The sequence below is a fragment of the Urtica dioica genome, chromosome 5 (assembly GCF_054948205.1).
Source record: "Urtica dioica subsp. dioica isolate 48M chromosome 5, U.dioica_male_clone48M_v1_H2, whole genome shotgun sequence".
NCBI classification, from domain to species: Eukaryota; Viridiplantae; Streptophyta; class Magnoliopsida; order Rosales; family Urticaceae; genus Urtica; species Urtica dioica.
In genome coordinates, this window is record NC_142760.1 from 29,937,068 (window position 1) to 30,008,541 (window position 71,474).

At 38.7% G+C, this 71,474-nt stretch overlaps 5 protein-coding genes and 1 long non-coding RNA gene across 8 annotated transcripts in view; 2 read left to right on the top strand and 4 right to left on the bottom strand.

Moving 5' to 3' along the window:
• Positions 1-17,751: 17,751 nt before the first annotated feature.
• LOC149397803 (protein LATERAL BRANCHING OXIDOREDUCTASE 1-like) lies at positions 17,752-21,886 on the top strand. The gene is made up of 4 exons (XM_089615422.1): positions 17,752-18,024; positions 18,513-18,745; positions 19,641-19,971; positions 21,488-21,886. Exons 1-4 carry the CDS (start codon positions 17,860-17,862, stop codon positions 21,722-21,724), a joined length of 966 nt encoding a protein of 321 aa, XP_089471548.1. The 5' UTR covers positions 17,752-17,859; the 3' UTR covers positions 21,725-21,886.
• Positions 21,887-26,034: 4,148 nt separating this feature from the next.
• LOC149397804 (uncharacterized) lies at positions 26,035-27,215 on the top strand. Its single transcript, XR_016297101.1, has 2 exons — positions 26,035-26,371; positions 26,685-27,215. It is a non-coding gene; the product is annotated as an uncharacterized LOC149397804 (long non-coding RNA).
• A 6,135-nt stretch (positions 27,216-33,350) lies between these two features.
• On the bottom strand, positions 33,351-35,491 carry LOC149397805 (PHD finger protein ALFIN-LIKE 4-like). Of its 3 annotated transcripts, none has more exons than XM_089615441.1 (4): positions 35,067-35,488; positions 34,929-34,961; positions 33,987-34,156; positions 33,351-33,605 (listed from the first exon to the last, which is right to left on the bottom strand). In XM_089615441.1, the coding sequence occupies exons 1-4, from the start codon at positions 35,161-35,163 to the stop codon at positions 33,588-33,590; spliced, it is 318 nt and encodes a 105-aa protein (XP_089471567.1). In that variant the 5' UTR covers positions 35,164-35,488; the 3' UTR covers positions 33,351-33,587. The 3 variants fall into 3 exon arrangements, with proteins under 3 accessions (XP_089471567.1, XP_089471566.1, XP_089471565.1); XM_089615440.1 differs by lacking the exon at positions 33,351-33,605 and adding an exon at positions 33,656-33,755 and having other exon boundaries at positions 35,067-35,490; XM_089615439.1 differs by lacking the exon at positions 33,351-33,605 and having other exon boundaries at positions 33,787-34,156; positions 35,067-35,491.
• A 2,732-nt stretch (positions 35,492-38,223) lies between these two features.
• LOC149397806 (arogenate dehydrogenase) lies at positions 38,224-41,986 on the bottom strand. Its single transcript, XM_089615075.1, has 3 exons — positions 41,387-41,986; positions 40,031-40,746; positions 38,224-39,496 (listed from the first exon to the last, which is right to left on the bottom strand). The coding sequence occupies exons 1-3, from the start codon at positions 41,780-41,782 to the stop codon at positions 38,530-38,532; spliced, it is 2,079 nt and encodes a 692-aa protein (XP_089471201.1). The 5' UTR covers positions 41,783-41,986; the 3' UTR covers positions 38,224-38,529.
• A 12,021-nt stretch (positions 41,987-54,007) lies between these two features.
• LOC149397807 (uncharacterized) lies at positions 54,008-55,041 on the bottom strand. The gene is made up of 3 exons (XM_089614363.1): positions 54,393-55,041; positions 54,185-54,249; positions 54,008-54,124 (listed from the first exon to the last, which is right to left on the bottom strand). Exons 1-3 carry the CDS (start codon positions 55,039-55,041, stop codon positions 54,008-54,010), a joined length of 831 nt encoding a protein of 276 aa, XP_089470489.1.
• Positions 55,042-68,057: 13,016 nt separating this feature from the next.
• The window catches only part of LOC149397808 (uncharacterized), a 3,543-nt gene continuing 126 nt past the window's right edge, over positions 68,058-71,474 (bottom strand). Inside the window, exons 1-5 of the mRNA XM_089614364.1 lie at positions 70,571-71,474; positions 70,359-70,450; positions 70,200-70,253; positions 69,069-69,218; positions 68,058-69,023 (exon numbers count right to left, since the gene is read on the bottom strand). The exon at positions 70,571-71,474 is cut by the window's right edge and continues 126 nt beyond it. Coding sequence (XP_089470490.1) covers positions 68,058-69,023; positions 69,069-69,218; positions 70,200-70,253; positions 70,359-70,450; positions 70,571-71,474 — 2,166 coding nt within the window. The remainder of the gene's footprint in view (positions 69,024-69,068; positions 69,219-70,199; positions 70,254-70,358; positions 70,451-70,570) is intronic.

Below are 71,474 nucleotides of genomic sequence, written 5' to 3' on the forward strand. Positions count from 1 at the left end.
TTGGTCAAGAAGAGTATGTACTTCCGTGTTTTTCTGAAACGGAATCAGAAAAAAGAGAAAGGTTGGACCGTCAAGAAAAACTACTTGAGGAAGAGGCATGGGATGACAGCCAACCATTGTTTTATGGTACGATTCCAGAAGGCAAAACTAGAGCGCAAATTGAGGAAGAGTTGTATGCCGCAAAGAAGTTGGCAGAACAACATATTATCATTGAGGACTAACCTCAAATTGAGGATGAGTTGTATGCCGCAAAGAAGTTGGCAGAACAACATATTATCATTGAGGACTCACCTCAAATTGAGGATGAGTTGTGTGCCGCAAAGAAGTTGGCAGAACAACATATTATCATTGAGGACTCACCTCAAATGTCACAGAAGTTCACCATAATGGACGGGTTTTTTTATAGTTACGCCGATGAGGCATATGACAAATGGAAAGCGTGCACCGACAAGGATGAATTTAACTGGAAGAAGGAAACCCGCATCTTGGACTACATTACTGCTGATATTGAGTGTCAACTTCATTCATGGCCGTGGGTGGAGGTTGATTATATCTACGTCCCTTGTTGTATCAAGAAGTTGTCTCATTGGGTCCTTGTGGTAGCTCATCTCAAGTCACGGAAGCTAATGGTCTACGACTCCATGTCCAAGAGCAAAAGGAGTCACAAATCCGTGATGACCCACCTGCTCAGACTCGCTGAAATCATCCCAATTGTTATGTGTTCAAGTAATGCTTTCGACGGATTAGGCATCGAAGACACAAGCTCGGCGGCGTTCAGCGTTGAGGACCATGATGCTATGCCACAACAAGAGAATGGGTAATGCCCTCCGCTAGAATTCTTGTGTATTTCATATTTTTTTTATACTAAACTAACATATATATTTGCAGCGTAGATTGTGGCATGTTCGTGATCAAGGCAGTTGAGTACTTGACCCACGGCGTACACATGTCTAATTTAGACGCATCCCTCATGAACATGTTTAGGCGGAAGCTCACGATTGATTTATTTCGTCATGGGGCCGTGAAACTTGCGACCGGCTACGGATCTGACGACGCGTTTCCGACATCTTTGGACTAGATTTTTATGTTTACATGAACTCAATCTCAAACTATGAAGTTACTTTTAAAACTATGTTTTATATTTTTGTATGGCTTTGTATGACAATTTGAAGCATGAATGCCTAAATAGTGCTATCTATCTTGGTATGGTTTGTTTTTTTATGGCTACAATCGTCGTGATTGTAGACATATATATCTACAGTTTGACATTATAGGTCTACAATCATAACAACTGTAGACATTAATGTCTACATTCACTACAACTGATAGCTTTTGTTTTGTTATGGCCGTGTCTAAAGATGTGTACAGTGATGTCTACAGTCGTCGTGATTGTAGACATATATATCTACAGTTTGACATTTTACGTCTACATAACAACTGTAGACATTAATGTCTACATTCACTACAACTGATAGCTTTTGTTTTGTTATGGCCGTGTCTAAAGATATGTACAGTGATGTCTACAGTCACCGTGATTGTAGACATATATATCTACAGTTTGACATTTTACGTCTACACAACAACTGTAGACATTAATGTCTACATTCACTACAACTGATAGCTTTTGTTTTGTTATGGCCGTGTCTAAAGATGTGTACAGTGATGTCTACAGTCGTCGTGATTGTAGACATATATATCTAGAGTTTGACATATTACGTCTACAATCACAACAACTGTAGACATTAATGTCTACATTCACCACAACTGGTAGACAATGAAGTCTATAATTTGAACAACTTCTATCATGTAATGCATTCAAGACGTAAAAAAGACATAATTTTATCATATAAGTCGTCATTCAAACTCCAAAACAGAGTAAATACACTCCAAGTTCCAAAAAGACATTAAATACACATTCAAAGGCGTACACTCAGCCGGAATTTGAGAAGTACATGTGTATGTTGGACTCTGAAAATCTGGAAATAATTCATCCATTCCTCTCCGACAAAGGAACTGGACTGCTGCATGTAGTCCGGTTGTGACCAACTTCTCCACACCGCGAACACTTCCTACGAATAGGCTCTTCCCCTTGAGAAGGTATACGTCTCTTCTTCAGTCTACCGGCGGCACATGCTCTGTGTGTTGGAGGCTGAATTACAAAATTTGCTACCTCAGGGGGAATAGTCCACGTCTGAATATTACCATGGGGATGGTGGACACCTGCATAACTTGCCCTCCAATACTCTGCAGTATAGTAAGGCGAAATATATCCCTCAACCGCAAGGTTACGATGTCCACACGCAGCAATACCATGAGCACATATGAAACTGTCAAGTTGAAATTCCCGACACGAGCATGTTTTTTCGTGCAAATTGACAGCCCACGTGTTTCCATCTCTGTCACCTACCTCAAACTCGAGGAATGATGATGGCCTCACCTAGAATAAAAGAATAATTAGAGTAAGTCATGTACGTGTAGACATATAACTAAAATTGTAGACGTAGATGTCTATAAATACCTGTAACTGTAGACTTCAATGTCATTGTAGACATCAATGTCTATAGTTTTATACAAATTATGGACAACAATGTATATAATCACTACCAATTGTAGACATACGTCATCTACAATCACTGCTAATTGTAGACATAAATGTCTACAATCATCACAATTGTAGATGACGTATGTCTACAGTTAGAACACAAGACTGAATAAAATAAAAAAAGATCAACATACCGGCATTCCACAAGCTGCAGCATAGTTTGTCTCTAGTTTCTTCTGGGCCTCTTTGGTCAATAACGTTGTTGTTTTTGTTGCCAACTCTCTACGTTCGTGATACCATCCTAGACTTCTTTCCCGCAACCAGTCGAACAACTTAGAAATAGGAAACTCTCTAGGCTTAACGTTGAACGCATTCAATGATTCCGCGTTGTTGTTCGTCATGATATCGTACCTGTTTTCACGAAAACAAGATCGTGCCCACCTTTGATACCCAACCTCCTTCTCCAGGTATGGGCGTATTTCTGGATTTTCAGAGTCCAACATACACATGTACTTCTCAAATTCCGGCTGAGTGTACGCCTTTGCTGCGGCGTAAAATTTCCACTTCACTTGCTTTTTATGCTCCCTTTGAATGTGGTCTTCAAGTTACCAAGCAAATGTTGTACGCAAAAACCGTGTTCACGGGTTGGATACACCTCCTTGACTGCATTAACTATTCCTTGGTGCCTATCAGATACAATTACCGTATGCTCCCTATCCCCAATAGCGTCCTTCAACTTTCTCAAGAAGTAAATCCAAGTCTCATTAGATTCACTAGAACCATGAAAGAAGGCGAGTGGAAATATTTGTTCATTTCCGTCCATGGCACACGCTGTATACAAAGTTCCTTTGTAATAGTTCTTCAAGAAAGTTGCATCGACAATGATAATAGGCCTGCAATACTTCCAACCCCTCCTCCACGGGCTAAGTGACATGAAGAAGCTAACGAACTGATTATTCGACCCCGTAGTGACAAGTTCAAAGAGAGAACCTGGATTTTTAGTCTCGATCATGTACATCAACTTAGGTAGGAACGCGTAGGACTCTGCTTCGGTGCCGTAAAGGGACTTAAGAGCTTTTCCTCTCGACCGCCACGCTTTTTTGTATGACATACGAACTCCGTAATCCATTTGCATGTAATTAATGATCTCATTTGGTTTACACAATCCCAACGTCGGATCTATGCACTTGTGCTTCACAACCTCTCCCACTACTTTGGATGTGGCTTGAGGATGATATCCTTGTCTTTCATTTATAGGACAAATATGTTCACTCTCAAACCTGAATAAGAAAATTCCAAATTAAACATTACTTTCGATTTATATGTATAATTGTAATAAAAACTCTCATAAACTGTAGACTTATAAGTCTATAAGTCTACAATTAACGACAATTGTAGAGATATATGTCTACAGTTTTAGTAACTGTGTACTTATAATATCTACAATTGTTGTCAATTATAGAATTGCAAGTCTACAATTTATGTAAACTGTAGACTTGCATGTCTACAGTTGGAGTAGTTTGTAGACATGTAAACTAACAATTATTCTATTATGGCAACCTAATAATTACCTTTTAATCCTAAAAATCGGAGAGCTGGGAATTCTAACTGCTCGAACACTCCATTTACAATGCTCTCCCGGACAAACTACATGGAGACATTCTTTAGATGAATACTTTGTCCGAAACGTACAGTGTTTGTTAATGGCATACAAACTCAATTGTTTTTGCAACACCAATTTGCTAGCATACATTCCATGAAGCTTGAGTGTCACAGGGGAATTGATATACAGCACTTGCTCATCGCTACTTGGATGAGGAGGAGGAGGATGAGCGGACTGCCTACGTGGAGGAGGCGGAGGAAGGGACTCTCTATGCGGAGGAGGCGGAGGATGGGACTCTCTACGTGGATGAGGTGGAGGAGGGGACTCTCTACGTGGAGGAGGCGGAGTAGGAGGAGTCTGTCTAGGTGGTCGAGGAGGGGATTCTCTACATTCTTCCGTTGCATCGTAGAAAGTATTCATGTCCTCAAGTCCCTGCGTTGGCTCAACCGTGTTAGGAGTTGATCTAAATCCTGGAGAAACTACGCTCTCCCATGCTGCCTCATGCCCTTCCCGTGGCTCTTCAGATATTTCCAAAATCATATGAAATCTTCCGACGTCAGGTATCGTTTTCCTCAAATACAAATAAGCTTTCAATTGACCGTTGTCTTTAATCTCAACGGTTTTTTAAACTCCGGTCCGGTTTAAAAGAGTTTTTGCCTAATCCGGTCCAATCTATTTTTTGGACCGGCTTCAAAATTTTAGAACGCGGTTTCGACTAGAATAGACTTGCCATAATTAAAAAAAAATTAATTCTGACTTAACCAACTAATTTAGGCTGGACAATTATATTTATGTTAATATTAATTTTTTTCTATTTTTTGTTATATTTTTACAAAACTTATAAACAAAATACTTAGAATGGTTTAGTTAATTTTTTTAGAAAGCCCGATCTAAAAAATTTCAAGCTTTTTAAAATCATCCAGTCTAGTTTGCAGACTGATTTTAGTTCGGACCGGATCACGCGTACTTACTAATGTTGTCCAATGAACGTAGCATCCCAGCCATCAAGTTTCAACTGTGCACTGTATTAAAAAACGGTAATGATTTATGGCACGGATCACGATTTTTGACGATCCACTCAGAGGTGCCAAGTGCCCACCCAAAAGTGATAAACATCCACGTGTTAAATGCTGAGTGGATCGTCAAAAATCGTGGCCCGTGCTAAATAGCATTACTCATTAAAAAATTAATTTATGTGGTTGTGTTTCAAAAAAAAAAAAAGAGGTGAAATTAGCTGTTAGTCTCATCATCCCAACCGAAGAGTTCTGAATTTTGGATCACCTTACAATCAAGGGTGATGTATGTGGTCTTGGTCTTTGCTTAAAAAATTGTATCTTGGTCATTATTTTTTAAAAAAAAATTGAACTTAAAAATTGTTTATTAATCGTCACATACCCAAGATGGAGCTGACATCTGTACTTTGACTGATTATAACAAAAACGTATTTAAATAAATTATTTTCCAAAATTTTCTTCCATAACTTGTATTTCCATTTGTAAAAATCAAACCACGCGTAGATTTACGTGGCCTTTTAATGCGTAAGAAAAATTTCAAGGGGGTGAATATGTAAAATTTTAAGGTAAAATAAAAAATATTTTTAAAAAATAGGCAAAAGGTAAAGCCGGGCCTGCTCAAATATTGTGACGATAACTGCTAATTAAATAGTAGCTAGTATATTTAATAATAGCTCTATTGAATGAGAGCTGTTGGAAATGATTCAGTAACGGCTCTATCGAACGTCATAATTAATTAGACATTTCAAATTGGATTTATTCCAAAAGGTCAACTTGATCGGGCCGATAAAGACCATCTACTACTATAGATGTTGGATTATACAACCCACTTTCTACAACGCTTAACATAAGCGTTGTAGAAACTAGGGATTCTACAACGCTTATGGCTAAGCGTTGTAGAATCTCGGTGTTTCTACAACGCTTATGGATAAGCGTTGTAGAATCTGATGGTTTCTACAACGCTTAAAGCTAAGCGTTGTAGAAACTTCATAAATTTCAGATTTTTCACAACGTTTACTCTATCCGTTGTAGAATCCTCGCCGCGGCACCACGTGATTTATGCCTCGGCGAGAACTTTCTACAACGCATGGCGTTGTAGAAGGATGGGCCTCGCCGCTGCACAATTTCAACATCGCCGCGGCGAAACTTTCTACAACGCTTGTTACAAGCGTTGTAGAATCTATTCGCCGCGGCGATAAATATTTCTCGCCGCGGCGACATAATTTCCTCCGCCGCGGCCAAGCAGTTTTTTAAGAAACTGTCTCGCCGCGGCGACTGAGGAATCTCGCCGCGGCGAGACGTTCCTACAACGGTTATAATATTCGTTGTAGGAACACCTCGCCGCGGCGAAGACATATGTTCGCCGCGGCGAGGGTTTTTAGGTTTTCACTATAAAAGGCCGTTTTAAGTTTTTTTCTCATTTTTTCCAATACCCACACACGAGACAACCATTTTCGGCCGCATCTCTCTAGTTTTTTTCTTTCAAAATCCCTCGCCACGTCCTCGCCGCCCCAAAATCTCGCCGTCGCCTTGTCCTCGCCGCCAACTCTCTCTCGCCTTGTCCTCGCCGCCATTTTTCTCTCGCCGAGTCCTCGCCGTGCTTCCTCTCGCGCCTCTCTCTCTCTCTCTCTCTAGCCGCCTCATTGTAAGGTATGATTTTAAAAGTTTTTTAAGGTGTATATTGATTTAATTTCGTGTTGTTGATATGGATTTCTTGTTGTTTACCCGAATTGCATATAGTTTGATTTTTTGAATTCACAAATTTAGGGTTTTGTTTGATTTTCTCTTTTTAGAACAAGAAATTAGGGTTTAGGTTAGTGGAATTTGAATGAGTGAATTTAGGTTAGTGGAATTTGAATGAGTGAATTTAGTGAAATTAGGGTTTTGTTGATATGAATGAATTTGAATGAGAATTTGAGTTAAATTGAAATGTCCGGATTGTGTTTGACATATTGTTACATAGGTTAGTGGTTAAAATGGTTATGTATATTAATGTTGAGATTGAATTGTTTATGAATTTGTGATTGATCGAATTGTTCATGAATTTGTGATTGGTCGAATTGTTTATGAATTATTTGTGATTGTTGGAATTGTTTTAATTTGTCATGTTTAAATATATATTCTTGGAATTGATATATAATTTGTTATATGTTAATTGTAGAATTGTTTATGATTATGTTTTGTAGGAGCTTGAAAATGCGTCGAACTAAAAACACGGCGGTCCCCAAGGCTCCGAGCTCTTCCAGAGGTCAGAGTAAAGGAAAAGGCAAGCGACCTCGTCAACAGTCTCCCGAAGAGGAATACAACTCGAGTATCTTTACTAGCAAGGTCGCGGAGGAACGCTACAACAAAATCTTGCCGCGTAACAATATCCATGAGAGAGGATTTAATGTAAGCAATACGTCGGATATAGGAAAGCAAATCCGCAACAGCATAGTTGGTCATGATTGGTGGAGGTACTGTGCTGTACCCGAGTTCGATTCGAACGTCAACTTCGTGTACGAATTCTACGCAAACTTGCCGGACTCCCAAGGTGATGTTGTGACGGTCCGTGGGAAACCGGTCGATATGAGTATCGAAGCTATCAACGATCTTCTTGGGACCCCAGATGTGCCTTTCGAGAACGAGGGCTATCGAGAATGGCTAAGAAGTTGCAGCCATCAGGAGATGTCGCGAGTGTTGTGCATTCCGGGAGAGGATTGGGTCACTGAAAAAGGAAAAAGGGTACTCAAGCGTGACCAACTCACCAGGATCGCTAAAGCGTGGATTTACTTTGTTTGCGCTCGTCTCTATCCGATCAAGCATTTCACCACTCTCGACGAGGATCGTATCCAGGTGTTGTTCTGCATTGTTAAAGGCCTTTCCATTAACGTCGGTCGATTCATCTATAATTGGATGAAGAAACTCGACTATACTAATGAACGACACGGTTTGCCATATCCGTCGATCATTACCGGCCTTTGTACAAATGCGGGGTACCACGCTCGAAAAGGGATACGATCAACAGTCCAATGCGGCCTATTACGGATTCCATTATCGAGCGGTACAAGATTAGGGAGGATGTACAAGCGGAGGAAGCGGAGGAAGCGGAGGAAGAGGGGGAAGAGGGGGAAGCGGAGCCACTATTGCGCTTACCAACACCTCCGATAATCGACCCCGCCACCATCGACTACATTGCTCATTGCTCCAACTATCTCGTCGGCGAGTTCCAACACACGCAACAGTACATGCACCAACAAGCGGAGTATGGCGCCTCTCACATCAACCAATTGAACGATCTCTACTCTCAGTGGGACATCAACCAAGAGAATCAGGTGTTATTTCCTCCATATCCTCAGTACTCCGACTATCCGTACCCACCACCACAGTGGCCACCGCATATGGCACCTCCTCAATATCCGGCGAACCCACCACCACCACCACCACCACCGAATGACGAGTAAATTTCAAGAACCAACAACACCGACTCTTCCATATAAATATCAAACTCTTTTTAAATTTAAGTTTCAGTTTAAGACTCGCTTGGTTTGTTTGTTTATGTTTATGACTCGCTTGGTTTGTTTATGTTTATGACTAAATTTAAGTTTCAGTTTAAGACTAGTTTGGTTTGTTTTATTGATTGTAGAAATTTTAATTGAATGATCATTTTTAGTTGGAGAACAGGTTAAATATTGGAAAAAAAAAGTGAATGATTAGGTGATAGAGTGCTTCTTCGCCGCGGCTAGGTACCTTTCTCGCCGTGGCGTGACTATTCTCGCCGCGGCACAGTATATTCCCCGCCGCGGCGAGTGCTCTACGCCGCGGCTAAAATATTACTTCGCCGCGGCGAGATTTTGATTTTTTTAATACCGAGAGTCTGTGTTTTTTAAGAACTTGTCTCGCCGCGGCGAGTTGATATTCCCGCCGCGGCGTAATAACCTCGCCGCGGCATGGAATATACGTTACCGCGGCGAGGTTTCTACAACGCTTGTTTAAGCGTTGTAGAAGGGTACTCGCCGCGGCAGGATTTGTATGTCGCCGCGGCGAGATTTTGATTTTTTAATACCGAGAATCTGTGTTTTTTAAGAACTTGTCTCGCCGCGGCGAGTTGATATTCCCGCCGCGGCGTAATAACCTCGCCGCGGCATGGAATATACATTGCCGCGGCGAGGTTTCTACAACGCTTGTTTAAGCGTTGTAGAAGGGTACTCGCCACGGCAGGATTTGTATGTCGCCGCGGCGAGATTTTGATTTTTTAATACCGAGAGTCTGTGTTTTTTAAGAACTTGTCTCGCCGAGGCGAGTTGATATTCCCGCCGCGGCGTAATAACCTCGCCGCGGCATGGAATATACGTTGCCGCGGCGAGGTTTCTACAACGCTTGTTTAAGCGTTGTAGAAGGGTACTCGCCGCGGCAGGATTTGTATGTTGCCGCGGCGAGATTTTGATTTTTTAATACCGACAGTCTGTGTTTTTTAAGAACTTGTCTCGCCGCGGCGAGGTGATATTCTCGCCGCGGCGTTATAACCTCACCGCGGCATGGAATAGACGTTGCCGCGGCGAGGTTTCTACAACGCTTGTTTAAGCGTTGTAGAAGGGTCCTCGCCGCGGCAGGATTTGTATTTCGCCGCGACGAGATTATCCTGCCACGGCGAGAGTTGTACTCAGCCGCGGCGATGTCGGAGAAATGTAATTTTAATGTAAATGACATTGTATAGAGAAATTTTTAATGAAAAATAACGTTGTCCACAGGAGAATAACATAAAATCCAAAATGAAAAAAAATTATCTAAATGTTCAATATCAAACAAAAATAGGATCTATATCCTTACGAAGTAGATGTGAAACATCGTCATCATCAAAATCATCCACCTCTTGATCAATTGGCGGTAATCCTGATGTGAACAGAGGAATGCTAGACATGTCTTCGTCTTCTTCTTCGTTACCGTTTCTCGCTTTCATATGAACCACTAACGATAACTCAGGATTTGCTGGATCCGAAACATAAAACACTTGACTTGCTTGCGAAGCCAAAATAAATGAATCATTCTCGTAATGTAATCTTCAACTATGCTTCCTTCCGGCCTATTGTAGTTCTTCACGTAGCTTTTCAACACTTTCATATAACGTTCGATTGGATACATCCACCGTAAAAACACGGGCCCTCCTAATTTCACTTCACGTACCAAGTGGACGGTTAAGTGGATCATTATGTCGAAAAACGAAGGTGGAAAGATCTTTCCGAGCAAGCACAGAGTTTTCACCAATTCTGACTGTATTAAATCCAATCGAGTTGGATCGATGACCTTCGAGCAAATCGAGTTAAAGAATACACATATCTTTGATATTGCAAACCTCACATCTTTTGGCACAATTCCTCGCAAAGCAAGAGGCAACATTTGTTGTAGCAGCACATGACAGTCGTGCGTCTTCATTCCAGTAAGTCTCAAATCTTTCAAAGACACGAACCTCTTATAGTTTGACGAATGACCTTCGGGGACTTTAATAGAAGCAAACCAGTTACACAATTTCTTTTTCTCATTTCGATCTAGAGTGTACTTTGCCGGTGGTAATTTTGTTTTTTTCCACCCCCCTCCTCGGGATGCAAAATGCTTCTTATATTCATCTCTTTGAGATCCAATCGAGATTGTATTCCGTCTTTCGATTTATTTGGATCATCAAGAAGTGTACCAATAAGCGATTCGCAAACATTTTTCTCGATGTGCATAACATCCAGACAATGCCGAACGTAGTGTGTCTTCCAATGAGGAAGGTCGTAGAAAATCGATTTCTTCTTCCAAGGATTCTCTTTGAACGATTCTTTAGTACTAGCACTCCGCTTTCTTTTCCCAAGCACTTCATTGACGTTTTTAACCATCTCATAGACATCTTCACCAGACAAAATTCTAGGAGGGGGTCGTTCTTCTGAATTTCCATCAAACGCTTGTTTCAATCTTCTATACGAGTGATCTCTTAGTAAGAATCTTCTATGACCCAGAAAAACAGTTTTCTTACCATACTTCAAACGGATGGAAGATGTGTCTTTCATGCAAATCGGACAACCAATCGAGCATTTCACAGAGTATCCTGACAAGTTTCCATAGGCCGAAAAATCGTTAATAGTCCACATTAACATTGCCCTTAAGTTGAACGAATCTCCACGGTAAGCGTCTTTAACTTCCATCCCTTTCTCCCATAACATCTTCAAATCATCGACCAACGGTGCCAAATAGACATCAATATCATTTCCTGGTTGATTCGGTCCTGAAATCAAAAGCGTTAACATCAAGAACTTTCTCTTCATACATAGCTTTGGAGGGAGATTGTAGTTCACAAGTATAACCGGCCAAACACTGTATTTACTGCTCATCATGCTGAACGGGTTCATTCCATCAGAAGCTAGACCAAGGCGCAAATTTCGAGTATCAACACTGAAATCCTTATACTCTAAATCGAATGATTTCCACTGTGCAGCATCAGCAGGATGTCTCAACATACCATCATCGATACGCTTTTCGGAGTGCCAAACCATGTTCTTCGCGTGTTTGACACTATTAAACATTCGACGAAAGCGCGGCATTGGAGGAATGTACCATAACGACTGAAATATATTTAACGAAAATCAGTAATAAATAATGAATATGAGCTACATGTATTTTCTAATCAAGTGATGAAAATGTACGTACCTTAACTGGAACTCCTTTAACCCCGTTACATGGAATTTTACCCTTCTTCCATCGTGACTCTTTGCACGTCGGACATTCATCTAGATCTTCATACTCGTGTCTATATAAAACACAATCATTTGGGCACGCATGGAATTTCTCGTACTTCATGCCTAATGTACCCAAAGTCTTCTTTGCTTCATACATACTTAAACGTACTTTATTGTCTTTCGGAAATGCTTCTTTCAGTGTTTCCAACAATAGAGTAAAACTAGTGTTTGTCCAACCCCCCGACGCCTTCAAATGAAATAATGTAACTAAAAATGACAACTTCGAATAGCTTGTACACCCTTCATATAATTGTGTCTCCGCATCATTCATCATGGACTCAAACAATTCCGGTCGCTCAACAAAATCGTCCTCCAAATCATTCATCATTCCGCACATATCATCAATATCATCTTCAACATCATCCTCATTTGCCGTAGAACGAAAAACCTCACCATGGTAGAACCATCTTTGATACGAGGTCATTATTCCATATGCAAACAAATGGGTCCGAACGACATCAATCGAAAAATGTCTATGATTTCCACATTTAATACAAGGACAACGAATAGATTTCAAATCTACCATGTTCTCTCTAGCAAAATCACAAAACTCATCTACACCTTTCCGATATATCTCATTCAATCTATTCTCCCACATCCACTTTCTCATATTCATAGAAAAACCCTAATTATACAAAAAAAAAAAAAAAATTGCCAATTCTAATTAGTAAACTATCAAGAGAACAACAATTAGAACAAGTTAAAGAAGAACTTACAAGATTTGAATGTGTAGATGAGACTAGTAAACGAGGACGCTCTAGAATGAGTAGGAAAAGTACTGGAAATATTTTTTCGAGTGAGGTTATGAGAGAGTTCAAAGTGAAAAAGACCAGAAATGAGAATTTATATCACCAGTCTCGTGTCACTCGCCGCGGCGACATTTCTACTTCGCCGCGGCGAGACATTCTACAACGCTTCCAAAAGCGTTGTAGAATGTCCTCGCCGCGGCCAAAATATGTGTTTGCCGCGGCGACTACATCACGCCGCGGCGAGGTACAAATCTCGCCGCGGCAGGAGTCCTGCGCCGCGGCGGGAACACGTCGTCGCCGCGGCGAAAATCTTACCAAGAGCACCATGTTCCAGACATATAGTCTCGCCGCGGCATCATAGATTTTACGCCGCGGCGAATGTATTCCTCGCCGCGGCGACAATTCGCTGTCTCCGCGGCGAGGATTCTACAACGCTCTTTTAAGCGTTGTAGAAAGGTGTCGCCGCGGCGAAAATTGTATACTGCCGCGGCGAGGACATCTAGGGTTACCTCGCTGCGGCGATGGCACATTTTCGCCGCGGCGAGAATTTTCTGGGTAACCCTCGCTGCAGCGAGAATTTGGTTTCACCGCGGCGAGGCTCCTACAACGCTTATTATAAACGTTTTAAAATCTGAAAATTTCAAATTTTTTTAACTTCCCGCCCATTTCATATTCTATACTTAGCGTTTTTTTTTTCAATTTTCCCTCATTCTCATTCTTTATTCTACTTCATTTCTTCTCATCTCTCTCTCCACTACTCATCTCTCTCGTCCCTATCTCTCTCTCCGCCACTCTCTTGCCGCCCCGCCCCTCTCTCGCCACCATTCTCTCTCTCTCTCGGCCCCTCTCTCTCTCTCTGTCCCTCACCTCGCTGAGCCCCCGCGCCCTCGCCCCGCGCGCTCTCCCTCACCTCGCCGTGCGCCCACGCCCCCGCCCCCTCCCTCACCTCACCTCACTCATCTCTCTCAGCGCCCCCGCCCCCGCCCCCGCCCCCTCCCTCACCTCGCCGTGCGCCCACGCCGCCCTCCGACCCTCACATTGCCGCGCGCCCTCCGGTCTCACCTCGCTCGCGCCCACCCTCGCCGCGCGCCCTCACCTCGCCGCCTTCGGCCATTACCTCTCCGGCCCTCATCTCACCACCTTCTCTTCGCCGCCCTTGTGCTCGTCCAACTCCGGGTAATGTTTTTGAACATTTTTACATGGACTTATTTAGTGTGAATTCGATATTGATTTGAAATTAGGAGATATTGTATTGGATTTGAGTTTATTGAAATTAGGAGAAATATATTTGATATTAGATTGAATTGGGAATGAAATTGTGTTTTTGTTTAGAATCGGATTGGATTTGAGTTTATATTGTGATTGGAGTTGAGTTTATATTGGATTTTTGTTACATTTGAGTTGAAATTTTGATTACATTTGAGTTGAAAATTGAAATTATGTTTTGAATTTTGTTTATTAGATTCAATGTCGTCCACTACTACTACTTCTAGCGGTAGTGGTAAAAGAAAAATTAGAAGACAACTAGCGCTTAACTCCGATGAACAAGGAAAATGAAGAAACACTCTTATGGGTCGGGTTAATAAGGCTAAAACACTTGGTAAAAAAACCCCGGTACAATTTGATGATAAAGGGCAACCAATCGGTAAAGAGGGTGATGAGTTGTCGAGTTACTTTAGCGTGTTAGCAAGAGAACACGTTCCACTTTCGAAGCGTGATTGGAGATGTAAAGACAACGCCCAAATTAAAGAACGGATTTGGAACGAAATGCAAGAAGGATTTACGATTCCTATCGAACAAAAACACGATTGCCTTATGAGAGTCGGAGAAGCCGCAAGGTTATTTCGTCATGAGATATACAACGATCTACTCAAAGACATAATCAACGAACCAATCGCCTTAAAGAGACCGGCTTGTATTTTGAAATACTATACAAGTATCACCGAAGAAGATTGGATAGCATTTGTTGAGTATAGACGAACCGAAATGTTCAAACAAACATCGGAACATGGGAAATCAAATATCGGAAAAAGTGTGTACAAATCTCGAACGGGCCGAAATGGATATCGAAAGCTTGATCAAGAAAAGGTTAGATTCATTTTTTTCTTTTAGTTATTTCAAATGTTGCAATTATTTTTTAATTTATTATATAATTACTTCTTACTAGCAGGACGAAACGGGGGAATGGCTACAAGGATGAGAAAGAAAAATTGATGGGAGAAAAAATCGTAAGTTCTTTACCTTTGTTATAACAATTAACCTTGTAATTTTATTTTCAAATAATTTTATCTGTAGAAAACGTTATCACAACAAGCATCGCAAGGGACATGGTTGCCGGAATCGGGAAAGAGTGTTTTGCAAGAAGCTTTGGGAACGTCGCGAGTTTGCGGTCAATCCAAACACACGTCGCGTTTTAAGTACTTTGTTCCTCCAACGCCCAACGAAGAAGTAATGAAGATGCGTCGGGAAATGAGCGAGTTAAAGTCTTTGGTGATGAAGGCCTTCGGTGGAAATGGTAGCATTAATGTCGAGTCGCCTAGTGTCGAGCAAGTGGAAGAGAATCTCAACGCGAAGGTTGTTGATGATAAAGAGATGGCAAATGTTGAAGAACACGTCAATGAAGCGGTCTCTTTAGGTATGTTTAATTTTTTTTTTATCTATTTATTAAAGATAAATGTTTTGGTATTAAGTTATTGATAAAATTCTTGATTCGCTTAGAACACGACAATGTTGATGATCGTCCGAAGATCGATCCTATCATTGTTGATGATCGTCCGAAGATCGATCCTATTGTTGTGGAAAAACCCAATAGTGTTCGTACTAGTTGCTCTTTGAATCCAACCACGCCGGTGACACCGAGTTCGGATGAAAGCGTCGAGTGTCTTCTTTTCATTGATGACACCGAGTTCGGAGGCACAATTCATGTTGCAAATGGGCGAGCGTACATGAATGGAGGCGTAGTTCATTTCTCACCTTTGGAGGAAGGAAATTTACGCGTGGCCGTTTTGGGGGTTTTGATTAAAAAAGCAAAATTGCCAATTCCCACCGAAGAAGCTCAAACCATTGAAGATGCTATAGGCGGGTTTGTCTCGTGGCCGAAGAGACTCATGGAAATGGACACGGGAATAGAGAGTCACGGTCCGGTTGTCAAACAACTCTCAAAGCTCGGTTTTGAGAGTGAAGCTAGCATCGATAATGCTAAGAAGATTCCGTACAAGGTGATTAATCCCAAGTATCGATTGCTCGCTCAACATGCCAACAAAGTAATGTTACCGGAAGGGGATGTGATTATGGTCAATGTTAGTCCAAGTCTCGCGGCTATCTCGATTCCGGTGTCATTTGAAGACATTTTCGATTTTTTGCAATACTTGGAAATTGGCGCGGGGAGCATAACGGTTTATATGGAGTAAGAGTTTTCTTTATATGCGTTTTTTAATATCAATATTCAATATTTAGTGTTTTGATCAACTAAATATTTGTTTGTCATAGCTATCTACGCTCGAGGCTAGAAAAGGCGAAGAAGACTCGAAATTATTGTTTTATAAATCCGAGCTTAAGTTCGTATATCGAAAATGACGACGAGGAGGCTTATTTGTCAAAACGAGTCAAGGACGTTGGAAACGTGGTACGAGATTGCAAATTTGGTGAATTAGTTTTGATGCCGTATAACAAAGGTGCGCATTGGATGCTCGTTGTCCTCGACCTTTGGAGAAATAGCGCTATGTTCTTTTACCCGTTGAGAAACAAAATCCCAATCGATTTAAATCGATTGATAAAAAGGTAATATTTTGATTTCTTAAATAATTTTTATTATAAATCGTTCTAGATGTTTTTTCTCTTATAATCTCCGTGTTATATAGGGTTCTTGTTGATTTCAAGCTCGAGCATCAAAACGCCCATAGTAACGGGCAATCAACTTACATCAAAGCTTGGGACGCTCCGAGACAAACGGGAAACACGGAATGCGGGTATTTTGTCATTTCTTATATGCGTGATATAGTCGTAGGAGGTGTAGAAAAATTAGAAAATAAGAAATCCTATACAAATGAGGATTTAGAGAGAGTTAGGGAAGAATGGGTAAGTTATGTACAAACATTTATTAACTGTGATGATTAGCTAGTTTTTTTTATTGAATTATGGATTGGTTGTAGATGTATATATTAGATTTTGAATGTTTTGAAGATGAGGATATTTGAAGATGAATGTATATATTAGATATTTTTTGTATTGAAGATTATTTTCAGGTGCTAGTATCGTGTAAAAACAGATTTTGGATTGAAAATAAATGATTCTCGCCGCGGCGAACTATACTTCTCGCCGCGGCAAGTAATTCGAGCCGCGGCGGGAAATATTATTCGCCGCGGCGAGAAAAGATACCGAGAGCAGGCAAATTAGAAATCTTAGTCTCGCCGCGGCGAGATTTTTTCTTCGCCGTGGCGAGTTTTAAAAAAAAATTCATCGCCTTCCTACAACGCATAATTATCCGTTGTAGAATAATCTCGCCGCGGCTAAGATTTGACTTCGCCGCGGCGAAGTGTAATATTCGCCGCGGCGAGTTGATTCTACAACTCTTGGCAATCCGTTGTAGAATGTTGTCGCCGCGGCTCGGAACGTACCTCGCCGCGGCGAAGTGATTCTACAACGGATTCAAGATCCGTTGTAGAATATGTCGCTGCGGCGAGAAATATACTTCGCCGCGGCGAGATGTTTGAAAATATTTAAAAATTACACAATGGATTCTAACCGTTGTAGAAGCTTCTACAACGCTTAAAAATCCGTTGTAGAATCTTAGTTTCTACAACGGATAATTAAGCGTTGTAGAAAGCTGTTGGATTCTACAACGAATTTTTAAGCGTTGTAGAAGCTTCTACAACGCAAGATTCTACAACGCTTAAGAAGCGTTGTAGAATCATTCTACTGTTTTTAAGCGTTGTAGAATCCTAGTTTTGTAGTAGTGATCGGACCAAAGATGACTCGGAATTGGAGTAATTAAATATAAATATCTGGAGCTAAAATGTCTATCTACCATGTCCCCACTTAAAATAAGATGCTGACTATGGATGTCACTAATTTCTGTCCCTTGTAGCTTCATCAACGAAAATGCATACCAAAGATCGGCTATTTAAGGGAATAAAAAAATTATGAATGTTTGTACTTATCACCAAAATCACTAGTTTGACTAAAAAAAAGATAAGGAGCTATGGAGATCGTAGAATCAGAAAACTGTACTATTGAAAGAGACAACTCCGATCTTCCAGCGATGGATATTCCTGTTATTGATCTTGCTCTTCTCGGGTCTTCTTCCATCTCCGGGGACGAACTCGTAATTCTCCGGTCAGCTCTCGCTTCATGGGGTTGTTTCCAGGTTCGAGAAACCAAAACTCTTTTCTTAAATTTAAGTTTTTTTTTTTTGTTTCTTACACTTGGAATTTTGTTCATCTAATGACATAAGAGATATATTTCGTAATACTTCCTTTTCTTAAGAGTTGAATGATCAGTATATAATTGAAGAATTTTGGGTAGAAGTCCAATTATCAATCTGTACGTAACACTCAATGTCCATAATTTTTCATAATTAAAAAATATTTTGTCTCTCTTTTCACTTAAATACATAATTCATGATCTACCACCATTTTTAATGAATTTGGCAACAACGCGAAGCTCTCGACAATACAAATATTTTTGACACGCCTGAAGACCTATGTCTCTTTAATTAATTATGGTTAATAAAAAATACACTAAACTAGTTATTATAAAATAAATCAGCGAAACAAAAAAAAGTTGGGACTTTTATTTAAACTTGACTTTAATCGAGTTAGTCCTATGTAATTTTGTGTTATGTATGTGCTTTAGGCAATAAATCATGGTATGACACAAAAGCTTTTGGATGATTTGCGCGAAGTGAGTAAGCAATTTTTCGAGCTTCCGTTGGAAGAGAAAGAGAAATACCCTAGAGAATCAAATGGCTTCCAAGGCTATAAAAATAATACGGATACTATGGAGAAACAAGAAATATTAGCCCTTGCGGTGTACCCTGAAGATTTGCGCAATTTTAACCTTTGGCCGGAGAAGCCTAAATATTTCAGGTGATCTTAAATTGGGATTAATGCACTTTAAAGATATTTTGTGTTCTAATTAAAATCTCATACACAAGTCTACCCATATATAATAAGATTATTGATGAGTAAAACAAACAATACTGGGAGATTGTTTATTTACCAAGTGGTGTCATATACAAATGGGTAAATTTGCACTTTCCCCCCTTAAAGATTACAAGTGTTTCACTTCGCCCTCAGAGCTATAAAAACAACTGTCTACTGAAATGAGTTAAATCTACCTAACATATAGCCAATGCATGTGTTTTATTATTTTTCTCTTTAGGTTGCAAAAGCAACCATTTTGCTCCTTGAATCATATTTTTCATATCAATGAGATCACACTACTACTAATATACACTAAAACTCGAGATTTTACATTGATTATTATAAGAAACAGCTTACTTAATGTCAATTTTTGCCGGGTAATGAGATATGGATACATTTAAGTGAATTGTTTATAATTAACATAAAGCGCAAGTTGTATTAAACAGAGCTTTATAAACAGCTTCCTGAAGTTAAATGAGTAATATAGCTTACTTATTTTGACTATATTAGATGAATTGTACTTTCACTCCCCTAAAGATAGTCCTTGTTTCAATTTCTACTTTATCACTTAATAGAGCCCAAAAAAATAACAATTTAAAAAAAAAAAAAAAAATCAAGAGAAATAATTGTTTACAACTTGAAAAAAAAAAAAAAAAAAACTTATTTCATTATAGAGACTTTAGACACGTTGTTTTTGTGATTAGTTTTTAAAAAAAAAAAAAGTTACATCACATGCAATTTTCACAACTGATGAGGAATTCATCATTTGCTCCAATCTCTCTTTGATGAATTTCAAATTTAGCTCAAATGTTCTTTAGTAATTAGTGAGAATTTACAGGTCAATTGTAGAGGAATATTCCAGAAAAATAAGTGAGGTGATTCAAGTGGTGTTCAAGGCAATGGCAAGGTCATTGAACTTGGAAGAGAATGTCTTCTTGGAGCAATACGGCGAGAGGACAAAAGTGATGATGAAACTTGGCCGTTATCCTCGGAACACGGGAACCGATGATCTCGTTATCGGTCATAGAGCACACTCGGACGGGTCAGCAATCACAACTGTTTTGCAGGACAAAGAAATTGAGGGCCTTCAGTTCTTGAAAGACAACCAATGGTTTAGAGCTCCAATTCTTGAAGAGGCTCTTCTTGTTAATATTGGTGATCAAGTAGAGGTAATATCTTCTTTTTTTTTTAATGGAAGTTGTGACTTCATTAATACTCATGGCTCTTGTGAAATCAAGAGCTGAATTTCCATGGGAACAGACTGCTCATGAAATATACAATCTGATAGTAAACTTGTTGCTCTCGCAAGAGAGTGTGCAACCGAAGTTGCAGACCGATTAATTTAATATCTATTAATAACCTGTTATTAATGATATTTTGACCCATTATTTTAAGGGTTATTAAGTTATATAGCCACACGGTTATAGTGAATTGGGATATAACCCACTTTTGGTTAATTTCTTGTAAATAGCCAAGTTAACTTATTAACAGATTAATAAAAGACTTATTTAACTCAGCCAAACATGTAAAAAAGGTAGTTAATAGGCTGCCACGTATGCAAGTTGGCTATTTACAAAGTATTTACCAAAGGTTGGCTAATTTACAATTCCTATAGTTTAGGTGGTTTACGTAGCCAATTTTTTGTTATTTTAATTTCTGACCTATCCTTTAACTGTAGTTAAAAGTAATTTCGAAAAACTGCCCCGTTTGGTTATGTTTTCTATCCATGTTTTCTGTTTTCTGATTCTAAATTCTAGAAAACAGTTTTAGAAAAACTGTTTGGTTATAAATTCAGAAAACAGATTTAGAATCATGTTTATGTTTTCTTTGAAATTTGTTTAGAAAACAGAAAACTTTTCTATTTAATCTCTATACAATTGAATGAAAAACATAATCAAACAACATTTAAAATATTATGAAACGTAATTCTAAATCTGTTTTTTAAATTTAAAAATTAGAATAAGAAAACAGAATTTAAAAACAAAAAACGAGTTTAGAAAACTAAACCAAACGACCCCTGATTTTTTTAACCGAACGGTTAGAACACACACACACACGCACGCACTCTCTCTCCGCTTATTTAATTGGAAAACTAGTAAACTAGCATTCTAAGTGCTTACATTACATTGTGTGATGGTATAATGAAAAAAAAAAAAAAAAAAAAAAAAACTAGAGGGATGGAAAAAAATTGCAAAATAAAATTAATTCATAGTATATGGTTCTATAGGCAGATTAGTTGTGAATTACTATAATCCTACGTAGCTATTTCAGAGTTTTGTTTTGTCACAATCCCAAAACCTAATTCTATGTAATTTGGTTCTTTCATCATCAACCGAGTAGAGAGGGTAAAGTTAATATTTATTCAGATGTAGATTACAAATAAAGATAATAATGTTAATCCTAAATCCTAATACCCCAGACCAAGCTATACAACATCTATTAATACTGAAACCAGTATTGCCTTCCTCTTTTAGAAGGATATAATCAAGGAGACCTTATTTATACTAAAATTAAACTAAAAATAAAAAATGAAAATGTAACCACTAATATTTTCTTAATTTGGAAACATAACAATCAATTAATAAAATTTTGCTTTGATATATATATAAAAAATTTTAATAAAATTTTTCTACATATATATATATATATATATATATATATATATATATATGCATATATATGCAGATATCAAGTAATGGGATATTCAAGAGCTCAGTGCACAGAGTTGTGACAAACAAAAAGAAAGAGAGGTTTTCTGTGGTTTCGTTTGTTATCCCGGAATCAGATAAGGAGATCAAGCCGTTCGATGATCTCATCGATGAATCGAGACCCCGATTATACAAGGCCATCACAAACTATCCCAAAATCTATATTGAGAATTATAAGCAGGGAAAGAGGCCAATTGAGGAAACAAAAATTTGATACTTAAATATGATCTATAATCAATAAATATTCTTATAACTTTTCAAGAATTAGCATCTTTTATTTAGTTTGGAGTGTGGCTTTGTAATGCTAAAAAAAATTTGATTTTGAATTACTGAATTGAGTGGTTTTCTATCTTGGGTCGAGAGGTTTCACACTTCATTAGTTGACTTTGGTAAAGTGTCAAGATCGATAATTTCCTTGTCAATATCCCAAGTTCTTATATACACAAAAGAATAGGCCACTTAAATTACGAGGCCCAAAGAAATATTTAGTCGGTAAAGCTATAGCCGCTGAAACGGAAAATGACACACATATACCCTAATATTAATAAACAAGAATTTAACGATATAAGTCTCATAAACATAAGTTGTTTGCGTTTTAACCAACGTTTTGTAAATTTTTTGTAAATAACCAAAAAATATTGTAAATATTACGTAAATAGTCATATTTACTATAAATTTACTCTGCATTTTTTTTTATTATTTTGATAGTATAAATAGATTTACGTGACAATTTACAAAAAAGTTAACGAAACGTTGGCTATTTCAAAATTTCTAACGTTTCATATAACTAGATAGTCACTAGACCCATTAATAAATGTGCAACGAATATTTATTTTGTTGACTTTTTATTAATATTGATTGTTGTGCCGTTATTTTTCACAAGTAAAAAAACTAAACTATTATAATAAAAAAAACGACAACCAAATGGCTCTAAATGCTGAGCCCCAAACGACTCTGAAAGCTAAGTTCAAAATGACTCTCAAGGCTGAGCCACAAAACGGCTCTTAAGGTTGAGCCCCCAACGACTCTAAAGGCTGAGCCCAAAAATGGCTCTTAAAGCTAAACCACAAAACGGCTCTGAATGGTAAGCCTCAAACGGCTCTAAAGGCTTAGCCACAACCCGGCTCCAAAGGGTGAGCCAGAAAACGGCTCTTAGCCACACAACAGTTTTGAGGGCCGAGCCACGAAATGGCTCTGAGGACTGAGCCACAAAACGGCTATCAAGGCTGAGCCCAGGAATCAAACTTCCTATAAATACTACATACATTTTGGAAGAAAGACACAACATTACTTAAGAAAGACAACATTTTTTTTGGAGAAATAAAAGACTACAACTTCTCTCTCCAACTCCTCTCTTCAAAATTCCGACAACTCATTCTAAGAGAAGCAAAATACTACAACTTCTCTCTCTCTCCCTCTCAAAATTCCCCCAACACATACCCGCAAAATAATGTTAGAGTTACTCCACATCTCTCAACTTTGATTTTAAAAAAACACAAAAGAGGAATGATCCACTTTCTTTCTCTCTAGAATTGAAGAAAAATTATTCTCTTTCTTTCATATTTCTTTTCACAAAGAAAGACTGGAATTATGCCACACATTCCCTCTAAAAAGGTGTCCAAGAACTTAAGAAATCCAATTCTCACGTTCTTCACTTAGCAAGAGGACCATTTCATTATATATTACTCTTTGTATCTTTTCTTTCAGATAAGGAAAAGGAAGATCATGGCAAATCACACCATCCACGTCGAGTTCTCGAAGGTCTCCACTATGATCGTTACGCCACGAGATATTCCCGATCCGTTACGATCTATTCAAACCCATAGGAGATTCGACGTCCGCAACCCAAGATCGATACATATCGCAAGCTCGCACTTCGACACGTGTCTCGTGAATGTTGATAAAAAAAAACCATTAACATTGACTCTGATAAAAAAAAAAAAATTTAAAAAAACAAACCCCAAACCAATATCTCAACTCCCAAACTCCCAATTTTGAAATACAAAATATCCTAAATCGAAATAGACTAATAAAAATCATACTTCCTAAGAAATGGCTTCATTCCGTGTTCGATTTGCAACTCTGAGTCTTGGATATGATGCTCGAATCAGTGATTCTGATGACGACTATCAACTGTCCATTTCTACCCATTTTCTATGTCTATATTCTCCATGATTCAGTGATTGTTATTTGTTTTTTAGTTTTTAAATAAATTATTTATAAGGCACGAATGAATAAGGGTAAACTGGGATTTACATATAAATATTATAGTCAACATCGATGAAAAGTCAATAAAAGGAAGATTCATGGTACTGTTATCTATTTTGTTGTATAATTTTATTATTTTAATTATACAGAATGTACAAACTCGACATTTTTTAAAGACAAATGTTAAACTCGACATTTCACTAAAACACAAAGTGTATATCTGTCATTTTCCCAGTAAGAAATGATTCATTAACGACTCTATTGAATGTGATAATTAAGGAAAAGAAGTATAAGGGCTAATGTGGAAAAAAATAGCTTCAGGGGGTTTATTTGTAAATTTTTAAAATAAATAACATTAGATGAACTAAGCTGTCTCAAACGCTAGGATTGTTGTTTGGCCAACGCTTTATAATCTTTTTTTTTTTTTAAATAGCCAAATTTACTTATTTATGGAAGTTTGTTATTTTTGCTTTACCGATAATAATATTTCTGATTTTAAAAAGAATTGAAAACATGTAATAAGTTATTACTTAATTACAACATTCAAACGTGTATTTAAATAATCTTTATTCCCAAAGATTTCATTTTCTAATTAACTTTAAGTGTTCCCCGACGCCATTGCAGATGTGCCTCAATCACAACGTAAGTCTTCTTCTGCTCACTCTATTTCTCTCCACCTTCACTTTCATCCTCCGATCTGGAGCGCACGGTCGTCGTCCGCTAGATCGACGAGCACGTCCTTGTCGGAGAGCAAAGCCGTCAGGGACGTGGCCTCCCGGAGTGTCGCTCCAGGCCACGCACATCAGTTTCTTTCTCTCTCTCTCCACCTTCACTTTCATCCTCCGATACCACAATGAGCACGTCCTCGTCAGAGAGCAAAGTCGCCAGGGACATGGCCTCCAGGATTGTTGCTTCAGGCCACGCCTCTCTCTCTCTCTCTCTCTCTCTCTCTCTCTCTCTCTCTCTCTCTCTCTCTCTCTCTCTCTCTCTCTCTCTCTCTCTCTCTCTCTCTCTCTCTCTCTCTCTCTGCAACTTTCACATATAGTGTATTTGAACTGGAACGTATATTTGTGTTTATTCATTTGGATTGGAATTTTTGTGTCCATTTGTACTAATGTCTAATTAAATTTGTGTTAATACCGGTATATTTGTATTTATTTGTACTCACCTGACCCGCCGAGGTCATCGCCGTTGAGAGTCTTGCTGATAGGTGCATTAATCACGTGGAAAACTCCTATTTTTTCGACTAAATCCAAGCTTGTTCTCGAGTATTTGTGATGTTTTTTGTGTGTTTTTGAGAGACTTGTAGGTTTTAGAGGCCAATGAGGTATTAAGGAGATTAGTAGAGCATCACGTGAAGTAACGAAGCAATTTTGAGAAGATTCGAAAACTTTTCGCCAAGTTAGAGCAAAGAAGAAATACAGCGTCCTCTTGTGAACAATTCTGAGAGTTTGAAGTTGTAAGGACAAGTTTCTGCGTCACTCGTAGTTGGAGATAATAAGCGAGTTTCCGTTGTTACAACTAAATTCTCGAGTGGGTTATATTTCAATGGATTTATCGAATTAATTTTAAATATGTTAAGGTTATGGGAAATCTCGGAATGAGTAAAGGAATTATCGAGTTTAACTCGATTAATAAATTAATTCCGAGGAAACATTCCGGAAATTAATTTAAGAAATAAATTCTCAAGGATGAGAATTAATTCCGAGAAACCTTAAATATATTTAAATTATTCGAGAACGAACGAGAAAATTCTCGGTTCGAATCATATAATTATAATCCGTTCGGTGATGGATTTAATTAAATAATTATATGAAAAGGACGTGGTTGTAACAATTTTAAGGGACCCATTTGAAAGAAAACAAGAAAAAGAAATTGGTTTGAGAATAAAAGGATAATTCTTAAGCCTTGCCTCGTCATCACACATGTGTCACGCTTCTATCCTTGCTAACCCAACACTTATCTTCATCATTTACTTTGCTATTAAGTCTCTCCAGCCGAAATAAACAAACCCACGGGGAAAAAAAAGGGAAATTTGCGTCAATGTCACAAATTCGTCGGATTTTTGCATTTATGTCACAAAGTTGTCAAAATTGCATTTGTGTCACGTATTTACATTCGTGTCATATGTGCGAATTCAAATTACTCTCTCTCATCATTTAATCTTTTTATTAGTTTCTCCATGTCTTCTGAATTTTTACAATACATCATTAAAAATCACTTCATCTTTCGCTAAAATTTTCTAAAATTTGTGCGTGTGACTTATTTGCAATTGGATTGCCAATTTGTGACATAAGATGCAAATACCACAAAAAAAAGAGGAAGAACAGAAGAAGAGAAGAGAAATAGTGAGAGACCGAGGGAGAGAGAGAGAGAGAGCTCGGGGAAGAGAAAGGCCGAGAGAGAGCAGAAGAGAGCTAGAGAGCGAGTGAGCGAGACTGAGAAGGAGAGCGACCGAGGGAGAGGACGCGTGACCACCAGCACCAGCCCGAGACCCCAGCCCTACGCGCGCGCCATCCAGCCAGCCACCGAGCCCTAGCGCCACCTGCGCGCGGACGAGAAGGAGCGAGCGCCGCCGAGGACGCCGGACTGAGAGGAATCGCCGGTGATAGGAGGAGGGATTTCATCTGGGTGATTCGGTTCTTCAAGCTAGGTAAAGGGATTCTTTACCCCAATTTTAATTGAATCTGATTTAGGGTTCTGTTATTTGGAATTGGGGCTTTTGGTTGTGAGTTAGGATTTCGGTAATGATTCCTCTGATTATGGTGGTGTTCTTGGTTTTGGACGGGTTTGGATGTGGTTTTGGTCTTGGCCGTGTAGAATGGTTCTGGCCGTGTGTTTGATCTTGATTTTTGGGACGTGATTCTGAGCTTGACGTTGTTTTTCTAGTTTGAGAATAGGAGTTAACGGTTGTTTCGTTGTTGTGCGTGTGAGTTATATCTGTTGAGAGTCTAGGCTCGTTTTAGGTGGGCTGAACAGGTCTTAGGGCAGCGGCTCGGGATGGCGAAGAGGCTGTCCGAAGGTTGGCGGAGCTGTTGCGCGAGTGACGACGGAGTGGGGCTGGTCAGCGAGGTTCATCGGCTCGGTTGGGACGAGCTGTTGGGCCGGGGACGGCAGCGACACTGTGGCGGCTCTCAGGGGGCTGTTTATGGCAGTCTCTGCCCGGTGTTAGCGAGTCGAAATTTCCCGAGTTCCGACTCGAGTCTAAGACGTAGTGAAGTAGTTTTTCTTTTAGTTAGTTGCGAAGTTTTGATGGATTGTATGAGTGCTCGGAGTTAGTGCGTTATTATATTTTATGTATAGTGTTGTTATGTTTTATTGTTTGACAATGGTTTTATTTTCCAAGTTGGTTTCGTTTGAACCGTTAAAATTAGTACGTTATTATTATCAAGAATTAATACGTTATAATTAGTATGTTTTATAATCGAGCTCGTTTTATGTAAGTCGTTAAGAAAAAATAATTAATATGTATCATTATTAAACTCGTTGATTATTCACGTAATTATTTAGTATATTTATCTTAATTATGTATTAAAAATCGAGTTCGACTATAAGCTCGACTCTTTTAATTTGGAAAAAGAATATCAACGAGAAATGTTTTCTTTACGTTCTCAAACGTTATAACTTGTCAATAAAAAGAGACAAGTCATAAAATATTTTCTAAATCACATTTGAGAAGTGTCGGTTTGAGTTATTTTGATATAACTTACGTATTCTATAGATTGTTAGTAAGAGTTTCTTTATACGTTCTTTTCTTTTAGTTTCGACCTTCGGGAACCTATCCTAAGCAATGGGCTTTGTCCCGTCAAAAGAATAGGTGGTCGAATAGCGGGGCGTTTCTTAGCCTAGATCAGGGAAGTTGTTAAGGCCTTGTTCTAAGGCGTCGATTCTTTCCCGTCTCTGTTCTGTCATGTATTCCCTGATGTTTGTTTTTTTAGACGCTCTGAGTAGCGTGACTAGGAGGACGTTTTGAATACGTTCCTTATGAGCTTTCTTTTAGTAGAAATGTGTACGTTAGTAGATCAATGGACGAGATACTGAGTATGCTCGATGTTCGATCTTTCTCTTCCATAGATACGTCCAGATTGCTATAAGGATTAGCAGGAGAAGCTTACGAGGACTGGGTTATACGTGAAGTTAAGAAGAACCCTTTTATCTGGAAGAGAAGATCTCAGGATTCGAAAGAATCGTTATCCAGGTAAGTGGATTTTAGGCACCTACAATATCAAGAAATATTATATATATCTCTATATATATACATATATTGTACGTGCATCTTTTCTATATGTTTTTTTAGTAAGCAAGAGTAAGACAAGCCAAAAGATAAGTAACTATCAAGATTAAGGGCTTTAAGCCCCTAACGAATTGGAAAACGGAATTAGTCCGGCTAACAAAAATGGCTAGAGGTAACTAGGAACCCGAGCCTTTGCTATGTGTTTAGTTAGCCACCTTCCAGAGATCCAGTCCTAGTGAACTGGATTATGAGAGACTGAAGTTAAGACTCGTATTCAAAAGCGAGAATATTATGATAGGATCTTTGGGAGTCGCATCTCAAGATCTTATAAGTCACGAGTTAATAAGCGAAAAGAATATATGGTAAGATCGGGATTAAACCCGAATTAAGCAGTCTCTCATGTTAAGTTAATTAAAGAGAAAACATAGAATGGTACCGCCTCCGACATATACCCCTTGTTAGCAGGTACCTATTATGCTTCGTGCTGGTACCACATGGGGATTAGGCAGGAGACTGTGCACCCTCCTGTCTGGCGCCAATAAGACATGTGTCGTGCGGATATCATTAAGGGATCCCGAGCAGGAAATGTATTGTATGATGGGAATTGCCGGGACCTAAGCTGGCATATTCTCAAGTAAGAGGAGTTACCGGGACCTAAGCTAGTAATTCCATAGATTATGATAAAAGAATGTTATGATGTGAATCACCGGGACCTAAGCTGGTGAATTCTTAAGTAAGAGGAATCTCTCGGGACCTAAGCTGAGTGATTCCTAAGCAGGATGAATCTATCGGGACCTAAGCCGATTGATTCTCAAGTAAGGTGGATTTATCGGGACCTAAGCCGATACTTCCGCAAGTTATGAAAAGATATGATCTCATGTTATGTATTGTTTATGTGTTATGTGCATTGTGCATTAGATATGTAGATATCCGCTTACTGAGTCTTTCGACTCACAGTTATTATCTTGATATTGTAGATAAAGGAAAGGCCAAAGAAGACTGAGCAGAGCATCAGCGAAACCGGTAAGTAAGTAGGCGTGTGTATGTACGGCTGCCGACCTGTGGCTAAGTCAAGGGCGAATGAGTCTATTTTGTTTTTAAAAGACGAGTCTTTTGTTTGTAAAGTTTTAAATAGTATGTTTTAAGAAGAAAAAAAAAATTCGCCCATATTTTTGAGACGTTTATGTAAATATTTTAAAAGTTTTTCTATAAAATGTTTTCTGGAAGCGCTTCCACCAAAGTTTTTATGAATTTTATTTATGTCAAGTAAGATACGAAGATCTCTGCCGCGGCTCGTGGGCGAGCTAAGGTTCGCGGGTCGTGACAGAAGTAAAGATTTTGGATGATCCAATTCCATGATTAGATAGAGCTCTCTCTTATCTTTCCAACGCATATTTATTTGCAAGAATCGGACATCGGAGCTAGGAGTTATGGCCGTTACAAAAACGGTGCGCGCGGGAAGAAAAAGCGCGCGCCGCGAGGTTCCGAAAATCGCCGAAATCGATCTCTGAGCATGAGGCGCGAAAATCGCCGGGATGTCAACCTCGCGGCGCGTGGTTCGCGCCGCGAGGTCCGCCGAGGCAAAAAAAGAGGAAACGCGGATTTGGAGTCGATCTGAGCCGTTGGATCACTTTTAATTACCCAGTCTGCTCCGAAAATTAAGAGAAATCCAAGGATTTCGAACTAGGCCTATAAATACACCTTTCAATCTCTTGTTTAGGGATCTTAGTACTTTTTATTGTTTTCACTTAGTGTTTGGAGAGATAGAGAAAAAGAGGAGAGTCGTTCTTCATCAATTCGCGCCAATTATAGTTTTATTCTTCTCCTTTACTCTTGAACTCCTGTATTTTAATTTACAATTGAGTTTTTAATTATGGTTTCTTCTTCTTCCTATTCTTTTATTTTCTTTTTGTTTTCTCGCTACGCCATGAACTAATTCCATTAAGGACTATGGCGTAGCGGGTTTAGGATTCGATTATGGATATGATTTAATATTATGAAGTTCAATTTTCATCCTCTACTGCTTTGCTTAATTCAAATCCGTTTTAATGCTTGATCGAGATTAGCTACCTTGTTCATGATTCTATACTTCAACTTGATGCTTGAGAAAGATTAGGTTGTTAGTGTTTTGGTTTGAATTACTATGTTGCATGCCTAGGCTAGAGATAGTTAGATTGCCATAGAATCTTGGGAATACTCTTGATGTTAATGCATGTTTTTGTTAGGGATTGAGATCGAGAGAAGATTTTCCTAATTTTGACATAGGTTGTTAGATGCTCGAGAGAGATTTAGCAATATTATTTTTGTGAGTATGATTAACAAATAGTAGTGAGTTGATTATTGATTGTGCGTCAAATTCGTGTATCCAAACCGTTGAATAAACCCGTGAAGCCTTGGTCCTTAGCCTCTCTTTCTGGTTACAACTGTTATTTGAGTTTTTTGTTATTTATTTACGTTAGAACTTGTCAATAATTTGTGACATTTTTCCATCTCCTCTTTAGTTCAATTCGTGCTAGTTGATTTGTTTGTTAATTAAGCTTGTTCCTCTTGGGATCGACACTCGTATTTAATTCACTATATTACTTGAGCGACACGTGCACTTGTGCACGTAAAAATCGCAACACTTGCCGTGGTGCCACTACCTACCTTAAAAGAAAGCCCGGCGATTGCCAAAGCGACAACGCCGCCGTCTCCTCTGACGAGACATCTGACCAAGGTATATTCACCCTCTTCAGTGTTAATTAGTTCAGTGTTAATTTGTTCAGTGTTAATTCATTCATTTAGAGTGGCTGCTTCGGGGGGGAGTCGGTGGCGGCGAAAGCGAGGGAAGCTATGCGTTTCTGATAGGAAAATCGATTGCTCAAGTTGAAAACGGCAAGCCTGCGCATTCTATGGAGTCAGTGATTCGGGCATAGTGAGTCGGGGTGGAGGCGGTGAAAGTGAGGGAGGCTCTGTGTCTCAAATCGAAGGATCGGCTACTCGAGACGGATGACAAGTTGACTTGGTGGTGAAGATCTTGTAATATTTTTCACGTTTTTAGGGAATTTTTTAATCTATTAATGGAAAAGTTATTTTTTGTAATGTTTTCCATTTATTTATTTTATTTTTGTTAATTAATTTATATTTGGTAAACCTTCATTAAAATGTAGGATATTTTTGTGTGATCCAGCTAGTTAATGTGGTTTATTGGTTATTTCGAAAAATAAATCAAACGTTGGCTAATTTTCCAAAATTAAATTTTTGATTGGTTACTTTAATCAAGCTCCCTTAAAAAAAATTTAATACAGCGAAATAAAAATATCTAGAGCTAAATGTTTGCGGTAAATACAGCGAAATAAAGGACGGGCTAAATAACTAGCTCAAACAACCTCTACTTTAAAATTATAGGACAATTATTAACATATTTAGGAAAGTAACTAAATCGTAACAAGAACAACAGTAAATCTTAATAACCTCAACAAGAACAGTAATTCTTATTAAATGTCCTCTCCGCCGTCTCTGGCGTCGGAATCCGAGTTCTCATCGGAGTTTCAAACGACGAAATCTCAATCCTAGCTTCCGATCTGGACGCCACCGTTAATTAGATCGCCTCCAACGTTGTTAATCAATAAGTAAATACGTTTAATACCAAAATTCATTCACATTAACCGTTAATCAATTAGTAAATAGAATTAGCACCGAAAATTCATTCACATTAACAATTAATCAATTAATCAATCGATAAATAAGATTAACACCAAAAATTCATTCGCATTAACATTAAATCAATAAGTAAATATGATTAACACCAAAAATCATTCCGATTAATAGTTAATCAGACAATAAATAGGATCTTTCACGGACTGCATGATCTTTCCATCGAAAAAAGTACATACACCTTCTTCCTGATAACGGATATGTGAGTAACAATACATGCATATTCCAACGAAGAAGAAGACGAAAAGATACTCAACAACGAAATCTCTTACCTTTTTTAAAGCACCCATAGAACCTCCTATCAGGATTTGCATTCGTCCATGCCGTCCACTCCATCGAAGGCACGCCACAGTCGCAGTAGTACCACGCGTTGTCATCGTCCATTGCTTCAAAATCACGAGGAACAAGAAGAGTGAGACGAAGAGAAGTCTAAGCGATTTGATGAGGAAACTATGGATTTCAATTTGGGCATTTTAATGGCATACATCTATGGTGGATATATCTACCCTATTAAATGGATCAGATATTAGGTAAACAATAAATTTAGTGTTTTTACTTCAAAATTTTATTTTTAAATGACGTTGACTTAGAATGTTGACGCATGTAACTCCGTTTGTATTTAACAGTCCTGGTAGTAACGGAGACATCAAAATTAAACAATTGGTATTTTCCTCGATGAAAAAAAAAATTTAAGTAGCAACATATATGAAAGACAAAAATAATTGGTATTTTTGCCACCATTTTCTCTTAATTTTAAAAAATTAGTCTTCTATCTGAGGTCAACGATCACATTACCTTATTTAACTTCGAAAATGGGGTAATAAAGCCAAATTCGTTGTTTGAGATAGAAGAAGCATAACTTGCATATTTATATACTTTTTCCTCCATAATCTTACTTTATTTTATTTTTTTTTTCCATGTGGGACTTATTTTGTTGATCATAGTTTGTTATAGTTAGTGGTATTCTTGTACATTTACCGTTTATATGTATTTTTATGTTTCCTAATATTTTGTACGTTTCCATTTTTTTTTTTACAATTAAGTCAGTAACTCAATGGTTCACCATCTTTTTCAAAAATTATCAAAGTTTAATTTTATTAAAAAAAAAACCCACAAATCCGAAATAAATTCAATTATTAGTTTTAATTAATTTAATTTACTTCAACTTGTTGAGCTATTTTCTTAATAAAATGAAACTTTGGTTAGAATGTTAAAAGAAGTTATTTATTATTATTATTATTATTGTAAATTCATATATATTAATAATTTTTTATCTTAATATTATTATTAAGAGATGTATATATATATATATATATATACACACACACACACACTTATTTTTTTTAATTATTTGATTACTAGATATTAGGGATGACAATTTCGTGTTTGCATAAATAATTGTTAGAACCAAATCCGACCATTTATTAATCGTGTTTGAAGTTTAGATCCAAATCCGACCGTTTATTTTTTTACTGATCCATAACCATTTAAATTAAACCATTTAATAGTCGTGTTAAATGGGTTATTTAATCGTGTTTTAATCGTGTTTGGACTCAATTAATTGCGATTCAATTATCAAAACCATAATAATCATAAAAGAAAAAAAATAGTCTTAACAAAATAAAAATATATCAAACATAATAGGTAACTTACCCAAGATATAGCCGAAAAATGCAGGGTCAAAATACATGCTCATGTATAAAAGGAAAAAAATAGAGTACATTACATTCAGACATGAATCGTTCGGCCGAAAGAACATAGTGAGTTTGATATTAAAAGGAAAAGTACCTGCTTGTGGTTGAGAGCGAGACTAAACAAGATAGTACCAAATACATCTTTATTTGAAAGAATAGAGGCGATAGACAGACAGTTGTGCTGAAAAATAATCACTTATTAAGCACGAGAAGTCAAACACATGCCCTTGATATTATGAAAGAATTCATATACTAAGTTGTACCTCAAAATGACCGCAATCGATTAAGATGAGGCATGAGTTATGCCGAATCATGGCAATGTGCCAAACGATCTCGCTTTTACGGTCAGTTTTACGACCATTGTGTTACACAATCAATAAATTTAGAGCTGCTGGGAAGTACATATTTATAGTCTATAGCCAAAATAAGAAATTCAACAACAAAAAAAAAATTACAGATTCAATTCCTAGCGAATATACCCAAAATTACATATTCAATTCCAAGTGAATATACCCAAAATTACATATTCAATAAAGCAGTTCAAAACAACCACAAACCGAACAACGAGAATGAAATTTGAACAAAGACCTGATTCTGAAACAAAAGTGGGATTCAAAATCAACAATATCGAAGTTTTCCTTTACCTGGTGATTGAGAGAACAAACGAGGGAGGGCCAATCTTTCTCTTGCATTCCGTCTCTGGCAAAGTTGATTCCCAGCGCCGGCTCAGGGAGCTCCGGTGGAACCTCCTCCGCCGGAAGATTCACTTCCCACTGCTCGCTCGGAAACCCATAAAGACAAAGGTTTTCCTTCTCTGTCAACAAACACCACACAAATATAGTTCAGGCATTATTCCAAAATGTGTATCATAAGTACTCTTCACTTGAAAATACGAAACCCTTTACGATTACATATTGCATTTCAATAACACTCTGGGTTAATAAAAAAAGGCATTCAACTTTATTTATAGCTGAATTTCCAACACAATTAGTGGAAAAAAAAAAAAAAAGCATTCAACTTGTTGTCTGATATAACATAACTTGATACAACATTCAACATAATGACACACATACACACGAGTAAATCATCCTATTTCAATCTTTCATTTGACGTGAAACAAGCTCCAACAGAATTCCTCCCAGAAAACAATTGAGTCAGAAAAACGTCATATAAAAATATAAAAAAATTGTAAAACTCAAAGCGTGTTTATTTATTTTATTCTATAAATGGGTAAAGCATGCATGTTTGAATTAGTATTACCACACGAAATAAAGTCCTGGAAAAAAAGAATAACCACAATTGAACTAAATGCAAAATTGAAATCGCAATAGCATAAGCAAACCCACAACATTTATAGGATAGTAAAAATAAAACCATTACTTCCAGAATGTGAAAGGGGTAAGACAGTAGGTTCGTTGGGTTTAATAGTAAATGCATTTTAACACCTTGAAATTCCGAAACCCCACAACCCTGCTCTCACTTTCTTCTCTCTAAAATTTTCTTATAAAATAAAAAAAAATTCCATGAAGAACACAAATTTATACGAAATTGTTCAAAATATAAAAAGAAGAAGGAAAAACTCAGACCAGGATCGCACTGCTGGTAGAACTCTTCGACATCTGAAACATGGGAAGAAAAAATAAACAAAAAATAAACTAAAAAGTAGGCAAAACGAAAATTCGCGAGGAAAATTAAGAGGAGAAGAAAAAAAACAGCGAAGTTACCGGTAGTGAGAGCCCTAATCATGCCGGCTCTGCGACCTTTGAAATCCCTAAAAACCTCGTCGACCGTTCGAGGGTTGTACGTTCCACCACCGTCCATGTCACTCTCCGAAACCCAAATAGAGAGAGAGAGTTTGAGAAGATCGACAAGAAGGTAGAGAGAGAAACAATTGTATAAAAGGAGGGAAAGATTGGAAAAATATTTTACCTCTCTCTCTCTCACACAGAGTTAAAAGAAAGTGGTCGCGGATTTGAATCGGGAGAAAATGGATTAATTAACCGGAAAGTGGTCAAGCTCAAGGGCGAGTCGTAGATCCGATTTTTTTTTTCTTTTCTTGCCTCTGCTCTAGTGACGTGCCTTGTAATTTCCTTTTGTTTATGGTTGCATTTTTTATTTTATTTTTTTTCACACAAAAATTAGACCAAAAGGGCGGGAAAGTGATGGGGGTAAAACAAAGTAGAAATTTTTTAGATTGAAATTTGACTTAAAAATGGAGGGAATGTTATGGAATATATTAAATCTTGATATTAATCTAAAAAAATTACACATACATGAAATAATAATAGAAATTTATAATTACATAAAATAATAATAATTTTTTAATTACATGAAATTGAATAAGATACGTTATTATGAGACTATTGTTAATGTGATTGTAAATTGTGAATTGTGATTGTTCGATGTGAATTGAAATCAAATAAAATTGAATACGATACGTTATTATGAAACTATTGTTATTGTGATTGTGAATTGTGATTGTTGGATATGAATTGAATTGAAATCAAATAAAATTGAATACGGTGCGTTATTATGATACTATTGTTATTGTGATTGTAAATTGTGAATTTTGATTGATCGTAATGAATTGAATTGAATTGAAATAAAATAAAATTGAATACGATACGTTATTATGAGACTTGATTGTAAATTGTGAATTGTGATTGTTCGATATAAATTGAATTGAATTGAAATCAAATAAAATTGAATGTGATGTTATAATGAGACTATTGTTAGTGTGATTGTGAATTGTGATTGTTTAATATAACTTTAAATAAAATAAAATTGAATACGACACGTTATTATGAGACTATTGTTATTGTGATTGTGAATTGAATTGAATTAAAATCAAATAAAATTGAATATGATACGTTATTATGATATGATAGTTATTGTGATTGTGAATTGAATTGAATTAAAATCAAATAAAATTGAATGTGATACGTTATTATGAGATGATAGTTATCGTGATTGTGAATTGAATTGAATTAAAATCAAATAAAATTGAATATGATACGTTATTATTAGATGATCGTTATTGTGATTGTGAATGAAAATTGTTCGATATGAATTGAATTGAATTGATATAAAACAAAATTGAATATGATATGTTGTTATGAGACTATAGTAATTGTGATTGTTCGATATGAGTTGGGAATCCTATTGCTCCCGTTAAGTCAATTGATATACTATTGACTATATGTTATCATATGTGAATTGATATTTATACGAATATACTTTATTTATTACATCATGTTTATAATTATAATTTTATGTTCATAGTTATAAATTTATAATTTTACATATATAATATTAATCGTGTTTAAATGGATCGTAATCGTGCTATTACTCGTAATCGTGTTAATTGGATCATATTCGTGCGGGTCGTAATCGTATTTCGGGTCGACCATTTAATAATTGTGTTAATCGGTTTTTTATCGTGTTACCGTAATCGTGTTGTTTTGAACCATTATTTAATCGTGTTAGCGTGTTCGATCCAATTAAGAACCGACCCATTTATTGAGATCCAAATCCGCTTTAAATCGTGTCGTAACCGTTTTGTGTTTCGTGTCCGGACCAAATTGCCATCCCTACTAGATATCCCCTGATAAATTCGATATTTACCGGTTTGTCACATCAGTAACGATAATTTTATCGGTATAGTTTATCCTTATTCTCACAATTTACTCCGATAAACCATTGGTATCTCCCGGGATACCAGCAAAAGCTGAGTTTTGTTACGAAATCGGTAATGGTATTTCAATTTTGACCCATTTTTTTTTCCTAACCCATTATTAAATTGCGGTTAAAATTTATTTGAAAAAATTGATATTTTTTTAAATGGCTGGTTAAAATACGGTTGCCTAATTTTTTTTTATTCAAATTTATTTTTAAAAGAAGCTACTGAGCTCTAAGAAAATGCTTAAACCGGTTTAACAAATCCAGTTACTGGTCAATTGTTACTCGGGAAAACTTGTTGAGTTCAAATTGTTACTCGGGAAAACTTGTTGATTCTTGAATTGGATATGGACAGTGACAACAAGATTTCATTCTTGAACTAAAATTAGTTTTTTTTTTATTTTTATTTTTTTATTTCATCTATTCCATGACATTTCATGACTGTGACCATAACCAAAATTCTGAATCAGAAAATAGATTTGAGGAAATCGCAGATCGGAAATTCTTGAAGGATATACAGCATAAATAAATACTGATATTTTAAACCAGTAACGCCTTCCTGTTTTAGAAGGATATAATCTAGGAGTTATTATTTATACTATAAATAAAGTAAAAAAAAAAAAAATGTAACTACTATTATTTCAAAATTTGGAAACATAACAATCTACTGATAAACTTACGCCTTTTGGCTCTACTTGATATGTCTGCAGATACAAGCAATGGGACATTCAAGAGCTCAGTGCACAGAGTTGTGACGAACAAAAAGAAGGATAGGATTTCTGTGGTTTCTTTCGTTTATCCCGGATTCAGATAAGGAGATCAAGCCGTTTGATGATCTCACCAACGAATCGAGACCACGATTATACAAGGCAATCAGAAACTATCCCAAATCTATATTGAAACTTGAAACTTTCGAGAATTATAAGTAGGAAAAGAGGCCAATTGAGGAATTTAAAACTTGAAACTTAAATATAATATGTAATTGACAATATTATCATCACTTTTCAAGAATTGGTATAATTAATTTACTTTGGAGGGTCGCTTTGTAATACTAAACAAAATTTGATGTCGAATTACTGAATGTAGTGGTTTTCAATCTCGGGTCAAGAGGTTTTGCGCTTCATCGGTTGATTTTAGGTGAATTGTGGTCGTAAATCCAATATCGGTAAGACTTCTATAAATTCCGATCTACTGGGCATGAAATAGTTGAGTTTCCTTGGCATTTCTATTTTATTAAATTAAACAAAATGGGGATACAATAGTGAACTCTCAGAAACAGAAAGTCACATTTTATTTGGTTTACATATAAAAGAATCTAATGCTAATGTAGAGCACCAAATCAGGGCTCAAATAAAACTCTTCCAAACTTCAGGCAAGTAAATGCCTTCCATTTTTTTAACCCCCTTAAATTATACACTTTATCTTCATTCCCTAGACCCTAAAATAACACAAAAATAGAATACATAACAGACACCACGGCAGATTAAGCAGAGAAAGGAACCTGAAACTTTATCCCTTTTGATGCTCATGAGCCGAAGAAGATTCGGGTACGCTGACTTTCTCAGCAAGCAATAAGAGACGTCTCTCGGCCACGGCCAGCGAATTGTCTCCGTTCTCGAACAGCTTTTTCCGGTGAACCTTGTGCAAGATCCCGAAAAGCTGCTTCATGAGCGATCGATATGCGTTCTCCAACTTTTGAAGCTCGTTTGTCGCGTTCACGTTGAACACGAACAGGCCATAGTAGAGATCGAAGCTATCTCCGGCGGTGTTGGCGACCAAATCGAGCAAAGTCTCGTAACCCTTCGTGTTGATCGGCGTCGACCTCAAGACGAGCCTCTCGAGGATCCGACCCATCGTGTGCGTTATGAACTGCGAGCCCGCGGCGTACTTATCGTGTTCCTCGCACGGCATGTCCACCATTTGGCAGCCCTCCCGGGCGAAGATCTCCAGAAACTTCTCGCACCGAGAAACCCTGGATTCCTCGTCTCCGATCCTGACCTTGTCATAGACAAAAGCCAAGGAATTCCACCCGTTTTTACCGCTCTCGGGCCCAAACATTGGGTGGGTACAGAGAATGTCGAACTCTTGGGGTAAGTTTTCGAGGAACAGATTTTTCGGAAATTCTTTAACGGAGAGAACGTCGACGAAGAGAGTGTTTCTCTTGAGCCTTTCGAGTGGCAGAGAAGCGAGGACTTTCTCGGTTGAGAGGATGGAAGTGCAAATGATTATCACTTCGGGGTGCTCTTCGCAAAGATCGTCCACGTCGGAGAAGTAAGAGACTCCTAAGCTTTGAGCGGCTTCTGAGTAGTCCGATCGAGAATAGGCCATCACCGCGTGGCCTTGGCGTACAAAGGTTTTAGCCAGAAACTGGCCGAAGTTTCCAAATCCAATGATTCCGATCTTGAGTCTCGATTCTTTGTCCAAGCCTCCGAAAAACTGTATCTTATTGATTTTCACCACGGAACCATTCCGAGACCTAACGATCACAACAATATATAGGGCATCAGCTAACTTCATTTTATCTTTAAAATTAAAAGTTTATCGAACCGAGAAACAACCCAAAAAACTAGACATTAACAAACCAAATGCTCAAAAGCCCATTAAGTAAAAAAGTTCGAAGATCATCAATTCAGGATGAAGTTTCCTTAAAAATATAAGGCAATATATACAACTGAAATGCTTATAGAGACTGCTTTCGTACAGTATAAATTTTATCGCAGTAATGGTATTGTTGCTTCCAAAAACCGAGCAATTACTTCGTGCATTCCAAACGCAAACGGGAAGATAATATCTCTGAACTTCATATAATTCATTAAAAAAATCTGCCATAAAGTTTAGGCTTTTTTTTCCACATAAATAGTCCCTGATCTATTATGAGCGTGTCAATTTTGGTACCTAAACTATTTTTTGGGAGCAAAATGGTCCACAAACTGAAACTCAACGCCTTAACAACCAAAAAAAAAAAAAACCACACACATTCACACACTTTACCAAAACAAGTGAAATTTACCTCGTGGTTTCCAAAGAAGACGAGACATGACTCGAAGCTCCGTTCTGAGACTCCCTAACCTCCTCCCTCGGCGCCACCAAGACCGGCCTCCTCTGCCGCCCGAAAAGCTGCTCTCTGATCACATCATGCATCCGCGTGAATAAAAGACTCCTCAGCGACTCCAACGCCAAGTCGAACCGGTCCAACACATCCAATGACTTTGAATTGTACATGAACAGCCCGTAGTAGAGATCGAAACTATCGGCCGAAGTATTGTCCACCAAATCAAGCAGCGTCTCGTAACCCTTTGTATTGATCGGCGTAGGCTCGAGACCAAGAGCCTCCAAAACCCGACCCACCGTGTGAGTTATGAACTGCGACTCCGCGGCGTACTTATCGTGTTCCTCGCACGCCATATTCACCATCCGACAACCTTCCTTCTCGAAGATTTCCAGAAACTTCTCGCACCGCGATACCCTGGATTCCTCGTCCCCGATCCTGACCTTGTCGTACGCGAAGTTCAGGCCGTGCCAGCTGTCCTTCCCGCTTTCGGGCCCGAACATCGGGTGCGTGCAAAGGATGTCGAAGTGGTTCGGCAACAGACCCGTCATCAGCTTTTTCGGGAACTCTTTTACGGAGAGAACGTCGACGAAGAGGGTCCTGCGTTTCAGCCTCTTCAGCGGCAGCGATTTCAGGACCGGCTTTGTCGAGAGTATCGACGTACAGAGAACGATTACCTGTGAATTCCAAAGACAAGATAAAATGATTCATGAACAAACAAAAACCAAATATGCTCAATAATTACAAAATAGGCCACACTCATTTACCCAAGATTCTACATTTTTTTCAAAAAAGACAGGTTTTTAATTTTTATTTTTTGAATAACAAATGTGAGGAATCACATAGCAGAGGTCTCGGCAATTAAACTAGACCTCACAATTATGTCCCTTGTTACAAACATACAAAAAAGCTGGTACTCTAAAGTAAAATAATATTTAACAAAAAAAAATATATATTTCTTTCAATACTCTTCTAACCAACCACCACAGCCAAAATACATATATATTAGCTATAAATAATAATAAAAAATAAAAAATCGCTAAACAATTGATCTTATTAAGAATCCGTGAAAAATGAGTCGCTAACCACTAAATCCTTTAAGACGTGAGTTAAACGAACTATAAGGCCAGTTTTATTTTATTCTTCCTGAATATAGGATTTTATGCTAAGTTACTAAAATGTGGAATATTTTTTTTACTATTCGTATACATTGACTTTTTTTAACACAGTTGTATCCAGCCAAGTACATTACGAAGCTCTACCACGATAATGATCAGCTGCAGAAGTTAATTTCCTCAAATTTTTTAAAGGCAATACCTCGGGGTGTTCCTCGCAGAGATCGTCGGCGTCGGAGAAGAAAGTGACGCCGAGTCTCCGAGCGATCTTCGAGTAATCGGTGCGCGAGTGAGCGAGGACTCTGTGTCCCTGCCTCACGAAGGTCTTGGCGAGAAATTGGCCGAAGTTTCCGAAGCCGATGATGGCGATCTTAAGCTTCATGGAGGAGTGGAAGTTCACGGCGAGCTTGGCCTCGTAGTCGAACGGCTGCGCGGCGTCGAGCGCTCGGATTTGGAGATCGCATTGCCGGAGATTGCTGCGGCGGCGGCGGCGAGAGGGGAGGGGAATTAGGGCGGCGGGGATTGGGGCTTTAGAGGAGAGAGAGTGAGGAGAGAGAGAGGGTTTTGGGGGCAGAGGAGAGAGATTTATGGACAACATTGTCCCGCGGAAACAGAAGAGAGAGAGAGATCTGATTCTGATTCTGAACTCAACTCAACTCAACTCTATTTTTTTTCCTTGCTCCAACGAAACTGGGTTTATATTATTTTATTTTTTAAATTCTTTTTTATTTATTTTTTGAGTTGTGTTTGGTTTGGTCTTCTCGTCTCGCTTTCTTATGAATAAATGAGGTATTAAAGGCTGCTGTGGGAAAAACGTGAATATATACAATTTCGATCAACTTGTCTTTTAAAAGAAATTTCGATAAACATTTTTTTTTTCTTTCTAAAATTACATGGAACATTCTATTGTAATTTGGTAAAAACTTATAGAACATGTGTATTAGTGACAATAAATATAATTTTATTTATTTATTGAGGAATGACACTAAATACTTTTATCTTTCCATTTTTACATATTGTAGAAGAAAAAACACATTATTATCTGTCGAACACTTATTTAGTTCTTTCGATATATCTAATCATGGACAAACAAAACACGAAAATCATAAATAATTTTATTTTGGTACTATTTACGTATCTAAAATTTTTGTTTCGGTGGCTCAAAGAATTGGAATTTCCGATACTATTTTTCGAAATCTTTTGAATTTTATAATAGGATAACCTTCAAGAATTGCATCATTCGATTAAATAAATAAAAAATAAGATATCTACAATAATCAATCCTTGTAAGGAAGGTTTCATTTTGGTTTGGCCAGAATTTCAATTCTTAATAATCATGTCTTTCTTTCGCTGAGGATGAAATTTCGTCTTATTGAAAGTAGAATTTCAATGCATTCTATTTGCTCAGGTTTAAATAATCAACTAGTTGACAGATTAATCATTCGTATATGCTAATCAAGACGAATATAACTTTTCATACTACACATAAATAATATTTTAGAAAAATCTAACATACTCCGTAACGGAGTATTTGGATAATTTGTCTCTAATCCAAATCAAAATTCGACAAAAAAAATTAATAATATAAAATTTAAAAATGGAAAGTCGAGCCAGATATTACAAAATTTGTACATAAGAGTTTGAGAGAAAAAAAACGAACACCACCTCCACCGTGAAAAAGGCAGAAGCCACCACCCACTGAGATCACCTTAGATGAGAAGAATGAAAGAGTATCGTGGTAATCTTAACATTACTTTTGACGTAAATTTTACTTTGTGACGTATATGAGAATATTTAATCTAAACGTGGTATTAATTTTTTTTAAATGAGAGATTAACATGTTTTGGGGAATATTTTTAAAAATAAATAAAAAAAACAAATTAAAACAAATTTACTGTACATTCGTTTTGTCATTTTACCAACTTCACTTAAAATTGATTCTTTATTTTTTATAAAAAAAAAAATTACATAAAATACAGCGAAACATAGAAAACACATTTCTAATTTACTATTTGTCAACGTGATTTAAAAGTATAGATTGAGAACGGTATAACGTGCGAATGTGATGCATGAAATGTCTACATTTCAAAGGGTAGGTGTGTCATGTGTGTTCTGAATAAACAAAAAAACGTGTCTTATAAATAATGATCTTTGGTATTTTATTGGACGGTTGAATCGACTTTTCAGAAATTGTGGGGTTTTTCATTATTGCTAGAAAGAAATTGTGGGGTTTTTCATTATTGCTAGAAAGAAATTGTGGGGTTTTTCTTTATTGCTAGAAAGAAATTGTGGGGTTTTTTTTTTTTTTTTTTGACGGAACCGTGGGTGGAACCACGGGAATAATTCATTATAACCCTCACATATGGCGGAAGAACACCGTGGTTACAACAAGGCTTTTTGGTCCTCGATGACATTCCGTAAGGCACAAGGTGGGACAAGCCCCATCCAATGCACATCGGAACCAACAACAAGAGAAAAACGAGCCAAATTATGGGCCACGACGTTACAAGAGCGCGAAATAAAAATAACTTTAAAGTCCAAAAACAGCCGAGCTTTTACCTTGATGTCGTTGATGATGGTACCAAGCTCCGTAGCCGGAATGAACGTACTCTCAATAGCCTTGACGACCTCGAGACAATCGGTTTGGACCACAACCCGACTGATACCGAGGTTCTCGGCGAACAGCAAGCCTCGGAGAACGGCTGTTGCTTCCGCCACCGGGGGAGAGGCACCCACAAGGTTGCTCGAGATAGCTGACAAGATGACAAAGCCGTTGTGGTCTCGGATAACGCAGCTGGTACCGAAGCGTGAAGCTTTCGTGTCAAGCGCCGCATCAACGGAGAAGGCCATGGTTCCGGGTAGCGGAGGCGGCCACGCGGGAGACACGTCCTTAACATTCACCGGAGAAATCTTCATATTAGCCTTCCTAAAGTCCTCAAGGTAGTCCCCGGCCCAATTCACGAGCTCCGCCGGGACCCATTTCTCCTTGCCCGCGACGACGTTATTCCTATGATTCCATATTTCCCAAGTCAACACAACGAAAAATTCAAAGGAACGTACCTCGACCGACTCCAAGGCTTTCGTGAAGTTACTAGTAGGATCTTCCTCGTGCACCACTTTGAGAACTTCATTAAACCCGGCGCTATCCCACACCTTTCTCGTCCACCGACAACTCCAAAGCGCATGAGAGATCGTTTCCGGGCCTCCTCGACAAAGAGGGCAGCGGTTGTCGTTGGTAATCTTCCGTCTCTCGAGCACGGTTCCCACCGGGATCCATCCCTTACACACCCGCCACACGAAAAGCTTGATTTTTGGAGGGATCGGAAGTTTCCAAAGAGAGGTCCACCAAGCGGAAGAGGAGGAAGAAGAAGAGGAGCTAGGCAGCGGGGAACCGGTCATAGCCACTCTATACCCACTTCTCACTGAATACTCACCATCTTTAGTATAATGCCAACGGATAACATCGGCGGCTCCGCTCCGGCTACCCGGTATACTAAGGATGGCTTCCGCATCTTCAAGGTCAAACATGGCTCGGACCAAGGCTTCATTCCAAGAACCATCGAAGTTTTTTAGTTCCGCCACACGCATATTCTCGGGAATGAATGGAGGATCGGCGAGAGTAAAACGGTGCGAGTGCGGGATCCATCGGTCCTTCCGAACAAAGACCGATTCCCCGTCACCAATCTTCCATCTAGCCCCCCTATCAAGGATCTCTTTACCCCACATCAAGCTACGCCATAAGGAGGAGCTATTCAAGCAACAATTAGCCTCCAATAAAACACCATGAGGGTAGTAACTCTCACGAAAAACCCTCTCGACGAGACTCCCGGGCCGCCTCAAAAGCCTCCAAACTCTCTTAGCGATAAGAGCTTGGTTGAATTTTTCTAAATCCCGGAATCCAAGACCACCTTCCCCTTTATGTTTGGTTAATTCCTCCCATTTGCACCAATGAATTTTTCTCTCGTTGCCACTACTTCCCCACCAAAATTTGGCCACCGCCTTGTGAATTTCGGATATAAGAGTCTTAGGAAGTCGAAAACAACTCGCCATGAAGCTTGGGATGGCTTGGAGAACCGACTTTATGATGACCTCTCTCCCGGATTGAGAAAACCAAATGCCCCGCCACGATTTAATTTTCTCCCATACTTTCTCTCTAGCGTTGGCAAAGATTTCTCTTTTCCTTCTTCCGGTAGAGGTAGGGAGACCGAGGTAGCGTTGGTGACACGACGTAATAACCACTCCGAGGCTCGCGGCAATCTCTTCTTTCCTCTCGTCCGGGACTTCACGGCCAAAAGAAATTTCGGATTTGGAAAAATTAATACTTTGCCCCGAGGCTGCCGCAAAAGAGTCAAGGCAACCCACAATAGTATTACATTCTTCCAACGAGGCCCGTAAAAAAATGAGGCTGTCGTCGGCAAAAAGTAAGTGGGAAACAAAGACATTTTCCCGACCAAAACGAACCCCGGTAATATTTCCTCTCCTCTCCTCATTTCCAATCATCGCCGATAGACCCTCCGAACAAAAGAGGAAAATGAGGGGAGAAAGGGGGTCTCCTTGACGAAGACCACATTGAGGAGACACACGACCCCGAGCCACACCGTTGATATTGAAAGAGTAGCTCACCGAAGACACGCATCTCATAATCTTCTCAACCCACTGCGCATCAAAACCCAACTTCATCATAATGGCCTCAAGGTAATTCCACTCAACTCGGTCGTAGGCCTTAGCCATGTCGATCTTAAGCGCCGCACATTCCCCATTTCCAAACCGTCCTCTTTTCATTGTGTGAATGCCCTCGAAACAAATCATCACATTGTCGAAGATTTGACGGCCCCCCACGAAAGCCCCTTGGTTCTCCGAGATGAGAGCCTCCATGTGGACCTTAAACCTCATCACAAGACAACGGGAAATGATTTTATATATATGGATACTTTTCGGTATCCAAAGCAGTAATAAGATGACTTGTTAGTACAATTTTTTTTTAATATATGGATACTTTTCGGTATCCAAAGAAGAAAATTTTCGTTTTATGATGGATAACAAACTAGATTGAGTTTATATCTGTTAACCATATTCCTAATAGAAGAAAATAAAATAATAGATAAATTGTATAATATTAAATAAATAAACATCATAAACTGATATAAATAGGCATGAAATACAAATTAAAATTAATAAACCGATCGATATCACCAAAAAAATCGATATAAAAAGGAAAATAGAGAATATGTCGAGACTTGTTTGACATATGGACTAAGTGCCGATATCCTCGTAATTAAGTACCATATGCACTATTCGACCGTTTTCAATCTCTCGGGATTTTGACCTACGGACAAGAATCTCAAGACCATTATAGTCGTAGAGAAAAAATTAAAATATTTGGTTTTCAATTTATTGGGATATTAACCCAACACATGTCTCGGCCTACACCGCCAACATTATCATGGCGAACACACATGTGACGAACCCACATGGATTAAGACCCACGGGTCTGTTTCCAGCAGCCAACAATACAATTTTACCCAAAAACAATGGGAAATAAATAACTCAACAGTTATATCACGTGGAGGTGGAAAACAATCCAAGTCCGGAGGTGCCATCGGATCAACAAAATTGTAATATCCATGTCTACAAAAATAAAATAAAAAACATTAGTATTTCATGAATATTTCAATCTGGGGAAATAAAAAAACTGACCCCAAAAAATCGAGGATTCATTCTTCCTAAAAAGTAAAAACAAACAATAACGCTTAAGACCGTTAGCCATACCGTTAATAATAGGCGGGAAAAATAATAGACAAATTGCATAATGCTAAATAAATAAAAATTAGAAACTAATAACATAATACGTAGACTTGAAATAAAAATAATCAGTGCACTCTTAAAGGCTCAGTAACATGGAACATGAAAATTAATTAAAGAAATCAGCTTAATGAAGGAAACTGTTCAACCAGTCCGGCTCAACACAAAACGAATGACTGGACGAGTGACGGTGGCGGCGCGTGTGTGTGTGGTAGACTTGGGCTTGTCTAAGCCCACGACACTCTACATAACTAGGTCACTCTTGAGAGTCCAAACCCTTTTGAACAAATTAGCTATATAAGCATACACAGTTGTCCATGCATAATCAATCACAACACATACAAACTTCATAATTTTTTTATATATATATATATATTTTTCAGCTCACTTTAAGCATCAATTCTCATTCACCTTAGCTCAGTTTCTGGCAAATAAATAACCGATCATATACCTCTAAGAATAAAGAATAAGAATCAATTAAAACATTTCAGTTTCGATGAGTGGACCTCACACGAATATTTGCCACAAATAAGCCAATAAATTGTTACTAAATTCTCTTTAATCTCAATAAACATATATTATTCCAACAATATCATGGATGTAAATTTTTTTTGTTATTATGATGGATAACATACTGAATTGACTTTATTTACGGATGTAAGAAAATACGCATATATATTTATATTTATACGATTATCTTTAGTGTTATAGATTAAATTAATTAGCCTTCAAATGAATAAAAGATGGCCCATATCCCTTTAATTCTTTGAAAAAAAATTATACAGCATAGTAATTTGAAATTAATTGATCAGAAAAATAATCAAAGTTTCAAATTTTCAGCAAAATAGCCAAATTATATTATCAATTTTTTTACTACACCAACATTAAAAAATTTTACATTTTTTTTCAGCAATTTATTATTTAAAAAAAAAATTAATCATACGGTCAAAATATTCTTGAAACTGGATTATTGTACATTTTGGCTTTTCATTAATTTTGGACGAATTTTAACTATTTTACAAATTCATTACTTTAAATTGACTATTTAGCTAAATTTATACTTCTCATAATTTTTTTTAGCTAGTGTTCACCTAAAATATCTGTTCACTCATAAATATTGATGCTCAAAAATATTTTTATCAAATTTTACAATAAAGTTTGTGGTTTAAGGAATTTCAGCTTTAGGAGTCGAGCTGGGTCCAGATATGTCCTTGAGAACCGGACTAGGTCTGTTGTTGGGCTTTGGTCGAACCTAGGCCCAACTTAAATGGTTTTGTTATTTTTATTTTTAGAAAATTGATTTTTGACCCCCGCATGCACGCCGACCGAAAGTTGAGATGAACTACATTTTTCCGTGTAAAATCAAAGAAAATAACTTAAATATAAGGTTTATCATTTAGAACAATTCAAGTAACATGAAAAAGAATAAAACTAACTCACTCAGAACTTAAAAAAGTTGTTATGAACGGCCCAAGCCCAGTAAGGAGCCCAGTTCGCCGCCCGAGTTGAACCAGTGAGAGGAATCGGTTATAGTCAGATAGAAGACTCCGCCGCGAAGACCGGATCTGGGATAACTTCGACTAGCGACGTGGCAGAACCGAACTGACGAACACGTGTCCACTTCAACAAACCAGCCTCGACTATAAATAGAAGCCGATATGTCAAATTTCACACACGCAAGCTGATAATCTTACTTTCGATCTCTTACTTCTATATTCTCTGAGTTCGCCCTTGTTGAGTTCGGCATTCCGCCATCTTCTAGTTTGTTATCCCTTCGGTTATTAATAAAAACTTTGAGCATTTATATTCGTTTATGCCCATTTCTTTTGAATTTCCTTTGCTTCTTCTACGACGTCTTCTTAAACCCATACTCATAATAAATCAAATATATATACTATATTATAATTTGAGATTGTTGAAATCGACATCAACAGTGCCCGTTCTCGAAATCTGACGCAATACCTTGATGTTTTGGAGCATCACCTGATGAGAGAGATTTCGCTCCGATTAGTCTCGTTCTTCGAGGCCCAAGGTTAGCTTCGGGACCTTTAATTCCAAGATTGTCGAGGGCTCAAACTGATAGACGCCGATTTGGGGGAGTCGGCCACTCAGATTCATGAACTCAATGTGATGACGACCAATTTGCTTGCCATATAGCAGAAGCTCCGACTCATACTCTATGATTTCAAATAATGTATATCCTTTTAATTATTTATTTATCATTATTCATTTTAAATAATTATTTGTTTCATAAAATAATTACTTCTTTCAAATAATTTTTGTTTTAAATAAATAGAAGGAAAACAATATAACATAACAGTAGAGCAAAGCAATAATCTCCCTTATGTGGGCCAACATTTGATATCCACATCATCATTTTCCGCCAATTTTAACACCAATTGTAACAGAAAGATTGCACATGAAAAATGATTATTCATATGGAATCAAAACGGCGATTTTTTTGTCGGGGGTTCAACTTGTTACAGCGGCCATAGTTGAAAGGTCAAAAATATCATCAATTCAACTTAATATTATAGTTTTAACTATTTAAACATTACGAAAATTGCATAGCTAAGAAAACACATATGCATTATCATTTAATTATCCTAATATGCTCATTTTCCCTCTAGGTCCTGCTATTTGAGCTCGTGTGAACAATGTTGGCTCTCTAGCTCTACAACACAGACAAAATGATAGGCAAACTATAAGATGTTAGAGCGAAGTAAAAACCGAAAAAAACTAAATCACATGAATAATTTTGTGTCATCACTTAACGAGCTCACATAAGCCTTCTTCTCATTACTACTATCTGTTATCCGTTCGTTCCGGACCTCCAAAAAAGCGACGATCGTTTGTCAGAAATTGATCGGCCCGAGCTCGACCAATCAAAGTGCCACCCACTTGCGGAAGAATTCTCTGTTTCATTACAGAACGAAACATGTGGATTTAAAGTACCATTTTATCAGGGAACGGATCAATAAAGGCATGATAAATGTGCCGAAAGTTGAGACATATGATAATCCAGTTGATTGTGGGACTAAAATGGTAACATTGAGTAAGTTCAAGCATTGCCCAGAACTACTCGGTGTTGGACCTGTTTAGTCTGCACAGGGAATCAAAAAATGATTTAAGGGACAAGTATACTACATGCTTTGATTTGCACTTAACTGTTGAGGTGAAGATAGAGCTGCTGCTGAGGTGGAGATTGTTGACGTCCGCATGATCTCAAGTTACTTGTATGTGGTGGTGACATGGCAAAGATCCGAAGGAGATGTGAAGATCAACGGCTGACAGTGAAAGCATTCTTTTGAGTCTTAGCTATTTAAGTTGATTTGTAATCTCTTATAACGGTACGAAAACAAAATTAGATATAGAGGAAGAAAGAGAGAGAAGTTGAGAGTATCTCAGAGTGAGAGAAAGGTTTTTCTTCGGTTAGCTTTAGAGATAAACTTCTCAGAATCATCTTTGTATCAAAATTCTATAGGCGAATTGCCGAGAGCGTGTAATTTGATCCCGGTAGTGATCCATAGTGCAAATCAAACGTCCCTACAAGGAGTTCGAGGGGATTAGGCTCGTTATAGCTGACTCATCAACAAATAAGCGCTATCTTTGTTTTTGTGTGGTTCCGTACATACAAGCTTTCTCAGGCTTTCGTCAAATTTAGCACCTAGGTTTCAACACTCAAGATCCTATTTAGTGCCTTGATCTCCAATGACTACAACTATAATGTGAAGAATGGGTAATAGGTGGGCCATGATCAGAATGACGAGTCAAAGCTCATCCAACTCTAAGATATGAATCCCATTGGTTGTCTTTCTTGTGGAAAATTAATTTTCCTAGGTTGGTACAAATGTTTATACGGAGATTTCGTAATAATGTAGTTGCAGAACCTGGAAAACAAAGTATACACACACGTACAGTAATATGTAAAATAACAAGGGGTTTTTGGTGTTGTTTAGAGTGATAGCTTTTCTAGGTTTTTTTACTACTATATTTATAGAAAATATAAGCGTACAAAGAAGAAATAAAATTGTGGTGTTAGTGGCCTACATTCTTGGCCATGATCCTAAATACTTTGTCAAAAGCAACATTCGCAGTTGAACGTGTATTATTTGCTTAAACAAATAAACAACTGAATTAAAGAAAACATCCACGTGTACGAGATTGACTAAAAAATCACCCCTTTAAGCTCGCTACACCGTGTTAATTTGCTTGACGCCTAGCTTTTGACGCATCAGGATGAACTTGTTCCATGCTAATGCCTTTGTCAAAATGTCTACTAGCTGGCCATCAAATCCGATGTGATCAACATCCATCTTTTTGGTCTCGATGCAACCCCGGATATAATGAAATTTGGCGTCGATGTGCTTTCTCATTTCATAATGCACTGGGTTTTTGCAAAGAGCAATGGCCGACTTCTTATCCACCAGCAACTTGAACTTCAGTTCTTAACGCCCGACTAACTCTCAAGCGAGACGGCTGAGCCAGACGCCTTGGCATACTGCGGTCGCCGCCGCAACGTACTCTACCTCGCAAGAAGACAGAGTAACGATCTTCTACTTTTACGAGGTCCATGTCACGATGTTGCTCCCGACGAAGAAAGCTATCTCGAAGGTGCTCTTCCGGTCGTCGACATTGCCGGCGAGGTCGCTGTTGCTGTAGCCGATCAAAGCAGCTTCTCCTCCGCTCGCCTTGTAACAACACCCATAGGTCACCGTACCTTGTATGTACTTGAGTATTTGCTTGATCGCAGCCCAATGTTGCATACTCGGCACCTTCATGTACCGGCTGGCGATGCCCACCACATAAGCAATATCCGGCAGTGTGTTGACTAGGTAGCGGAGGCTATCGATCACCCTCTAGTACTTTTTTGTGTCCATAGCCGCGCTCCCATCTTGTTTGCTCAAGCAAAGTCGATGCTCTATCGGCGTGTGACATGGGTTAGAGCCACCCATGCCGGCATGCTCCAAGATCTTCGCTGCGTACGCTCCTTGGCACACCATGATTTCTTTGTCTCCTTGATGCACCTCGATCCCCAAGTAATAGCTAAGGAGACCGAGGTCGCTCATCTTGAACATTTGCTGCATCTGTGCTTTGAACTTGACAATGTCTAGAACGCTTGTGCCAGTAATGATCAAATCGTCCACGCCCACAAGAAAAAAGGAATTAGAATCACATCTCAGATAAACAGCGTGCTCGAGTGGGCATCTCGTGAACCCGATGGAGGCAAGAAAGGAGTCCGGCTTTGAGTTCCATGTGCGTGGTGCTTGCCAGAGGCCGTATAGTGCCTTGCGTAGCCTAAGAACCTTGTGTTCGTTGTCGCCGTCGACGAAGCCCGCTGGTTGCTGAACATAGACCTCTTTCACGAGATCGAAATTCAAGAATGCCGACTTCACGTCCATGTGATGCACCAGCCACTTGTCGTGTGCGGCGAGTGCGAACAACAAGCGCACCGTCTCCATCCTTGCCATGGGACCAAAAACTTCCTCGAAGTCTACCCTATGTAGCTGCGTGTACGCTTTGGCAATTCGCGACGTTTCCGACAGGTCCTTTTTATCTTGAACACCCACTTGAGCACAATGGCGTGGTGACCGGCTGGAAGTGATGCGAACTCCCACATCTTGTTTTCGATGATCGACTTCATCTCGTCCTCCATGGCATTCCTCCAAGACGTGTCGGTAAGCGCTCTCCCATACTTGTCGGCTCTTCAATAGCCAAGTAGCAAATGTCGTTCTCTTCAATGTCAAGGACCTCACTAGTGGCGTCATATAACTCACTGACGAGTCGGTAGCGTCGAGGCCCGGAGTCAGTGTCGCGGACATCATCGTGCGTGGGTGGCGTGACCTACTAGGTCTGCATCAGCATAAGCGCAGGTGTTCGCAGCTTGTCTTCCACCATTACGGGCTCAAGCGTTGGTGAATGTGATGAAGAAATCGTCGAAGCGTTGTTCTCCTTGGTGTAGACCACGGTGAACGTGCGTGGCATTGTTTTCTCCGCACTGGCCGATGTCTCCCAACTCCATGCGCGGAGTTCCTCGAAAGTTACGTCTCTTGTCAAGTACAATCGCTTCCCTACCGGATTGTACACCTGGTAAGCCTTCACGCCCCCCTCGTAGCCCATGAACACCCCCGACGTCGAACGATCTGTAAGCTTGTGCATGCTCGGCCTAAGGTTATTGACGTGTACAATGCATCCAAAAGTTCTCAAATGGTGCACACTCGGCTTCTTCTGTTGCCATGCATCGTAAAGTGTCATGCCTTCAACGCTCCTCATCTACGCGCGGTTGAGGATATATATGGCTGTCTTCACCGCCTTTCCCCAGAACATCCCCGGGACAGCCATCGACTTCATGAGACAGCGTGCCATCTTGACCACCGTCTGGTTGTGCCTCTCCACAACGCCTTTTTTGTGACAAGTAAGGCGTTGTGGTGTTGTGCTTGATTCTGTTCTCCTCGCATAACTCTATGAATTTTCTAGAGTTGAACTCGCCGCCGCGGTCGGAACAGAATACGAGCAATTTACACTCGTGCTATGCCTCGGCTGCTGCCTTGATCTTCTTGGAATAACGAAATGCCTTGTCCTTTTTCCTGAGCATCTCGAGCCACATAAATTGACTAAAGCCATCGACTATGAGTAATAAATACCTTTTCCCACTTGTGGTAACTAGCGTGATCGGGCCGCAAAGATCGATGTGCACCAACTCAAACGGGCGCCATCCTTGAAATGTCATGGCTTGAAGAAACGACGTTCGGTGCTGCTTCCTGAGCGCACACCCATCAAAGAATTCCTCCACGTGCTCGATGTTGGGAATGCCTCGTGCCATCTTCTTGTTTGCGAGATTTCATAGAGCGCGAAAGTGTAGATGCCCAAAGCGACCGTGCCACAGCCAAGCGACATCGTCCTTTTGTGTCGGCGAATTCACCGGCACCGCAAGGCTCAAATTCAGCGTGTAGAGCCGATTGCGGAAGCGTGAAACCCAAGCGAGCACCTTGCGTCTACAATCAAAGATGCAGAGCACCCCTCATTCGATGACGATCTTGCATCCATTCTCGTCAAGCTGCCTGAGCGAGATGATGTTACTCCAAAGGCTTGGGAAGTAGTACACGTCGTAGAGGATGTGGTGGTCGCCGATGAGGCACTAGAACATGATTGTGCCTCTGCCACGTATGGTCACCACCGAGTCGTCGCAGAAACGCACCTTGCCATGGGTCTTGTCGAGGGTCATGAACGTTTTCTCATCGCCGGTGACGTGACTACTCGCGCCTGTGTTAAGATACCATACGCCACCAACCACATCCACATGCACTAACTTTTCCTCGTTCAGGTACATCGCCTCGCACCCGTCGTCGGCAGCTTGTGCGAATGTACAGATTTGTGCCATGAGCAAAGCTGGTTCCTCGTCTTACCTCGACTCAGCGCGTGCGAGGTTGTCCTCCTCATGCTGCTCCCGATCACGCTTTGCCTTGCGGCACTCCTTAGCCCAATTGTCGGCTTTGCCGCAATAACGGTAATTACCCTTCTTGCGTTCTCCGTTGTCGCCGATGCTCGATGACGACTTCGCCTTGTCCCCACTCGGAGACTTTTCTTTTGTCGGAGCCTTGCCCTTCTTGTCGCCGCCTTTGGACGAGCCTTGCCCATGCTCACATTGTCGCTGTCGGGCTGCCATCCTTCTACTATGAGGAGTAAACGCCTACCGGAAGGCGGAGGGTCATGGAGTTCACCGCGCTCCTCCAAGACTAGGAGCCATCCGGAGAGCTCTGCGATAGATAAGGTCTTGAGATCAACAAGTGACTCGATCACCATGGCCATCTTCTTGTATGCACGTGGCACGCTTAGAAGGAATTTGAGCACCGCATTTTGCTTGGTTACTGGATCGCCCAACACCTCGAGGTCGTTGACGATCGCCGTGAGTCGAATGCCGAAAGACTCCACTCCCTCTCCATCCTTAAATGTGAGGTTCTTGAATTCAATCCAATATGTCTGCGCCTTGGCTTCCCAGACATGCTCAACATCGACTCGCACAATTTTGAGTGTGTCCGAAGCTTCTTTCGCCATCTACTTGCCACCAAGCGTAGGATCAGCTCCGACGGCACTACCCGTAGCAGCATCGACATGGCCCACCGATCCTCGTAGAGACAACCTGGTCTGTCTTCAATGACATAGTAAATCCTTAGTCCTGTGTATATTAAATATAAAAATGACTAATAAGGACAAATTATGAATAACCAAGTAATGGAAATAGGTCAATAGAAGTTCTTATAAATATGTTCAGTGTATCACATTATGAATAGTGGTGAAAAATTGATACATGCTATGGCGCAACTAGTATTGGTCCCAAAATGAATGTACACCAAGAATAGGTAGACTTATTATCTGAAAGATATAAAGTCTGGTGTATTATCTACAAGATGTGCGAAGTGTTAATGTCTTCAATAGTAAAATAATTTACTACGAACAATATGACTTGACCTTAAGTGGTAAGTCAAAGATCACTTGCAAAGTAGCATATACTAGGAGAATATAAAACGAGACATACATCGATCGACATAATTGATAGAGATATAAATTAAGGTGAGAATCCATAAGATGGAAATCTCAATCCTGGTCAAATGTCAAGCCGTTTATAGTACGATGGCTAAGCATTGACGATCTAAGGAAACTGCCTTATATAATCCATAGTTGGGCATCTAAGTTCGAGCGGTCAGCTAAAACTTGGTCAATGATTGATACATGCCTGGATAGCTGTATCTAAAATCATATATGTGGAACACAAGTGAAGGTTGATAACTTGGTGGGAGCATTCTACACTTTTGGTAAGTGTACGGTCTCGACAGACTTTGGTTGTTGATGTATCGTTTCTACCACTATAAATAGGGGTCAAGGAGAACACAATACTACACACAAGTGCAGAAGCAAAATTCACCCATCAGATCCTGGAGGTGGACAAATTTTCTTTGCTCTCTCTCCCTCGGAATTCGTGATTCCACTCCAAAAAATACGACACAACCTGAATCTCTAAATCAGAGTCGTTGTGTGATAATGAGTGAGCTCACACTTTCTTCTTATTCCATCCGGAGATTACGTTTCAGAAAATTATGATATCATCTCTGGAGATCCAAACGACGAGAGTCATGTCGTCATTCTCGAAGATCATATCAGATCTAAAGCTAGAAGATCGAGTTATTGGAACTCAGAACGGGATCTTGAAGAACTCGGTTGAAGTGTCAGTAGCAGATTGCCAAACATGTAAGTAATATGAAAACTCATCTTTTAATCGGTTTCTTGAATCGCTCTCTCAAATCTAGCTCTGTTATATTCAAATCTGCAAATCTAGATCTAGTTTATATAATTGTATAAATAATTAGCCTGTTAGCGCAATTATTTATTTTCCGCAACGGTTATAAGGATGTCGTATTCCCAATAGTGTATTCATACTCCTCAACAAAATGGAGTCGCTGAACGGAAAAATCAACATCTCCTCAAGGTCGCGTGAGCTATCATGTTCTCATCAAATGTGCCATCACATTTTCGGGGGAGAAACAGTCTTCACAAACCTACCTCATAAATCACATGCCGTCTCGTGTCCTTAACTACAGATTCTAGCTTGCGTCATCCTTGAAACATTTCCCCAAACAGGACTCATATCCACTCTCCCACCTAAAGTATTTGATTGTTCTATGTATGCCTACACATACAATCAAGGGAAACTCGAGCCCAAATCAATGAAGTGTGTCTTCCTCGGCTAGTCACCAACTCAAAAAGGCTACAAATGCTATGAACCCACTTCCAGAAAGTTCATAGTATCTATGGACGTTACGTTTCACGAACTGAGTCCATTCACCAATTCTGCTCATCAGGGGGAGAATAACGACAATGACTCCCAAATTGGCTCATCATCGATCCAGACATCAGTTCAGCTTCGATTCTTTTGCTACCTATCTTGTTGAACTTACCTCAAACTCTTTCAAACATTCCAAACAATCCCATGCTCAGTTCGCTAAATCCTGAACCCAAAATATCCAGTTTGAAAGTTCCTTCTGACCTAAACCTTACCTAGAGTCCGGCACAAACTCGCACCTATGATGTCTCTCCAGTCCTGAACACCGAAATCAATGAGCAAGGTAATATCTCATATCCAGACTTACCTATCACCTTGAAAACCTACTCGTTAATGTGGTCCATACAGGATGAAAGATTATGTATACTGCGGGAATACCTCAGCGAGCTAACAAGCCTATGTGACAAAATTAGATAAAGAAAATGTGCCACAATCAATCGAAGAAGCCCTCTAGATCCCAGCTTATAAGAAAATGTTACTCATGCAGAAATCCAAGCCCTCGAGTAGAATGACACGTGGGAAATCACCGAGCTGCCATCTAACAAATTAGCTGTCGGATGCAGATGGTTATTCACCATGAAACACAACCCAGCTAGCTCCGTGGAGAGATTCAAATCTCGTCTCCTTCTAAGGGGTACACTCAGGCGTATGGCATTGATTATCAAGAAACCTTCGCACTGGTCGCTGAGTTCAACACCATCAGAATTCTTCTCTCTCTAGCAGCCAACTTAGAAGGCTATTTACCTAATTCGATGTGAAGTATGCCTTCCTAAATGTAGAATTGGAAGAAGAAGTATACATGCAAATCCCACCAGGCTTCAAGAACCATCAAGATACCAACAAAGTCTGCAAACTCAAAAAGGTCTTATACAGACTCAAGCAGTCTCCTCGAGCCTGGTTCAGAAAGTTCACTCATGTGCTCAAACCATGCGACTACTCACAAAGCCAAGGAAATACTACGCTATTCGTAAAGATCTCAACTCAAGGTAAGAACACCATCCTCAGTGTGTATGTGGACGACATAGTCATTACCGGAGATGATCGTGAAGAAATCAAGATATTAAAGCAGACTTTGTCATCGGAATTCAAAGTCCAAGGACCTTGGAAGCTTGCGATACTTCCTAGGCATGAAGGTCGCACGATCTGAGAGAGGTATCTCTATGTCTCAGCGTAAATACACATTGGATCTCCTCAATGAAACTGGCATGCTCGATTCCACACCAACTGATACTCCGATGGATCCCAATATGAAGCTGGTAGCTTGCACAACAAAGGTCACCACTGACAAAGAAAGATGTCAGCAGCTTGTAGGAAAACTCATCTACCTCGCTCACACTAGACGAGACATCGGATTCACTGTGAGCATGATCAGTAGATTCACGAGTAATGCCTCAAAAATCCACATGGAAGTAGTCATGCGAATTCTCCAATATCTCAAATCTACTCCAGGAACAGGACTCTCCTTCAAGAAAAAAGAAGCTGTCGAGATGTCAAAGTTTTCACTGATGTGGATTCGGCAGGGTATGTCCCAGATCAAAGATCGACATCAGGCATGTGCACCTATGTATGGGGGAATCTTGTCACATGACGTAGCAAGAAACAATCTGTAGTCCCGCTAAGTAGTGCTGAAGCTGAACTCAGATCATTAGCGAATGGAGTGTGTGAAGGCATATGGTTGAAGAGGATTCTTGAAGAACTCAAGACCTATTTCAAAGGACCTATCAAGCTTCTATGCGACAATCAGGCCGCCCTCGGCATTGCTAAGAATCCAGTTCACCACGACAAAACCAAGTATATCGAGATTGACCATCACTTCATCAGTGAGAGGATAGAGTCGAAGATCATCGAAATGGAGTACATTCCAACGCGTCATCCACTCGCAGACATCTTCACCAAACCTCTTCCTCGAGCTAGTTTTTCCGAGCTATGTAGCAAACTTGATCTTCTCAAAATATACCATCAAGTTTAAGGGGGAGTGTTGAGATACACAAGCTCTTGGAAGTTGCACTATCTCATTGGAAGTTGCATTTCGTCTTTCTCATGTTTGTATATTTCTTAGATTGTCTTTTCCAATACACAAATGTAATTGTTTATTTTGTTCTTCCTTGTATAAATGGAGGTTCTCCTCTCATATAATAAAACAAGTAGAAAATATTTCTCTCTAACTTGTATTGTGGGAAAAAAACATAAAGAGTATTTTAAATCCATGAGCAATATGATGGTGCAATCGTATTGTGGGCATCGGAGGACTTGGTGAACCAATTTCCCAAGGCAACCAGCCTTTGTTTATAGCTCACATACTTCTTGAAAGTCTTGTTGTATTAAGTATGCAAAATGAAACATTTATAGTAAAATGGAATAGGACCATGGAAAATAATTGCTAATTTTGAAGTCCTATATTTCTAAAATTAGATAAAAACATCACTAACGAGTAGATGCAGTAAAAAAGAAATCACATCATTGTATCAGTAATAAAAGAAAAAAAAAAGGGGGAAAGTTGATATCTTTTTCTTAGAGCAAATACCTCGAACACATTAAATACCAATTAAATTGTGTCACGGAATGAGAAAAAAAAACAAGAGAATCAACAAGAATCACGAGTAATATAAAATAAAATGGGCGCATAAAAATAAATAAATAAATAAATAAAACATATTTGGGAAAATTAGCGATCAAAATTATTTCTTAAACATTACTGAATACTTAAAATTTCTTACTTTCTAAAACTCAAGAAAGTACAAAGACGACACATAAAAACAAAGATCAAGCAGTGCCATAAACCACAACTTGTAAACAAATAAACACATTTACCTGGATTATTAGTCTTTTGCTTCCTTTTGTATCACAAACTACAATGATTGACATAATGACAAATTGTGAATGGTGCATTCATCTCAGCCATATTTGGTTTGACTGAGGGTGAAATCCGGCCCCTTTGAATCCTATGAATTGCATAAGTTAAAATCCTCATTGCTTGCAAAACTCCGAGGCATTCCTTAAATTTTAGAGGTTGATATAGAGCCTCTCTCCATGTTTGATTTTTCGATGTGAGACCCTTCTTTCTAGTTGAAATGCTAAAGCTTTGCTTAGCGAACTAGATTTTTGAATCGTCTTGTGCTGAATAGTCACGGGAAGATTGATGGTCTTCTTATTTTCTTGCGTGGCAAATAGATTGTTTTCAATTAGCGTTTTCTCGATGGCATATTGATGCTATGGTCACTGACCTATCCGCTTGGCAATTGCGGATTACTATACGTCATGGCCATCCCGTTAGTAGTGAACGTAAACACACATGGAGCTTGGTCCAACGCCTTTTTTTTGTCTCTCAATCCCTCATGGCTTGTAATTTCACCTAAGCTCCTTCCATGGTAATTGAAAAGTGTGTTTCATTCGCCATATAAACCGGTTTGTTCTCTTTTCCTTACTCGTTAGCTCTTTATTTGCTTGTCTAGCAAGCACCGGTACCGACACTTGTACAAAAGATGGCTTGCACGAAAGATTAATGTTATTAGCTTGAACAAGGACAATAACATTTTTTTTTTCTTTACTGGCACACGAACTCAAAGATAATTTTATGTGCAAGTTATTTTGTAGTTTTCAATTTTTTATGCTTTTATTTTATCGTGTTTTTCCGAAGTTTCACGAAAATAAGGGTCGGAAGAGAGCACGTGATTCGCCTTTGGATGGGTAACGACTTTGTCTCCTCCAAAGAGATTAGCGGTCGAATATTCAATGACCTTCGCTGGCGATTGCTTTTCAAGGACTACAAAAAGGACTATCTCGGCGATTGGCTTCGTGGTTCACAATTTAGTCCACGATCTCACTCACTTTGTGATGAAAAACGAATTTCATCATACGAAATCCACCGACGAATATATGTAGACGAGAGTTTGCTATCTATCGAGTGGGTCAGCCTAAGTCCCGACCTCTAAGTTGTGAACGATGGTTCTACTGAGCAAGGAAAATAAGTTCATCGATCTCAATTTTGGCAACTCAGTCTACACTACTACAAATTTCATTTTCTGGTGAGGAAGGTATTAGGTGCGACATGACGCACCTAAAAGTCGCACCTAAAGTCGCATCCGAAGCCTTTAGCGATGAACTTTCGGGAGCGATAATGTCGCATCCAAAGTCGTACATGAAGAACTTTCTGGTGAAACTTTCGTCGCACTCGATGCCTGTATTTGTTCTAGTGCTAGGTCTAGTCTTGGACCGATCAACCTTGGACTTACCGTGAGGTTGAGTCCGACTGCGACGCATTTCGCCGGAGATTTGCAATCACCGAACGTCCCTTGTAGCTCCAAGCGTACACCCGAGGATCCGTTGTCGACATTAGTCCCCCCATCGAAGGGATTGTCCCGGCCCCAATCTATAGAGGACGATGTCCCAACTCAAGTGATATGAGGTTATTTTGATCAACCTTTGACTTTTTCATTTCATTTTGTCATAGTGTTTTTCTACTTTAGAATATGTAGTATATTTATATACTTATATAGTTCCCATTTGACACTATGTATGTATGTATGTAGTGTCCCGTTTGATATATAGTCTGTGTTTCATATATAATGGCTTCTATGAGTTTTATGTTTTTTAAAATTAAATATAATCTGCAAATTGTAATTATAATCTCCAAATTATAAAAATCAACGATAAAAAAAAAAAATTTAGAAGCGACATTATAAGCGAAATGTTGCTCCTAATATATTTACTACCACTTCACGACAATTTTTTTTGTGACATTTTCGAGGATGAAGAAGCGACCTTTGACTTTTTGATCAACCTTTGACTTTTTCATTTCATTTTGTCATAGTGTTTTTCTACTTTAGAATATGTAGTATATTTATATACTTATATAGTTCCCATTTGACACTATGTATGTATGTATGTAGTGTCCCGTTTGATATATAGTCTGTGTTTCATATATAATGGCTTCTATGAGTTTTATGTTTTTTAAAATTAAATATAATCTGCAAATTGTAATTATAATCTCCAAATTATAAAAATCAACGATAAAAAAAAACAATTTAGAAGCGACATTATAAGCGAAATGTTGCTCCTAATATATTTACTACCACTTCACGACAATCTTTTTTTGTGACATTTTCGAGGATGAAGAAGCGACGAGGTGATACGTTGCTTCTAACTTATAGAACTGGCTTCTAGAAGTGAATGACTTTTAGAAGCACAATATTAGTTTTTCTCCTAGTGAAAAAAGACGCCTTAGGGTTACTATAGTTGAGTATGTTCCGGAGCAGACTCAACCAAATTGACGAAAATAATATGGGAAGATAACGAGGCTATTTAGAAGGAGGGTGGTGAGATTAAGAGATTGGTGAAATGAGTGATTTTGATACGAAACTTGAATATGGAAATAAGGGTTTGAAATTTTGGGGATTTTCTGAGAAAAAATGGAGGTGATTTTGAGCAAATTTTCTGAGCTGTGGGAAGACTAATTTCGTGGCTCTGATACTATGTATTTATACATGTATAGGAGAGTAACGTGGGAAAGAAATAATTACAATAAATACATAATATTATATCCTAATGAATGCACAATATTACGTTCACATTTTATAACACTCCCCCTCAAGTTGGAGCATATATGTTAATTATGCCCAGCTTGTTACAAAAATATCCGACCTAAACTCCATTTAGTGCCTTTGTGAAGATATCTCCCACTTGATCACATGTCTTAACATATGATGTGGAAATCATGCCTTGTTCAATCTTCTCGCGAACGAAGTGATAGTCGATCTCGACGTGTTTGTTGGAATAGATCTAGGGTCAAGAAAAGTTTTATCGCTGCTAGCAAGCGGTGGAATATAAAAATTTTATTTAAAACACGCAAAACGTTTTTACCACCTAGACAAAGTGCATGAACATATAATTTAAAATTTTAAAACTACATTTAGTTTTTACTCGGTACCAACCTCGAATGGAGCTTGAACGTTGAGAAGCCTTTGGAAGGTTGAACAGGAACAAGTCTTGGAGCCAAAGAGCTAAGACAAATGCTAGGTCTAATTAATGAGGACCTAGGTGCCAAAACAAAAGAACAAGAAGGGTTAGAGAGAGAGAGGGGGGGCGGCCAAAATTCTAGAGAGAGAAGCTCTCAATCTCTAAAATTGTGTGTTTGAGTTGTGAATGAGGTGGGGTATTTATAAGAGGAGGATTGCCTTCAAAAGATAGTTTCCTCTTTTTTTTTTTTTATTGAATATCACATATTCATGAGCAAATATTTGCCTCCCATTTCCTCATGTCACACGTCCAAGCTTCCTTCTAGAAGGCCTTGGATTTGTTTCCTCTATTGCTTGATCCCTCTTATGCCGCCCATGTCATTTCTTTCTAGAGGAAATTTGTTTCCTCTTTTTCTTTTGGCAAATATCTTCATACATAAACACACAAAATAAACTCTCTTTCTCTAGCTACGTTGGACGGTTTTGAGGCTTCTAGAAGGAGCTTCTAGATGTTTCATCATTTGTTCATGACAACATAAGAAAAACCCATTAAGAATTTTCTAGTAAAATTCCATGAAATGAAATTAATCCTCAAGGCCTAAATTCATCTTTATAGCTGAGTGATATAATTCATTGTCATCATATGACAATATCAAAATACTTATTTATTGACATTCATACCATCCCATGTCCAAAAGGACAAAATGACCATTTAGACAATTTTCGTAAAACTTGTCTAGTTCTTGTTTTGACTTAGCTTCTAGTTTAACTAATCCTACTCTAATGACTTGTGGTAGTGACCTCATGGATCCAAATGAACAAAGCTTGAGCTAGCATACTTGGACTCAAAAGTTCACAAAACTTTTCCAAGTTCTAGCTTAATGTCAACTGACTCCACTAAAGAGTTGACACTGAAAATCTCTCGGTTCAAATGAATTTATTTTCTACTCAAGAATTCTACTTAATTGTAATGAGTGGATCCATTGAATATTATCTATGTTTACTCTTCATGAATATCATCAACTAGATGATATTTACAAAATTACCATTTTACCCTTCTAGTTGTTATTTCCTCAACTCATTTGTCGCTTGTGAATAAGTTAGAAACAATGTATTGACGAGGAGCTAACAAGTCACATTGATTCATCCAAAAGAGTCATGACTCAATTTGGACACTGGCCAATTCAAGGAACAAAGCATGAGGTGATATACATTGCATTTCAACAATCTTGTACATGAATTCCATATCTATGAGATCTTCACAAAGTTACTCATGATATCTTCATAACTTAGTACTTCACAAATAGGTCTTGTCTATATCACATAGTGAGTCTAGAACTCTAACTTTCTCAAATGAGAATACGTAAGCTATGACATGACATGTCTCATTTCAGGATTGAGGTAAGCACGATGCAATTCATATGTAGTGACTTCAAGACATAAGAGGTTAAATGGTTTGTTCTTATTCTGTCTCTAGAAGTGAACTTGTCAATTCAGTACCTTCAGAAGATACCTAGGAAGAACTATAGCGTCTCCAACTCTCAATGTCTCATAACCAGACATCATAGATTCTCCTAACAATCATACTGAGATCAATAGCCCTTTGATCCTTAGATTGTGAATATACTGTTTTAAGCAAACCATGAAGAGTTTGTTCATGCAAATCTATATTTGAATCTTCATTTGTTGTTAGGTTTGTTTAAGGATTAAAGACTATAGTTTATCATAAAGCTTCAAACATACAAGGAAGAATGAATGAACGTTTCAACTTTTATTAATAATTCAGCAGTTACAAGCAAGAGTCTTCGTGAGACTTTATTACATCAAATGTACATAAATAAAGACTACTACTCTTCTTGTAGGCACCATTGACAACAGTGTTTTGTTCTCTCGTGGAAAACTGGATTTGATGCGATATGAATGGCAGCTCAGTTGTCGCACCATAATTTTACTGGCAGAGTAATGTCGAAGCTTAACTCTGTCAATAGCTGATGTATCCATATTACCTCACATGTTCCTTGTGCCATCGCTCTGTATTCTGACTCAGCACTGGATCTTGATACGACATGTTGCTTCTTGCTTTTCCATGAGACCAAATTACCTCCAACAAAGACGCAATATGTAATGGTTGATCTTCTGTTCATCTTAGACCCACGTCCCGGTGCTCCTTTTAAATAACGCAAGATTATCTCCAATGCCGCCCAATGATCAACTATCGGGGACGTCAAAAATTGGCTTACTATGCTGACGGAGTATACAATGTCGGGACGAGTAACAGTTAGTTAGTTTAACTTGCCGACTAATCTCCTATATCGTTCAAGATCATCCATTGGTTCTCCCTCCTTCATAAGCTTCATGTCAGGAGTCATTAGGGCACTGCATGGTTTGGCCCCTAATTTTCATGTCTGAGAAAGCAAATCAAGTACGTACTTCCTTTGAGATAAGTATATACCTTTTCTGCTTCTCGATACTTCAACACCCAAGAAGTATTTTAGCATGCTCAAGTCTTTCGTCTGGAACATTGTTTGGAGAAATGCTTTGAGAGACAAAATTCTAGCGGTATCACTCCCTGTAATTATTATGTCGTCAATATAAACGACTAGGAGAATGACACCATCTTTTGTGCTCCTGAAGAATACAGAATGGTCAAATTTGCTCTTTCGAAGTCCGAATTCTTCAAGGGCCTGGCTAAAACTTCCGTACCAAGCACGAAGACTTTGTTTCAACCCGTATAACGCTTTTTGAAGACAACAAACACGACCATACTCCCCCTGAACAAAAAAAACCAGGAGGTTGCTCCATATACACTGCTTCATGCAAATCTCCGTGCATGAATGCATTCTTAATGTCAAGTTGGTGCAGATACCAGTCATGGGTTGCCGCCAAGAAGATGAAGAGTCGAAGAGATGTCAACTTGGCAACCGGAGAAAAGGTATCGGAGTAGTCAACGCCATAGGTTTGGGCAAAACCTTTGGTAACTAAGCGAGCCTTCAATCGAGCAAGCGTGCCATCCGGATTCATTTTGACTGTGAAGACCCATTTGCATCCAATTGCCCATTTTCTAGAAGGAAGAGTGACCAATTCTCAAGTACCATTGTCGTCTAAGGCATTCATTTCCTCTGTCATTGTTTTTTTGCCAACCTGGATGATCTAGTGCTTCACGAACAGTTTTAGGAATGGTGATGAAATCAAGGGATGAAACAAAAGCATAAGAAGAGGATGATAGAAGATTATATGAGATAGAGGAAGATATCAGGTAAGTACACTCTCGTTTACCTTTACTCTACGCGATGGGAAGGTCATCGGTTGGAGGTGGATTCGATGTCGAAGGACCAGGTGTAGGACATGTCTCCGGAGGATCAATGAATGTGTGCGGTACCAAGTGGACACGATGAGTGTATATCTTGATATGTGGTTTAGGAAGCGAATGTGGTGCAACACTGGGAGCCGGTTCAGTAGTGTCAAGTGTGGAGGGAGAGGGTTCCTATGAGGGTGATGAATCGTCTGATGAGGTAATGGAATAGACTAAAAGATCATTATCCTCATATGGTGGCAAGGTTGTTTTCTCGGATGTAAAGTATGGCAAGTGTTCTAGAAAAGTGACATTGATAGACACAAGATAACTTTGGAGACTAGGACAATAGCATCGATAACCTTTTTGAAGACGAGAGTATCCCAAAAACACATTTTAAAGATTTTGGATGTAATTTAGTGAGACCTGGATGAACATCTCGAACAAAACATGTACTGCCAAAGATTTTTGGATTAACTGGGAACAAAGGCTTCTGAGGAAATAATGTTTTGTAAGGGATCGCATCTTGAAGAACTGATGATGGCAGGGTTCCCGCCGTGCGAAGAACGCGGATGAATACCTCTTGGAGAGAGGAAATGTCAAAACCAGAGATGATCTGAGACCTTGCAGTGTCAAAGGTCGAAGGTAGTCCCGCAAGAAAGCTCATAATGGCCATTTGCTCTCGCTATTGTTGTTGAACTTTCATGTCGGCACTGAAAGGCAGCAACATGTTGAGCTCTTTGTAGATCTTCTTGAACTCCATAAAGTAGGTGCTGAGAGATTGGTCCTGTTTTTCAGCCCTATAGAGTGCTTTGCATACATCGAACATGCGAGAGAGATTCCCTTTTCCAGAATAAAGAAAATCCAAGTAATCTATTCATTCTTTGAAGGAATTGGAGAAGATAATTTTTTGTATATCAATAAAGGCCATACGGCATCTACATTTATAGGGAAAAGAAAATAACTTCCTAACTAAGAAATAGGAAACTAATATGCGGCTATTAAGGCTAAATATTCTAACTATAATTACACAATATTCTATCTAAAATACATATTATTTAAACGCTATAAATCTACACTCCCCCTCAAGTTGGCATGTATATATCATACATTCCTAACTTGCTTACAAGTAATTCAAAAACTGGTCTAAATAGGTCCTTGGTCAAAATATCCGATGTTTGATCCTTTGTGGAGACAAATGGTGTACACACAATTCCAGCTTCTATATTCTCCTTAATGAAGTGTCGGTCCACCTCAATATGCTTGGTGCGATCATGTTGTACCGGGTTATGAGCAATACTAATGGCAGCCTTGTTATCATTGTATAACTTCATTGGCAAGTCTATCTGCATCTTCAATTCTGTCATTACCTTTTTTATCCACAGTAGCTCACAAATTCCATTAGCCATGGCACGAAACTCTGATTCTGCGCTACTCCGAGCTACTACATTCTGCTTTTTGCTCCTCCATGTCACCAAATTTCCCCACACATAGGTGCAATACCCGGCAGTGGATCTCCGGTCTGTAACAGACCCAGCATAGTCTGCATCTGTGAAGGCCTCTACAGTTCTGTTGCTCCCCTTTTTGAAGAGTAGTCCTTTTCCCGGACAGCTCTTCAAATAACGTAGGATTCGATATGCAGCCTCGAGGTGTTGTTCGTAGGGACAGTGCATGAACTGGCTGACCAGACTTACTGCAAAGGCTATGTCGGGTCTGGTATGTGCCAAATAAATCAACCTTCCCACCAATCTCTGATACTGCTGGACGTTGACTGGAACACCATCCTGGATACCACCTAATTTTATATTCGGATCAATAGGTGTATCAGCTGGCTTGCACGCACTCATTCCTGTTTCTTGAAGTAGGTCTAAAACATATTTTTGCTGCGAGACAACAATCCCTGCCTTGGACCGAGCTATCTCCATGGCAAGAAATTATTTCAACTCTCCCAGATCTTTAACTTCAAACTCATGAGCTAGCATCTTCTTCAACCTTTTACTTTCTTCATGATATCATCTACATAAACAATTAAGATAGAAATCTCCCCCTTAATTGAGAACTTTATGAAGAGAGTATGATCGGATTGAGCTTGCGTGTACCCCTGCTTCTTCACAAACTGTGTGAACCTGTCAAACCATGCCCTCGAAGATTGTTTGAGCCCATATAGCGCCTTTTCCAATTTGCACACCTTGGAACTGAAACTGTTTTCAAACCCCGGAGGAGGGCTCATGTAGACCTCTTCTTCAAGCTTTCCATTTAAAAACGCATTTTTTACATCTAGTTGATGAAGAGGCCGATCCCGGTTCACAGCTAGAGATAAGAGGATTCTTACAGTATTTAGTTTTGCAACTGGGGCAAAGGTTTCGGAGTAGTCAATCCCATAGGTCTGAGTATAACCTTTGGCAACCAGTCTTGCCTTATATCTTTCTAGCATCCCATTAGCCTTGAACTTTGGAGTGAACACCCATCTACATCCCACTGTTGGTTTGTCTTTGGGCAGCTCTACAATCTTCCATGTCTGATTCTTTTCAAGAGCATTCATCTCTTCCAGAACAGCTGTTTTCCACTCGGGTCTAGATAGAGCTTCCTGTATGGTTGAAGGAATAGAGATAGAGGAGACACTAGAGGTAAAGGCCACAAAGGATGATGATAGATTGGAATAAGAAACATAGTTTGAGATAGGATATTTGGCACATGATCTCTTTTCTTTTCTGAGAGCTATAGGTAATTCTAGATCAATGGAAATATTACCTTCTTCATTAGCTGCCACCGAGTCTGACTCATGGTCAAGTGCTTGATCGGAGATTTCCTCTTGTCTTTGATTTGGAACCTTTTTCTCATAAATTTTGCCAAAGAATCTACTTATTTGTCCCTCCTTTTGCTTTGTCCTGATTGTATTTTCCTCATTATTATTTGATAATTCTATTTCCGTAGGAGCAATCTCATGAATTACCTAATTTTTATCCAGATTTTCGTCAAGATTATTTTCAAGAAAAACAATGTTATTATCCTTTCTCTTCAGATTTCCTTCATCTTTATCCGGATTTTCCAGATTTCCTTCATTTTTATCCAGATTTTCGTCTAGATTAATTTTGAGAAAATCCAAATTATTTTCTTCCAAATCAACATCTTCAATTAAATTCTCCCCCTGAAGATGTTTATTAAAAAAAGGTTGATTTTCAACAAAACTAGTGTCCATTGTTATAAACATTTTTTTTGTTGTTGGATTAAAACATTTATAACCTTTTTGAGTTGAAGAAATTCCTAAGAAAACACATTTTACACCTCTAGGATCAAATTTACTTGCAGATATACTCGGGTTTTTTATAAAAACAGTGCATCCAAAGATTTTTAAGGGCAGATTGCTAATTAATCTATTTGTTGGAAAGAACTCTTGAAAAATAGCAATAGGAGTTTTAAATCCTAAAGTTTTCGAAGGCATTCTATTGATTAGATATGTAGCATGTAAAACAGCATCTCCCCATAAGTATTTTGGAATATTTGTAGAAAACATAATAGCACGAGTTATTTCAAGTAAATGTCTATTTTTCCTCTCAGCAATTCCATTCTGAGCCGGTGTATTTATGCATGAACTTTGATGAATTACTCCTTTTTCAGCAAAAAAAATTGATTTAAGCTTTTGGAAAAGTACTCACGGCCATTTTCACTTCTTACCATTTTAATATTGGTATTGAATTGAGTTTGAACCATAGTAAAGAAATTTTTAAAAATATTTTCAACTTCCGATTTGTCTTTTAATAAAAACACCCATGTTAATCTTGTATGGTCATCAATAATTGTTACAAACCACCTATTTCCTTTAATTGTAGGTACTCTAGAGGCACCCCAAATATCACTATGTATAAGAGTGAAAGGACTAGTAGGTTTGTAGTTATGAGGAACATATGAATTTCTATGGTGTTTAGCAAGAGCACACATATCACAGTGAAATGAAGAAGGATCTTTATTGATAAATAATTTCGGAAATAATTTTTTCAAATAATAAAAACTAGGATGTCCTAGTCTATAATGTAGCAAATAAAGCTCAGATTCATTAAAAAAAAGAAATAGTTTGCAAGCAAGCATTTCTTTGACCTCTTTTATTCGATTCAGTTTCCAAATCAAAGACATATAGTCCATCTTCCTCTCTAGCACTGCCAATCGTCTTCCCCGATGCCAGATCCTGAAAAATGCAATAGGAAGGATAGAATTTAGCACAACACTGAAGCTCTTTGGTTAGTTTACTGACTGAGGCAAGGTTACAGGATAAATTAGGAACATGTAAGACTTTAGAGAGATCAATGGAATCAGAAATTTTAACATTTCCTATTCCGGCTATAGCAGAAAAAGTGCCATCAGCCACTTTGACTTTTTTGTCTCCTGCACATGGTTTATATGAGCAGTAGAGCTTTGAAATTGAGGTCATGTGGTATGTTGCACCTGAATCGATAACCCAGGAATTTTGTGAATTTTCGGAACAAAAATATGAGGTGATTTTACCATTCTGGGCATACGAACACGAGGGAGTATCTTGGTTGAGATTTTTCTGGGCGGTTAGAAGGAGAATGAGCTGCTCTATCTGTTCCGTTGTGAATGAAGGCTGGCTGGAATTGACTTGATGCCCCTGTTGAGAATCGGTCACGGCAGTTTGAAAGGCTTTCTCCTGTTTCTTCTTCCCGGCTCCTGGTGGTTTCCCATGAAGCTTCCAGCAAGTCTCCCTCGTATGCCACAGCTTCTTACAGTGATCACACAATGGCTTCCTCTTCTCATCACCTTTGACAAACATGGCCGATGAATCTTCAACTTCACTCTTCTGTCCCGAGCTGCTGTTCATCGTCCTCCTCCTGCTTTCTTCCAGCCTGATTTCTGAGAACACCTCTCGGATTGAGGGCATAGGCTTTTTCCCAAGAACTCTTCCCTTCACATCATCAAGGTCTCTATTGACTCCTGCTAAAAACATGTAGACTCTGTTATTCTCCTCCCTCTTTTTGTGCCTAGCCAAATCCTTTGGACTCTCCCACTCATCGTCGTGACACTGGTCCAATTCCTGCCAGAGAGCTACCATTTCATTATAATAAGTAGTGACATCTCTATCACCTTGTTTAGACTGCCAAAGTATGGTTTTTAATTCGAAGATCTGAGAAGAATTCTCAAGATCCGAATATGTCTCCTTGATGGAGTCCCACACTTCTTTTGCAGTCTTCATGAACATGTGAGGCTTGGCGATTGATGCATCCATAGAGTTGAGAAGCCATGTTGTCACCAATGAGTTCTCTGATCTCCATGTACTGTAGCCGTCCTCATCAATTTTCTTCTCTTTGACTTCTCCGGTTAGATATCCCAGCTGTCCTCTTCCATCTATGACTAGCTTGACGTATTGAGACCATTCCAAATAATTATTTCC

Excerpts from the sequence above, each read along its gene's own strand:
- LOC149397803 (XM_089615422.1), top strand. The coding sequence starts at position 17,860 with ATGGAGATCGTAGAATCAGAAAACTGTACTATTGAAAGAGACAACTCC. Across the intron at positions 18,746-19,640 it reads GAGAAGCCTAAATATTTCAG|GTCAATTGTAGAGGAATATT; the intron begins GTGATCTTAAAT and ends GAGAATTTACAG. Across the intron at positions 19,972-21,487 it reads ATATTGGTGATCAAGTAGAG|ATATCAAGTAATGGGATATT; the intron begins GTAATATCTTCT and ends ATATATATGCAG.
- LOC149397805 (XM_089615439.1), bottom strand. The coding sequence starts at position 35,163 with ATGGACGGTGGTGGAACGTACAACCCTCGAACGGTCGACGAGGTTTTT. Across the intron at positions 34,962-35,066 it reads GATTAGGGCTCTCACTACCG|ATGTCGAAGAGTTCTACCAG; the intron begins GTAACTTCGCTG and ends CCCATGTTTCAG. Across the intron at positions 34,157-34,928 it reads CTACCAGCAGTGCGATCCTG|AGAAGGAAAACCTTTGTCTT; the intron begins GTCTGAGTTTTT and ends GTTTGTTGACAG.
- LOC149397806 (XM_089615075.1), bottom strand. The coding sequence starts at position 41,782 with ATGTTGTCCATAAATCTCTCTCCTCTGCCCCCAAAACCCTCTCTCTCT. Across the intron at positions 40,747-41,386 it reads TCTGCGAGGAACACCCCGAG|GTAATCGTTCTCTGTACGTC; the intron begins GTATTGCCTTTA and ends TGGAATTCACAG. Across the intron at positions 39,497-40,030 it reads TCTTCTTTGGAAACCACGAG|GTCTCGGAATGGTTCCGTGG; the intron begins GTAAATTTCACT and ends TGTGATCGTTAG.
- LOC149397807 (XM_089614363.1), bottom strand. The coding sequence starts at position 55,041 with ATGGCGAAAGAAGCTTCGGACACACTCAAAATTGTGCGAGTCGATGTT. Across the intron at positions 54,250-54,392 it reads CTCGCACGCGCTGAGTCGAG|GCGCGAGTAGTCACGTCACC; the intron begins GTAAGACGAGGA and ends ATCTTAACACAG. Across the intron at positions 54,125-54,184 it reads TCGACAAGACCCATGGCAAG|TGCCTCATCGGCGACCACCA; the intron begins GTGCGTTTCTGC and ends ATCATGTTCTAG.